We start from the raw sequence: 72,089 nt of genomic DNA, 5'->3' as shown, positions 1-72,089 counted from the left end.
ATTTTTCAGCAATTATGGTTGGACATTCACACCTACTCACAGACGAACACCTCCGCTCCCACATTTGATAGTGTATAGTCGGGCATTCTCACCCTTTCTCATCAGCTTTTTGCAAATTATGATCTGATATTCACACCTACTTGAAGTCGAACAGCTCTGCTCCCGCTTTTGATTATGTTTGGTTGGATATTCGAACATTTTCTTAATGCTTTTTACAAACTTTGGTCGGACGTTCACACCGTCTTGCAGCCGAACACCTCCGCTTCCGCTTTTGATGGTGTATAGTCGGGCATTCGAGCCTTTTCTTACCCACCTATTACTTACTATGGTTGGACATTCAAACCTTCTTGTAGCCGAACACATCCGCTCCTGCTTTTGATGATGTATGATTTGGCATTTGCACCTTTTCTTACCCATTTTTCAGTAATTATTGGTCGGACATTCAGACCTTCTTGCACCTGAACACCTCTGCTCCCGCTTTTGATGGTGTATAGTCGGGCTTTCGAGCCGTTTCTTCCCCGATTTTTACAAATTATGGTTGGACATTCAGACCTTGCAGCCGAAAACCTCCGCTCCCTCTTTTGATCATACATTGTCGGGCATTCGCCCCTTGTCTTACACGGTTTTTACAAACTTTAGTCAGACATTCACACCTTGCAGCTGAACCACCTCCATTCCCTGTTTTGATCATGTGTGGTCTGGAAATACTACCTTTTCTTCCCCCGTTTGTGAGTAATTATGGCTGGACATTCACACCTACTTGCAGCCGAAAAACCACCTCTCCCGCTTTTGATGATGTATTGTCCGGTATTCTAGTCTTTTCTATCACATTTTTCAGCAATTATGATCTGACATTCACACCTACTTGCAGTCGAACAGCTCTGCTCCCGCTTTTGATTATGTTCGGTTGGATATTCAAACCTTTTCTTAACTGCTTTTTACAAACTTTGGTCGGACGTTCACACCTTCTTGCAGCCGAACACCCCCGCTTCCGCTTTTGATGGTATATATTCGGGTATTCGAACCTTCTCTTACCCGCTTTTTACAAACCATGGTTGGACTTTCATACCTTCTTGTAGCTGAACAACTCCACTCCTGCTTTTGATGATTTATGGTTGGACATTTGCATCTTTTCCTACCCATTTTTCAGTAATTATAGGTGGATATTCACATCTTCTTGCAGCTGAACACCTCCTCTCCCGCTAATGATCATGTAAGGTTTGATATTCGAAAATTTTCTTTCATGTTTTAAAGCAATTATTAATGGACATTCACACCTACTTGCAGCCGAACATCACCTCTCCCGCTTTTGATGATGTATGGACCGGCATTCTTACCTTTTCTAACACATTTTTCAGCAATTATGGTTGGAGAATCACACCTACTCACAGCCGAACAACTCCGCTACCGCATTTGATGGTGTATAGTCGGGATTTCTCACCCTTTCTCATCAGCTTTTTGCAAATTATTCTCTGACATTCACACCTACTTGCAGTCGAACAGCTCTGCTCCCGCTTTTGATTATGTTTGGTTAGATATTCGAACATTTTCTTAACTGCTTTTTTACAAACTTTGGTCGGACGTTCACACCTTCTTGCAGCCGAACACCTACACTTCCGGTTTTGATAGTGTATATTAGGGCATACGAACCTTTTCTTACCCGCTTTTTAAAAACCATGGTCGGACTTTCACACCTTCTCTTAGCTGAACAACTCCGCTCCCTCTTTTGATTGTGTACAGTCGGGTATTTTAACCTTTTCTTACCTGCTTTTTACCAACTATGATCGGACATTCACACCGTCTTACAGCGGAACACCTCCGCTCCCTCTTTTGATGGTGTATGTTTGGGCATTCGAACCTTTTCTTACCCGCTTTTTACAAACCAGGGTCGGACTTTCACACCTTTTAGTAGCCGAACAACTCCGCTCCCGCTATTGATTGTGTACAGTCGGGTATTTTAACCTTTTCTTACCCGCTTTTTAACAACTATGGTCGGACATTCACACCGTCTTACAGCGGAACACCTCCTCTCCCGCTTATGATCATGTACGGTTTGATATTCGAAAATTTACTTTCTTGTTTTAAAGCAATTATTGATGGACATTCAAATCTTCTTTTTGATGGTGTATAGTCGGGCTTTCGAGCCTTTTCTTCCCGGTTTTTACAAACCATGGTCGGACTTTCACACCTTCTTGTAGCCGAACAACTCCGCTCCTGCTATTGATTGTGTACAGTGGGGTATTTTAACCTTTTCTTACCCGCTTTTTACCAACTATGGTCGGACATTCACACCGTCTTACAGCGGAACACCTCTGCTCCCGCTTTTGATGGTGTATAGTCGGGCATTCGAACCTTTTCTTACCCGCTTTTTACAAACTATGGTGGGACATTCAAACCTTCTTGTATCCGAAAACCTCCGCTCTCTCTTTTGATCATACATTGTCGGACATTCGCACCTTTTCTTACCCGCTTTTTACAAACCATGGTCGGACTTTCACACCTTCTTGTAGCCGAACACATCCGCTCCCGCTATTGATTGTGTACAGTCGGGTATTTTAACCTTTTCTTACCCGCTTTTTACCAACTATGGTCGGACATTCACACCTTCGTACAGCGGAACACCTCCGCTCCCTCTTTTGATGGTGTATGTTCGGGTATTCAAACCTTTTCTTACCCGCTTTTTCCAAACTATGGTCGGCTATTCACAGCTTCCTCTCCACCATACTTGTATGGTTGGATATTCACACCCACTTGCATCCGAAGACCTCTGCCCCAAATTTTTTTGATATTTAGTCGGACATTCGCACCTTACCCGCTTTTGGCAAACTATGGCCTTCTTGCAGCCAAACACCTCTGATCTCGCATTTGATGATGTAAGGTTTGGCATTCAGACCTTGCTTCACCTGCTTTTCACCAAATATAGTCGGACATTCACACCTTCTTGCAGCCGAACACTTCCGCTCCACCTTTTAGTGTTCTATCACACCTTTTTTTCACCGCATTTTATACATTATGGTTGGAAATTTTCAACCACTCTCATCCGAAGACCTCTCCTCCCGCTTTCTTTAATATATTTGAACTTTAGTCGGACATTCAAACCTTCTTGCAGCTGAACCACCTCCGCTCCCTGTTTTGATCATATTATGGTCTGGCAATACTACCTTTTCTTACCCGTTTGTGAGTAATTATGGCTGGACATTCACACCTACTTGCCGCCGAACACAACCCCTCTCGCTTTTGATGATGTATGGACCGGCATTTTTACCTTTTCTAACACATTTTTCAGCAATTATGGTCGGAGATTCACACCTACTCACAGCCGAACAACTCCGCTCCCGCATTTGATGATGTATAGTCGGGCATTCTCACCCTTTCTCATCAGCTTTTTGCAAATTATGATCTGACATTCACACCTACTTGCAGTCGAACAGCTCTGCTCCCGCTTTTGATTATGTTTGGTTGGATATTCGAACCTTTTCTTAACTTCTTTTTACATATTTTGGTTGGACGTTCACACCTTCTTGTAGCCGAACACTTCCACTCCTGCTTTTGATGATGTATGGTTGGGCATTCACACCTTTTTTTTGCCCATTTTTTAGGAATTATGGGTGGACATTCACACCTTGCAGCTGAACACCTCCTATCCCACTTATGATCATGTGCGGTTTGATTTTCGAAAAGTTTCTTTCATGTTTTCTAGCAATTATTGATGGACATGTAGACCTTCTTGCAGCTGAACACCTCCGCTCCTGCTTTTGATCATACATTGTCAGGCATTCGCACCTTGTCTTACCCACTTTTTACAAACTTTAGTCGAACAGTCACACCTACTTGCAGCCGAACACAACCTCTCTCGCTTTTGATGATGTATGGACCGGCATTCTTACCTTTTCTAACACATTTTTCAGCAATTATGGTCGGAGATTCACACCTACTCACAGCCGAACAACTCCGCTCCCGCATTTGAAGGTGTATAGTCGGGCATTCTCACCCTTTCTCATCAGCTTTTTGCAAATTATGATCTGACATTCACACCTACTTCCAGTCGAACAGCTCTGCTCCCGCTTTTGATTATGTTTGGTTGGATATTCGAACCTTTTCTTAACTTCGTTTTACATATTTTGGTTGGACGTTCACACCTTCTTGTTGCCGAACACTTCCACTCCTGCTTTTGATGATGTATGGTTGGGCATTCACACCTTTTTTTTGCCCATTTTTTAGGAATTATGGGTGGACATTCACACCTTGCAGCTGAACACCTCCTGTCCCACTTATGATCATGTGCGGTTTGATTTTCGAAAAGTTTCTTTCATGTTTTCTAGCAATTATTGATGGACATGTAGACCTTCTTGCAGCTGAACACCTCCGCTCCCGCTTTTGATCATACATTGTCAGGCATTCGCACCTTGTCTTACCCACTTTTTACAAACTTTAGTCGAACAGTCACACCTACTTGCAGCCGAACACAACCTCTCTCGCTTTTGATGATGTATGGACCGGCATTCTTACCTTTTCTAACACATTTTTCAGCAATTATGGTCGGAGATTCACACCTACTCACAGCCGAACAACTCCGCTCCCGCATTTGAAGGTGTATAGTCGGGCATTCTCACCCTTTCTCATCAGCTTTTTGCAAATTATGATCTGACATTCACACCTACTTGCAGTCGAACAGCTCTGCTCCTGCTTTTGATTATGTTTGGTTGGATATTCGAACCTTTTCTTAACTGCTTTTTACAAACTTTGGTTGGACGTTCACACCTTCTTGTAGCCGAACACATGCACTCCTGCTTTTGATGATGTATGGTTGGGCATTCGCACCTTTTTTTTACCCATTTTTCAGGTATTATGGGTGGACATTCACACCTTCTTGCAGCTGAACACCTCCTCTCCCACTTATGATCATGTGTGGTTTGATTTTCGAAAATTTTCTTTCATGTTTTCTAGCAATTATTGATGGACATTTAGACCTTCTTGCAGCTGAACACCACCTCTCCCGATTTCGATGATGTATGGACCGGCATTTTTACCTTTTCTAACACATTTTTCAGCAATTATGGTTGGAGATTCACACCTACTCACAGCCGAACAACTCCGCTCCCGCATTTGATGGTGTATAGTCGGGCATTCTCACCCTTTCTCATCAGCTTTTTGCAAATTATGATCTGACATTCACACCTACTTCCAGTCGAACAGCTCTGCTCCCGCTTTTGATTATGTTTGGTTAGATATTCGAACCTTTTCTTAACTGCTTTTTACAAACTTTGGTCGGACGTTCACAATATCTTGCAGCCGAACACCTCCGCTTCCGCTTTTGATGGTGTATATTTGGGCATACGAACCTTTTCTTACCCGCTTTTTACAAACCAAGGTCGGACTTTCACACCTTCTCTTAGCTGAACAACTCCGCTCCCTCTTTTGATTGTGTACAGTCGGGTAATTTAACCTTTTCTTACCCGCTTTTTACCATCTATGGTCGGACATTCACACCGTCTTACAGCGGAACACCTCCGCTCCCTCTTTTGATGATGTATGGTTAGGCATTCGCACCTTTTCTTACCCATTTTTCAGTAATTATGGGTAGACATTCACACCTTCTTGCAGCTGAACACCTCCTCTCCCGCTTATGATCATGTGCAGTTTGATATTCGAACATTTTCTTTCATGTTTTCTAGCAATTATTGATGGACATTCAGACCACCGTCCTGCAGCTGAACACCTCCGCTCCCACTTTTGATGGTGTATAGTCGGGCTTTCGAGCCTTTTCTTCCCCGGTTTTTACAAATTATGGTTGGACATTCAGACCTTCTTGCAGCCGAAAACCTCCACTCCCTCTTTTGATCATACATTGTCGGGCATTCGCACCTTTTCTTACCCGCTTTTTACAAACCATGGTCGGACTTTCACACCTTTTAGTAGCCGAACAACTCCGCTCCCGCTATTGATTGTGTACAGTCGGGTATTTTAACCTTTTCTTACCCGCTTTTTACCAACTATGGTTGGACATTCACACCTTCTTACAGCAGAACACCTCCGCTCCCTGTTTTGATTATGTATGGTTTGACATTCGCACCTTCTCTCACCCGCCTTTTACTATGGTCGGCCATTCACAGCTTCCTCTCCACCATACTTGTATGGTGGGATATTCACACCCACCTGCATCCGAAGACCTCCGCCCCCACTTTTGTTGATATTTAGTCGGTCAATCGCACCTTACCCGCTTTTGGCAAACTATGGCCTTCTTGCAGCCAAACACCTCTGATCTCGCTTTTGATGATGTAAGGTTGGGCATTCAGACCTTGCTTCACCTGCTTTTCACCAAATATAGTCGGACATTCACACCCACTTGCATCCGAAGACCTCCGCCCCAAATTTTGTTGATATTTAGTCGGACATTCGCACCTTACCCGCTTTTGGCAAACTATGGCCTTCTTGCAGCCAAACACCTCTGATCTCGCTTTTGATGATGTAAGGTTGGGCATTCAGACCTTGCTTCACCTGCTTTTCACCAAATATAGTCGGACATTCACACCTTCTTGCAGCCGAACACTTCCGCTCCACCTTTTAGTGTTCTATCACACCTTTTTTTCACCGCATTTTATACATTATGGTTGGAAATTTTCAACCACTCTCATCCGAAGACCTCTCCTCCCGCTTTTGTTAATATATTTGAACTTTAGTCGGGCATTCAAACCTTCTTCCAGCTGAACCACCTCCGCTCCCTGTTTTGATCATATATGGTCTGGCAATACTACCTTTTCTTACCCGTTTGTGAGTAATTATGGCTGGACATTCACACCTACTTGCAGCCGAACACAACCTCTCTCGCTTTTGATGATGTATGGACCGGCATTCTTACCTTTTCTAACACATTTTTCAGCAATTATGGTCGGAGATTCACACCTACTCACAGCCGAACAACTCCGCTCCCGCATTTGATGGTGTATAGTCGGGCATTCTCACCCTTTCTCATCAGCTTTTTGCAAATTATGATCTGACATTCACACCTACTTGCAGTCGAACAGCTCTGCTCCCGCTTTTGATTATGTATGGTTGGATATTCGAACCTTTTCTTAACTGCTTTTTACAAACTTTGGTTGGACGTTCACACCTTCTTGTAGCCGAACACATGCACTCCTGCTTTTGATGATGTATGGGTGGACATTCACACCTTCTTGCAGCTGAACACCACCTCTCCCGATTTTGATTATGTATGGACCGGCATTTTTACCTTTTCTAACACATTTTTCAGCAATTATGGTTGGAGATTCACACCTACTCACAGCCGAACAACTCCGCTTCCGCTTTTGATGGTGTATATTCGGGCATACGAACCTTTTCTTACCCGCTTTTTACAAACCAAGGTCAGACTTTCACACCTTCTCTTAGCTGAACAACTCCGCTCCCTCTTTTGATTGTGTACAGTCGGGTAATTTAACCTTTTCTTACCCGCTTTTTACCATCTATGGTCGGACATTCACACCGTCTTACAGCGGAACACCTCCGCTCCCTCTTTTGATGATGTATGGTTAGGCATTCGCACCTTTTCTTACCCATTTTTCAGTAATTATGGGTAGACATTCACACCTTCTTGCAGCTGAACACCTCCTCTCCCGCTTATGATCATGTGCAGTTTGATATTCGAAAATTTTCTTTCATGTTTTCTAGCAATTATTGATGGACATTCAGACCGTCTTGCAGCTGAACACCTCCGCTCCCGCTTTTGATGGTGTATAGTCGGGCTTTCGAGCCTTTTCTTCCCCGGTTTTTACAAATTATGGTTGGACATTCAGACCTTCTTGCAGCCGAAAACCTCCACTCCCTCTTTTGATCATACATTGTCGGGCATTTGCACCTTTTCTTACCAGCTTTTTACAAACCATGGTCGGACTTTCACACCTTTTAGTAGCCGAACAACTCCGCTCCCGCTATTGATTGTGTACAGTCGGGTATTTTAACCTTTTCTTACCCGCTTTTTACCAACTATGGTTGGACATTCACACCTTCTTACAGCAGAACACCTCCGCTCCCTGTTTTGATTATGTATGGTTTGACATTCGCACCTTCTCTCACCCGCCTTTTACTATGGTCGGCCATTCACAGCTTCCTCTCCACCATACTTGTATGGTGGGATATTCACACCCACCTGCATCCGAAGACCTCCGCCCCCACTTTTGTTGATATTTAGTCGGTCATTCGCACCTTACCCGCTTTTGGCAAACTATGGCCTTCTTGCAGCCAAACACCTCTGATCTCGCTTTTGATGATGTAAGGTTGGGCTTTCAGACCTTGCTTCACCTGCTTTTCACCAAATATAGTCGGACATTCACACCCACTTGCATCCGAAGACCTCCGCCCAAAATTTTGTTGATATTTAGTCGGACATTCGCACCTTACCCGCTTTTGGCAAACTATGGCCTTCTTGCAGCCAAACACCTCTGATCTCGCTTTTGATGATGTAAGGTTGGGCATTCAGACCTTGCTTCACCTGCTTTTCACCAAATATAGTCGGACATTCACACCTTCTTGCAGCCGAACACTTCCGCTCCACCTTTTAGTGTTCTATCACACCTTTTTTTCACCGCATTTTATACATTATGGTTGGAAATTTTCAACCACTCTCATCCGAAGACCTCTCCTCCCGCTTTTGTTAATATATTTGAACTTTAGTCGGACATTCAAACCTTCTTGCAGCTGAACCACCTCCGCTCCCTGTTTTGATCATATATGGTCTGGCAATACTACCTTTTCTTACCCGTTTGTGAGTAATTATGGCTGGACATTCACACCTACTTGCAGCCGAACACAACCTCTCTCGCTTTTGATGATGTATGGACCGGCATTCTTACCTTTTCTAACACATTTTTCAGCAATTATGGTCGGAGATTCACACCTACTCACAGCCGAACAACTCCGCTCCCGCATTTGATGGTGTATAGTCGGGCATTCTCACCCTTTCTCATCAGCTTTTTGCAAATTATGATCTGACATTCACACCTACTTGCAGTCGAACAGCTCTGCTCCCGCTTTTGATTATGTATGGTTGGATATTCGAACCTTTTCTTAACTGCTTTTTACAAACTTTGGTTGGACGTTCACACCTTCTTGTAGCCGAACACCTCCGCTCCCTCTTTTGATGATGTATGGTTAGGCATTCGCACCTTTTCTTACCCATTTTTCAGTAATTATGGGTAGACATTCACACCTTCTTGCAGCTGAACACCTCCTCTCCCGCTTATGATCATGTGCAGTTTGATATTCGAACATTTTCTTTCATGTTTTCTAGCAATTATTGATGGACATTCAGACCACCGTCCTGCAGCTGAACACCTCCGCTCCCACTTTTGATGGTGTATAGTCGGGCTTTCGAGCCTTTTCTTCCCCGGTTTTTACAAATTATGGTTGGACATTCAGACCTTCTTGCAGCCGAAAACCTCCACTCCCTCTTTTGATCATACATTGTCGGGCATTCGCACCTTTTCTTACCCGCTTTTTACAAACCATGGTCGGACTTTCACACCTTTTAGTAGCCGAACAACTCCGCTCCCGCTATTGATTGTGTACAGTCGGGTATTTTAACCTTTTCTTACCCGCTTTTTACCAACTATGGTTGGACATTCACACCTTCTTACACCAGAACACCTCCGCTCCCTGTTTTGATTATGTATGGTTTGACATTCGCACCTTCTCTCACCCGCCTTTTACTATGGTCGGCCATTCACAGCTTCCTCTCCACCATACTTGTATGGTGGGATATTCACACCCACCTGCATCCGAAGACCTCCGCCCCCACTTTTGTTGATATTTAGTCGGTCATTCGCACCTTACCCGCTTTTGGCAAACTATGGCCTTCTTGCAGCCAAACACCTCTGATCTCGCTTTTGATGATGTAAGGTTGGGCATTCAGACCTTGCTTCACCTGCTTTTCACCAAATATAGTCGGACATTCACACCCACTTGCATCCGAAGACCTCCGCCCAAAATTTTGTTGATATTTAGTCGGACATTCGCACCTTACCCGCTTTTGGCAAACTATGGCCTTCTTGCAGCCAAACACCTCTGATCTCGCTTTTGATGATGTAAGGTTGGGCATTCAGACCTTGCTTCACCTGCTTTTCACCAAATATAGTCGGACATTCACACCTTCTTGCAGCCGAACACTTCCGCTCCACCTTTTAGTGTTCTATCACACCTTTTTTTCACCGCATTTTATACATTATGGTTGGAAATTTTCAACCACTCTCATCCGAAGACCTCTCCTCCCGCTTTTGTTAATATATTTGAACTTTAGTCGGGCATTCAAACCTTCTTGCAGCTGAACCACCTCCGCTCCCTGTTTTGATCATATATGGTCTGGCAATACTACCTTTTCTTACCCGTTTGTGAGTAATTATGGCTGGACATTCACACCTACTTGCAGCCGAACACAACCTCTCTCGCTTTTGATGATGTATGGACCGGCATTCTTACCTTTTCTAACACATTTTTCAGCAATTATGGTCGGAGATTCACACCTACTCACAGCCGAACAACTCCGCTCCCGCATTTGATGGTGTATAGTCGGGCATTCTCACCCTTTCTCATCAGCTTTTTGCAAATTATGATCTGACATTCACACCTACTTGCAGTCGAACAGCTCTGCTCCCGCTTTTGATTATGTATGGTTGGATATTCGAACCTTTTCTTAACTGCTTTTTACAAACTTTGGTTGGACGTTCACACCTTCTTGTAGCCGAACACATGCACTCCTGCTTTTGATGATGTATGGTTGGGCATTCGCACCTTTTTTTTTACCCATTTTTCAGGTATTATGGGTGGACATTCACACCTTCTTGCAGCTGAACACCTCCTCTCCCACTTATGATCATGTGTGGTTTGATTTTCGAAAATTTTCTTTCATGTTTTCTAGCAATTATTGATGGACATTTAGACCTTCTTGCAGCTGAACACCACCTCTCCCGATTTTGATTATGTATGGACCGGCATTTTTACCTTTTCTAACACATTTTTCAGCAATTATGGTTGGAGATTCACACCTACTCACAGCCGAACAACTCCGCTACCGCATTTAATGGTGTATAGTCGGGCATTCTCACCCTTTCTCATCAGCTTTTTGCAAATTATGATCTGACATTCACACCTACTTGCAGTCGAACAGCTCTGCTCCCGCTTTTGATTATGTATGGTTGGATATTCGAACCTTTTCTTAACTGCTTTTTACAAACTTTGGTTGGACGTTCACACCTTCTTGTAGCCGAACACATGCACTCCTGCTTTTGATGATGTATGGTTGGGCATTTGCACCTTTTTTTTTACCCATTTTTCAGGTATTATGGGTGGACATTCACACCTTCTTGCAGCTGAACACCTCCTCTCCCACTTATGATCATGTGTGGTTTGATTTTCGAAAATTTTCTTTCATGTTTTCTAGCAATTATTGATGGACAGTTAGACCTTCTTGCAGCTGAACACCACCTCTCCCGATTTTGATTATGTATGGACCGGCATTTTTACCTTTTCTAACACATTTTTCAGCAATTATGGTTGGAGATTCACACCTACTCACAGCCGAACAACTCCGCTACCGCATTTGATGGTGTATAGTCGGGCATTCTCACCCTTTCTCATCAGCTTTTTGCAAATTATGATCTGACATTCACACCTACTTCCAGTCAAACAGCTCTGCTCCCGCTTTTGATTATGTTTGGTTAGATATTCGAACCTTTTCTTAACTGCTTTTTACAAACTTTGGTCGGACGTTCACAATATCTTGCAGCCGAACACCTCCGCTTCCGCTTTTGATGGTGTATATTCGGGCATACGAACCTTTTCTTACCCGCTTTTTACAAACCAAGGTCGGACTTTCACACCTTCTCTTAGCTGAACAACTCCGCTCCCTCTTTTGATTATGTATGGTTGGATATTCGAACCTTTTCTTAACTGCTTTTTACAAACTTTGGTTGGACGTTCACACCTTCTTGTAGCCGAACACATGCACTCCTGCTTTTGATGATGTATGGTTGGGCATTCGCACCTTTTTTTTACCCATTTTTCAGGTATTATGGGTGGACATTCACACCTTCTTGCAGCTGAACACCTCCTCTCCCACTTATGATCATGTGTGGTTTGATTTTCGAAAATTTTCTTTCATGTTTTCTAGCAATTATTGATGGACATTTAGACCTTCTTGCAGCTGAACAGGCTTTGTGCACATGTCTCATGAAAATAAAATGGGTGTATGATTGCTGACGGCAGAGCAATACTGCCAAACTTATGAGTTCTTGTGGCAAACTTGATTCAGTGTCTTGACGTGTATACGCTGTTTCGCTGACTTGTCACAAGAAACAAAGTGTGTTTGATAAGATCCGACCATTTTATTACGGGAGGATCAGTATGTATGGATTCTGATGTGACTGATAAACCCATTCGTATCTTAAGCATAATCTAATACGTGAGACAACGCCCTGGCACACAATCAAAAAAAAAATAGAGAGAGAGCGGTTTTGTGTCCCCACAGTCCATAATGTAGAAAAGAGAGAAAAAAGCCTTTCTGATTTGGTGTGTGTGCTCACAGTGCAGAGTGTAGAGAAAAGAGAGAAAAGAAAGCCATTTTGGTGTCACGGGTGTTGTGACTTACACACACACATTTCTGAATTGAGAAAGGAAATTATTTTAGAGAAAGCACTAGAGTTTAGATCCCACATTTGTTGATAGGCATTCATTTAATTTTTCTTTTAATCAGTTTTAAAGTGAATACTAACTGAGAAATGAAAAAGGTGAAGAGTTTAGAAGCTTGGTTCAAGAGCAAAACTTGGTTTATGATCAGCTGAGTCTCTAAACAGAACAGCAAAGGGCTTCATCGAACATTTAAAAAAGATTCAGATTGTTAGAATATCCAGAATTTATAGGAATGGTGGTGATTACTCTTATTTTCTAGAATGGAAATAACTGCACCATGTCTGTTTTATGAATTTAAGGGGCTAAAAAGTTTTGTTCTCGTTTTTCTATGATTAACCGAATGTATGTGAGAGTCCAAACAGACAGAAGGGTTACGGCCGAGCGCTGGACCTTCCAAAAAAGATGAGACAGGCTGGACCTGTGCCATACTAGTTAAGACCGGCCTGTGGATAACAGGTTCTTTAAACTCTCACACACACAAACTCACACACGTTCGCACACATACACCCATACACACACACATTCTTGAACTTGCTGCAAGATTAAACATTTGCATTAACTGACTCCAGAAACTCTGAGTCTCATTGAGAGACTTTTCTCAACAATTGGGTCCTCAAACCAGATCTCAACGTTTTTTCCGCTTTCCAGGGTCGGAGCTGAAACCGTGCACGGGGGAGTCCAGTACTCCTAATGAAAGACCCCCTGCTGAATTGCGGTAATTAGGGGCCAGTGTCCACTGAAAGGGGGAAACAGGGACGAGATCGTACTTTTGAATCAATGGCCAGAAGCCATTGGCAGTGCAGGCATCAACAATAATGGTGTTATTTCACCCATTAACACTTAAGGTACCTCATGCAGTGGCTGTGATATGGTTACTTAACAAAATATCTTTACCAGACATCTCTCCTACATAACAGTTCTTCTTTCACAGCCACACCTTGTTGTCGAGAGATGTGCTACACTTAATCCATCCACACTGCTACCTACCCCACAGATGGAAAGCCTCATGATTGCATGTCAGAAATAACCATCAGTGTTTTACCCAGGCCAGACTTAACTGATATACGTTATGAAAATGCAGAAATAACTATATTTATTCAACAGGTCAAGCAAAAAACCCTGATGGCACAAATGCTACAGGATTTGCAGTAGTAACAGAAACTGAAGTTTTCTTAAAACAACCACTACCAAAAAATTACTCTGTTCAAGCAGTCGAATTGGTAGCTTTAACTGAAGCTTGTAAATTAAATAACAAAAAGGTTGTTAACGTTTACACTGACAGTCAGTATGCCTTCTCAACTGTACATGTGTTAACACAGCATTGGAAAAACAGGTATGTTGACATCCACAGCTAAATGTATAAACTACAAATATTTTAGCATTATTAGATGTTATTCAATTGCCATCTACAATAGACTCGTATGAATGACCGGAAGGAAAACCATACTGCCAAAGAATTTGTTTAAATATGCTGCAGTATTGAGCCACGGACCATGTCATGTCTCAACAGGAGGGATGGAAGCAATAATGAACAAGGTTTTTACAGCATATGGTTTTACTAATTATTGAATTTTTTTTTTTAGAATAAATAAATGAATAAAGTTTTGTCTAGCAGGTCAAATATGTGCAAAATACATTCCACAGGGCAATCTAAGACCAAAACGAAGATAATTCCCTAAGCCAGTGTATCTTTTTCAACATATTTGTTTGGATTTCATTATTTCATTATTGTGTAGATTTCATTGAACTAAATTAATGTTAAGGGAAACGATTCTGCTCAGTGACAACAGAGGTTTTTACCAAATGGTCTGAAATATTTCCATGTGCACAAGCAGATGCACTCTCAGTAGCAAAATCACGCGTAAAATAACTCATTTCTAGATTTGAAATTCCTGAAAAGATCTTCAGTGATAATTTGACACACTTTGTAAACTATGTCATCTCACTGATGGCAAAGAACTTAAAATAGATCTTAGAAACCACTGTGATATAGAAGGTTTCGCTAACACATTGGAATTGTTTTACTATTTACATATGCATGTGCAGTGAAGAATTGCTTGCTGCTGATAAATGCAAAGAAGAACAGCTTACACATAGATGCTCACATATAGGCTGCTGAATGCAATGAAGACCTGCTTATCCAGTAAAGTTCAATGTCAATGTGTAATATTCAATTAGGATTTGCAAAACAGTGAAGTTAAACAATGAATGGGTCCATAGTCGGTATGAGAAGACTACAGGAATATTTACCTGGGTGTACGTTCAAACAGAGATGAGAAAATTGCGATAAATTATTGTTTGTTTGTTTGTTAGTATGTATATGAATGTTATGTGTATAAACTGTGTTGAGTTGTAGTTACTCAGTAGTGTCTCAGTGAAACAACCGACGGGGGAAGCCTTGCGGTGACAACAAAAGCAGTGTTTTACTGATCAGTCAAGTTGCTCCAGTGTACTCCATACAAACTGGTTGGCTACTGAAGGGATAGAAAATGGGGAATACTTGTTTTAAAGCAAACAAGGAATTAGATGGGAAAAATACATGTTTTAACGGGACCCAGACAATATTATATAGATGTCGCCACTGAAGTAAAGAACATTTACGTGGGATGGTGTGAGGGTCCTCGTTTGGCTGACGTTCGCCGATATGCTCGCCATGCTCAGAACCAAGTTGAGACGCGTAAGACAACCAAAAGGGACAAGTGTGAAAAGGAGCTGCATTTGGCAACCATGACCATGTATTACGCAGTTGGTGTAAACAGAGGACGAGGCCGAAGTCGAAGACGTGGACGTGTGGGAGAGGAGGTCGAAATGGGCCACGCCAGAGCTATGATCCGAATATTTGTTTTTACTGTGGCCAGACTGGACACTGGAAGAAGGACTGTCCACAGCTAAAAAGTGATGAAATTGGGCAAAAGGCTGACTGAGGGTGGGAGGCAGGTTCTGGACGTCACGCGGCAGCAGAGCCTTCACTAATGGGTGATAGCACAAACACACTCACACATTTTTCCTGCTCTGTGTAGTGAAGCAACGCTTGCCGACTGTGATTCACGTAGTAAAGTTTTGCATGCTATTTCCGTCCTAGAGCAAAGATATTTCTTTCAGAATATAGGAACTTATGTTCATCAGTAGTGACGTCAGGGGAGTTTGATTGTCCTCCAAAGTTAAGTGGAAACCACGTTTACTGTATGTCTGCATCAGGCCAGGTTGTGAAGGAGAAAATGACAATGCCCATTGCGTGTTGTCACTCCCGATGAGCTCTCCTTCAAACACTCATTTTTGTTATCAGAGTTGTGTCCCATTCACCTGATGGGCTGTGATCTCATGTGTAAATTAGGCATTATTTTAACTTCTACACCAGAGGGTGTTAAGGTTATGTTACAGCCTGACAAAGTTTTCACAGCAGTGCAGTTTGATTCAACGGCACTTACATATGCTTATGAGTGGAAACTTCCCAGCTCTCCTTTTTCACAACAACTAGTGGAAGAAGCAAAAGCGTTAGTTTCACCCCTTTCTGATTTCATGCAACCTACTGATTTGCACTGCACATCACACATTTCTTTGGGGCCTGACAATGACTATGAGAAGAAGTGAAAAAATATGTGCGCCTACTTTATTGGCTGTGTCGCTCACTCCAGAGCACTTCGATTTTTTTAATGTTTGTGGTACTCGCCCTCACATTTCCTTGGCCAAACGTACACACTGGCAGTGACAAGGTGTGGGAGAGTTTGTTGCTAAATGTCAGAAAGAAATGGAGTGGACTGTTTCACCTGCTGATCCAAATTTGATGTTTTCTGAACGATTGTCAGCATACAAAAAAACATTTTGGAGTACAATGCATTGTCAAAGAACTGTGGACTTAATTCCTACCACAGAATCACATTTTGAAGCATGTTTTTTATCTGAAACAGATTTGTCTTCGATACCCATGTTGGCTGAAGTGCCCAATGATCTTTGGGCTAAGAGCAAATATGATGTGGGGTTGATAAAAGGCTGTGAACCAGTAATTGTCACCCCTAAATCAGACTTTTGTCCATGTAAAAAACAATACCCTTTTAAGCCTGAAGCAATTAAAGGGATTAAACCTGTTTTTCAATCTTTTCAGAAAACAGGCGTTATTGTTCCTTTTGAAAATTCACCTGTGCTTACTCCATTGTTTCCTGCTAAAAAGATTAAAGATGCTGGCCAGCCAGATGAATGGCGTTTTGTACAGGACCTCCAAGCGGTGAATGCTGCAGTTCAGCCACATGCTCCTACTGTGCCCAACCCACACACTATTTTGTCTCAAATTACATCAGATGCACAGTTTTTCTCAGTGGTTGACTTGTCGCCAGTGCACCCTGATAGCCCATTTTGGTTTGCTTTTTAGTTTGAAGGGAGATCTTGGACTTTTACCCGGTTATGCCAGGGGTACTGTGAAAGTCCCACTATTTACAATGCTGCCCTCAAAGCTAGTCTGGATTCACTTCAATCAACCACAGGCTCTGCTCTTTTGCAGTATGTGGATGACATCCTTTTATGTAGTCCATCTAAACAACAGTGCGAAAAAGACCAAATGACTCAAATAACTTTCTTGCTTTCAAAATCTTTCCTCTAGTGACGCTGACTTAGAGAGGGATGAAGATAATCATGTTTAATTGTTCATGTTTTGATTGTTTATCATTGGACCCTTTATTACTATGATGCCTGCATTTTAAACTCACGTTGTGTGCAAATGCAGGCTGATGTTTTACAGATAAAGTTATTATTTTCCTTGTTTCTTTTGGGTTGATTAATACAATGGTATTATTATAATCAAAAGGGAGGAATGTAATGGAAAATAATTCTTATATGCATTGTATTGAGTGTTACTGTGTATAACCTGCAAATGACCGAGCTGCAAGGTACCACCCTGCCCTGTTTTCTTAAATTCATCTTTACAATGGTGGGCTTGTTATAATGAGATAGCTGCACTTTAGGGGGGACAGGGTTAGGCTGGTATTTACGAGTGTGTCTGGGTAACCTCAACTGATGGTTGGGGAGGAAAGTTAAAAGAACAATCAATTATACCCAAAAACAGATGACGTGATGAGCGGGCAATATAACTGTGTGTTTTTGCTTCAGTGGTCAGAGCAACTCTGTATTCTGTACTGTGTTGTTCTCTCTTGCAAGATATTATTATTAAAGTCTCTTATCTCCTCACAAGAAAATAACTGACTCCCCAAATGCAAGTGTCAGGACAAATGATCAAACTTCTCCAAGCTTCAGTCTGCAGAGAAGTACAAGACAGGGTTGCTCACTTTCTCCCTCACTTTTTGCTATTTTCATCAAACCTTTAGCAGCTGCTATCAGACAAGATAGAAATATTAAAGACATCCAACCCCAAAATATTGAGCATAAAATAAGTCTTTATGCTGATGATGTATTACTTTTCCTTCAGAACTCACAGACGTCTCTCACTCACACGATCACACATAAATAAATTCTCAGCACTTTCTGACTACTCTATCAATTGGTCTAAGACCACAGTTCTGCCCATTAACTGTAGGGTCCAGAATATACCTGCGATCACTTTACAGTCAGGAAATATTAGATATTTAGGCATAAACATTTCCTCCAGGCTCTCAGAGCTAACAAAGCTAATTTATGTGCAATTATTAAAGACAGTAGAGGACAATCTCTCTCGTTGGAAGTCCTTACCTATATCACTTATGGGGAGAGTTACAACCATTAAAATGATGATACTACCAAAAGTTATCTATTTGTTCTCAATGATCCCCATAAAACCAACCTGCTACTTGGTTTAAGTCACTAGATTCATGCATCTCCAAATTTCTGTGGAAAAACAAACCACCACGTATTAGTTTAAAAACTCTACAGAAGACCAAGGACAGTGGTGGATTAGATTTACCTAATTTTCAGCACTATTCCTTAGCCAATAGGTTACGGTATATATCAAAATGGTTTAAACCTAGCCCAATAGATGAACATGGATAAATATAGAACAAGCATTGTGTGATAATCTGGAAATCTCTGACCTGCCACTTATTAGTCAAAACGTAAAAAATCACAAATGTTTCAAAAGCATTAACATCAGCACCTCTCTGACAGCCTGGTGGGAATTTCTTAAAATAACAAAGTCTTCACTTGTCCCGTGTAAGCTTACACCCATCTGGAACAATCCTGACATCCTGCAAAACAAAAAAATGCTAAACTTTACTCTCTGGAAGATCAAAGGAATCAAACATCTGGAACATATAATCCAAAATGGACATTTTATTTCATTTGATGAGCTCATATCACAACATGAGATAGGCAGCAATAAATTCCTAGAATATCAACAACTTAAGTCTATAATAACAAAGAAATATATCCTCCACCAACCAGACTTACAACTCCCGATTAGGGTAGCAGAATTTCTAAGCATCTGCACCCCAAAACTACTATCAAAAATATATAAATTATTGTCTAAGATAGATGACACAATGTCTCTACCGTCCTCAAAATGGGAGGCAGATTTATCCATCAGTTCTAGTCATAGCTTCTGGCCACAAATATGTTTGAACACCTTCAGAATGACTCAAAATCCTAATTTACAGCTCATACAATACAAAATTCTTCATAGAACACACTATACAGGACAAAGGATGTTCAGGATGGGTCTAACACACTCAAACATCTGCTCACATTGCACAGATAACACACCTGATGATTATGCACACGCTTTGTGGTTTTGTGCGCCTGTCCAGAAGTTCTGGCTTGAAGTCTGTGCGGACCTATCAACATGGCTAAAGTGTAGCATTCCTGCATGCCCCACACTGTGCATACTGGGTGACTTAGACAACATCAACGTGGAATTTAGCTTAGCACACATGATCCTCACAGTGTTATGTATAGCAAAGAAAACTATTCTCATGAACTGGAAAGCGAAGAACAATCTGTGTATTAACCAGTTTAGAAATTTTCTTTTAGATTATATTAGCATGGAAACAATGTCTGCCTCCTCAAAACATCAATTGGCTGAATTTAATTCTCTCTGGTCCCCTCTGATTAGCTTGATCACATAGTGTTGGTGGTGGGTTGCTGTCCCGTCGCTCTGGGCGGTTGGGTGTGTGCTGGGGGGGGCTGTGTGGCTTCGGGCGTCTGGTGGTCTCTCGGGTCGTGGGGACCGGGTTGGTCATTGCTGGGGGGGACTGTGTGTCGGGCTTGGAGGGCAGTTTTGGGGGCTTGCGGGTGGGGCTGTCTTGCGGTGTGGGGCGGGGTCCCTTAGGGGCCTTGGGGTGGTGGCTGCTGGCTCTGTACCGGGTGACCGGGCCGCTCTGGCGTGTGTGGTGGAGCTGGGCCTGGACCTGGTGGCTTGCCGCTGCCTTGCGCCCGGGGCGGGGCCCTGCCTGTGCCTGGGGGGTCTGGGTTGCCCTGGACATGCCACAATATGCGTGGGTTGGTGCAGGTCCTGGTGCCGGCCTTGTTGCTCTGGGAACTCCAAGGTGTCCGCAGGTGGTTATTTTCTTTAGGGTGTTGGGGCGTGCGGTGAGGGGGAGGGGGTATGTGTGGGGGTGTGCTTTTCCCCTGTTGGGGGGGGCCTGGGGGGGCCTGGGTGATGGTGGGTCTCGCTGCTGCGACTGGTGTGACCGGGTGATTTGTTTGTTTGTTTGTTTGATTTTTGTTGTTGTTTGTTTGTTTTTGTAGAGGTCCTCCGGGGTGGGGTTGGGTTGAGTGGGGTGGGGCGGGATGGGTTCCTTCTGGGGGTACAGTAGCTCCCGGAATATGGTGACTGCAGGCCCCGAGCCTGGTGGACATCAGGCCCTCCTGCCCTGTGTTGGGTCCCAGGTAGCGGGGATGCCTATTGCAGCCAGTCTCTGGCTGCCCTCTCCGGGGTGGGAGGGACCAGGAGGATGAATTAATTATTCTGCTAGTTTATATATTGTAAACATAAACAATAAACATTTATAAAACTTCCCTTGGCAAAGCAAATCTGTTTGGCATAAAGGTATTCAGATTACAATTCTGCTGACATAATGCACAATTCCGGATTTTGATATAAAATGAATTCCTTCACTCAAACCAAGTTAAAACTGCTTTTTCCTTCATATTTATCCATGTCTAAATAGCTTTAAACAAAAAAGAACGTTGTACTTTGCAGGATAGGAAAGAACAACACTAAACCTTTAGGAATCTGAGAATAAGCTTATTTTCACGAGTTCTACACAATTTCGGATTTTGATATAAAATGAATTCCTTCACTCAAACCAAGTTAAAACTGCTTTGTCCTTCATATTTATCCATGTCTAAATAGCTTTAAACAAAAACGAACGTAGTACTTTTCAGGATAGGAAACAACAACACTAAATTTTTTCAGGAATCCAAGAATAAGCTTCTTTTCACGAGTTCTACACAATTCCGGATTTTGATATAAAATGAATTCCTTCACTCAAACCAAGTTAAAACTGCTTTGTCCTTCATATTTTTGCATGTCTAAATAGGTTTCAGGCATAATATTCTTCATATTACCCTGTATGTGAAAGAAGCATACTTGTGATGGAGCAATACACTCCTTTTGGGTAACCTAAACTGATGGTTGGGGAGGAAAGTTAGAAGAACAATCAACTATCAACCAAAGACAGATGACGTGATGAGCGGGCAATATAACTGTGTGTTTTTGCTTCAGTGGTCAGAGCAACTCTGTATTCTGTACTGTGTTGTTCTCTCTTTCAAGATATTATTATTAAAGCCTCTTATCTCCTCAGAAGAAAATAACTGACTCTGTGCGTTACTAAATTTCCACCACAATTTTGGCTTCACGAACAGGATCCCTCGACTGGTGTCTCTGGACCGGATCGCAGTGCATGGCCAGCCTGGACTGAAGTAGCTGTTCCAGCCTCATACCTCCAAGGCCTTTTCTGAGAGAGAGGACTGGCAGGTCCTTTTCTTGAATACCAGCGCTGGGATCATTTTTGAAATATGATAGTCTGAGACGATAGGACTGCTTTTTAGTTTTTATTTGAATAAAAGAGTGTTTCCCGGTTGTGTCATTAGTGAGACAGAGATTTCATGGGTAAGTGAAACTTTTGAAGCAGTCCGAAGAAGTGTGAAGTACTCCGAAGAAGTGTGAGTACAGATTAAGGTCCTCATTGGAGACGTCCTTTGAGTGAAGGAATATATTTCCCCATTCCAAGTCTGAGAATGGGAAACAGTAGGTCTCAGACTTTTGACCCTACCGGGGGACCTAAGCATGATGAAATGAAAAAGACATATGGTCCAGAGGTTTTCCACCTGAAGGTTCTTTTAGTATGTTAGAAATAAGAAAATTAGAAGAAAAGTTTTGCAAATATGAGAAAGAGATGAAGCAAAAAAAAGAAAATTAAGTTTATATAAGAAGTAAGAAAGGTATAGAATTTTGGAAAAAATAAAGTGTATTAAGAGAAAGAAAGGAAAATGTTAAACAAATGCCATGACGGAATGATGATAATAATTTAGTATTAGCTGTGCCGGATCCAGACCTGGACTCCTGCCCTGCAACAACAACAGCCAGCCCTGCCACAAGCCTCTGGCTCTCGGGAAGAAGGGACTTCTTCCATCCTCCCTCGGGAAGAAATTCCATCATTCTCACAACATCAGTTACATAGGTCTGATGATGAGGAAAAGGAAGACGTTTGGTTCTCCAGCGTACCTGCCCAAGAACTTTTAACGCAAGTGACAAAAATCCTTTACCCACAATCTGGACTTCAGAGATCTAAACGTGAGAAAAAACAAAACCAGATTCAAACCATGCCTATGGTTAAAGTTGCAGTTCCCACTGGACCATTACTGGTTTATCGACCCTGGACTGAGACTGACATCATGGAAGCATAACAATGCTTACCAGATCCAGAGATTTCTGGACCCCATTTTGCTGACGAGTTGCGAGATTTCTGCGCGCAATCTGCCCGACTGGGGTTGAATTGCGTCGCATATTGGCAAAAAAGTTCAAACCGACCGACCTCTGCAAAATAGAGGCCAGTATGCTACAACTGGATTTGCGACCTACCAACAGTGAACGAGGACATAATGATAACGCTCAATATGAAGCAGCCATCCAAAGACTGTGTCAAACCATCACCACTCAATTTCCAACCAAAATCAATATGTCCCACATTTACACCTGCAAACAGAAACCCGGTGAAGGGACTGATGATTTTGTACACCGCATCCTTGAGGAAGTCAGCAAGCACAGCGGTCATCAGAGACCAAGGGATTTGGGTAATGAATCAGGACCATGGGAGAGTATTGCATGCAATGCAATAATTAAAGGCCTCATGCCAGATGTCGCCACTGAAGTAAAGAACATTTACGTGGGATGGTGTGAGGGTCCTCGTTTGGCTGACGTTCGCCGATATGTTTGCCATGCTCATAACCAAGTTGAGACGCGTAAGACAACCAAAAGGGACAAGTGTGAAAAGGAGCTGCATTTGGCAGCCATGACCATGTATTACGCAGTTGGTGTAAAAAGAGGACGAGGCCGAAGTTGAAAGAGAGGAGGGAGAGGAGGTCGAAAATGGGCCACGCCAGAGCTATGATCCGAATATTTGTTTTTACTGTGGCCAGACTGGACACTGGAAGAAGGACTGTCCACAGCTGAAAAGTGATGAAATTGGGCAAAAGGCTGACTGAGGGTGGGAGGCAGGTTCTGGACGTCACGCGGCAGCGGAGCCTCCACTGATGGGTGATAGCACAAACACACTCACACATTTTTCCTGCTCTGTGTAGTGAAGAAACGCTTGCCGACTGTGATTCACGTAGTAAAGTTTTGCATGCTATTTCCGTCCTAGAGCAAAGATATTTCTTTCAGAATATAGGAACTTATGTTCATCAGTAGTGACGTCAGGGGAGTTTGATTGTCCTCCAAAGTTAAGTGGAAACCACGTTTACTGTATGTCTGCCTCAGGCCAGGTTGTGAAGGAGAAAATGACAATGCCCATTGCGTGTTGTCACTCCCGATGAGCTCTCCTTCAAACACTCATTTTTGTTATCAGAGTTGTGTCCCATTAACCTGATGGGCTGTGATCTCATGTGTAAATTAGGCATTATTTTAACTTCTACACCAGAGGGTGTTAAGGTTATGTTACAGCCTGACAAAGTTTTCACAGCAGTGCAGTTTGATTCATCGGCACTTACATATGCTTATGAGTGGAAACTTCCCAGCTCTCCTTTTTCACAACAACTAGTGGAAGAAGCAAAAGCGTTAGTTTCACCCCTTTCTGATTTCATGCAACCTACTGATTTGCACTGCACATCACACATTTCTTCGGGGCCTGACAATGACTATGAGAAGAAGTGAAAAAATATGTGCGCCTACTTTATTGGCTGTGTTGCTCACTCCAGAGCACTTCGATTTTTTTAATGTTTGTGGTACTCGCCCTCACATTTCCTTGGCCAAACGTACACACTGGCAGTGACAAGGTGTGGGAGAGTTTGTTGCTACATGTCAGAAAGAAATGGAGTGGACCGTTTCACCTGCTGATCCAAATTTGATGTTTTCTGAACGATTGTCAGCATACAAAAAAACATTTTTGAGTACAATGCATTGTCAAAGAACTGTGGACTTAATTCCTACCACAGAATCACATTTTGAAGCATGTTTTTTATCTGAAACAGATTTGTCTTTGATACCCATGTTGGCTGAAGTGCCCAATGATCTTTGGGCTAAGAGCAAATATGATGTGGGGTTGATAAAAGGCTGTGAACCAGTAATTGTCACCCCTAAATCAGACTTTTGTCCATGTAAAAAACAATACCCTTTTAAGCCTGAAGCAATTAAAGGGATTAAACCTGTTTTTCAATCTTTTCAGAAAACAGGCGTTATTGTTCCTTTTGAAAATTCACCTGTGCTTACTCCATTGTTTCCTGTTAAAAAGATTAAAGATGCTGGCCAGCCAGATGAATGGCGTTTTGTACAGGACCTCCAAGCGGTGAATGCTGCAGTTCAGCCACATGCTCCTACTGTGCCCAACCCACACACTATTTTGTCTCAAATTACATCAGATGCACAGTTTTTCTCAGTGGTTGACTTGTCGCCAGTGCACCCTGATAGCCCATTTTGGTTTGCTTTTTAGTTTGAAGGGAGATCTTGGACTTTTACCCGGTTATGCCAGGGGTACTGTGAAAGTCCCACTATTTACAATGCTGCCCTCAAAGCTAGTCTGGATTAACTTCAATCAACCACAGGCTCTGCTCTTTTGCAGTATGTGGATGACATCCTTTTATGTGGTCCATCTAAACAACAGTGTGAAAAAGACAGTGAATCTGTTGAAACATCTTCCTTCTTATGGCCATAAAGCCAGCCTTTCTAAGTTACAGTTTGTACAGGACGAAGTCACCTTTTTGGGTCATGTGATTTTTAAGGATGGGCGCTCACTTTCTCCTAAACGTGTTGCTGCAGTTCAGATCATTCCTAAACCGGTTACTAAAAAACAGCTTATGTCATTCTTAGGTATAACATCTTACTGCAGGAACTTTATTCCTAACTACTCTTTTCTCGAAGCTCTCTTAGGTGCTCTTATCCATGGTAAAGGCAGCTGCAGTTCTGACATGCAGCTCCAGCCTTTAGTCAGCTTAAGTTGGCTCTTCAAACAGCACCAACACTTGACATTCCAGATCCTCATAAACCTTTCATACAGGCAGTTGATGAGAAGCATGGTTGTATGACATCTGTTCTTATGCAGGAACATGGGGCAGGCAAAGGCCAGTGGCTCATTTCTCAGCAAAACTGGACTCTGTGACTGCAGGCCTGCCTGGTTGTCTTCGTGCTGTTGCAGCTGCAGAGAAAGCTGTCCTGGCCTCCCAAGATATTGTGGGCTACGCTAATTTGACTGTTTTGGTTCCTCATGCTGTTGCCTTTATTCTTCTCGAGCAGAAAACTTCACATCTTTCAACTGCTCGTTGGCTCAGATACACCTCTGTGATATGCCAAATGTCACTGTTAAACGTTGTACTGTTCTGAATCCTGCTACTTTGCTTCCGACTCCTGAGGATGAGGAGCCTCATGACTGTGAAGCTGTTTTGGAACAAGTTTGTACACCCCGACCTGATCTTTTAGAGACTCCTCTTCCAAACTCTGACATGATTCTTTTTGTAGATGGATCAGCTTTGCGTGATCCAGCCACAGGTACTAACTGTGTTTGGTTTGCAGTATGTTCTTCACATGACACTTTGTTGTCTGGTTCTCTTCCTAAACATTTCTCTGCTCAAACTACTGAGCTTATTGCACTTACTGAAGCTTGTAAGTTGGCAGCTGGTAAGTCTGTCACTATTTACACAGATTCCAGATATGCTTTTGGTGTTGTTCATGACTTTGGTGCGCTGTGGAAACACAGGCATTTCCTTAAATCAGATGGTAAAACTATTCTGAACTCCAAGCAGGTTTCTGATCTTCTTGATGCGATCCTTTTGCCTACAGCAATCTCGGTCTGTAAGTGTACGGCTCACACTAACTCAGACGATCCTGTTGCTTGTGGCAATGCCAGAGCTGATGCTGCAGCTAAGCAAGCAGCTAATTTTTTTCCTGTTTTCGCTTCCCTCTCTTTGCAGGCAGAAGACTCCCTCACAGATCTCCATGCTTTGCAAACTTTTGCCTCTGCAGATGAAATTTGGTCCTCTGGACGCATTTGGTCCTCTGTGGGTGCAACTCATACGGATGGTGTTTGGATGGGACCTGATGGTAAACCCTGTCTACCTAAACATTTTTTTCCTCATTTTTCAAAATTGACACATGGGTTGAACCATGTGTCAAAAGGGGGGATGCTGAATGTACTCACTGCTCAGTGGTTCACAAAAGGGTTCAGTTCATATGCGCAAAAATACTGTCAGTCATGTATGGTTTGTGCCACACATAATGTAGGAAAGGCATTACACACATCGCAAGTTGCACACCCTCCACCAGAGAAACCTTTTGAACATTTGATGATGGATTTTGTTGAACTCACACCAGCTGAAGGAAAGAAATATGCACTAGTAATAGTGGACGTGTTTAGTAAATGGGTTGAAGTTTTCCTTGCAAAACATGCAAACAGTAATGCAGTGACTAAAGCACTGCTAAACAGAAATCATTCCTAGATGGGGCATTCCAGAGAAGATCAGCAGTGATAATGGCACACATTTTGTAAACACTGCATTGACTGAGGTTGGTAAATTCCTGGGAATAACCTTGCGCACACATTGTGCTTATCATCCACAGAGTGGAGGTGCTGTGGAAAGAGAAAATGGTACATTAAAGTCCAAGTTAGCCAAATGTTGTGAAGAAACAGGTCTGCCATGGACAAAAGTATTACCTATTGTGCTTACCTACATGAGAATGAGAATCAGAGCTCAAGTGAATCTCAGCCCATTTGAAATTTTATTTGGCAGACCTCCTAACCTGGGATTGGGACCTGTAACCAGACCCCTCCCTTCCACAACTGTTTGTGATGATGCTATGTTGTCTTACTGTCGAAACCTTTCCACTGTTCTATCTCAAGTTTCACAGACAGTAAAAGCAGCCCTTCCAGCCACAGAAAACACACCACTCCAACCAGATGACAGGTGGTGAAGGAACTTCGCAGGAAACATTGGAAGTCCAAACGTTGGCAAGGCCCGTTCCAGGTGCTACTGGTCACTCATACAGCTGTTAAAGTTGCAGAGAGAGCAACCTGGATTCATGCCAGTCACTGTAAGAAGGTACCAGAACCAGTAGATGACTTCCACCCTGACATACATCAGCCTAACCAACACGCCCGGAAGGACAAAGATAAGAGTCAGCAGTAAAAGCTGTACTCCACCGGTGTGTTAAGTGCTAGTAACCTCTGACACCGAAGATTGAAACATCCTTACTGAGACCTGCGATGAAGATGATCATACACATGCTGTGAACCATGGAAGAAACTGTTTGTTGTTTGTATTTTCTTATTTGTAACCAGCATGTGCACATTGTATCTTGATTTCACAGGAAGCAATAATACAGGGCTGCTGTATTTTTCCCTGTGTGAAAGGCCTCATTGTATGTATCTCACCAAATGATTCAAATGACTCAAAGAACTTTTTTGCTTTCAAAATTTTTCCTCTAGTGACGCTGACTTAGAGAGGGATGAAGATAATCATATTTAATTGTTCATGTTTTGATTGTTTATCATTGGACCCTTTATCACTATGATGCCTGCATTTTAAACTCACGTTGTGTGCAAATGCAGGCTGATGTTTTACAGATAAAGTTATTATTTTCCTTGTTTCTTTTGGGTTGATTAATATAATGGTATTATTATAATCAAAAGGGAGGAATGTAATGGAAAATAATTCTTATATGCATTGTATTGAGTGTTACTGTGTATAACCTGCAAATGACCGAGCTGCAAGGTACCACCCTGCCCTGTTTTCTTAAATTCCTCTTTACAATGGTGGGCTTGTTATTATGAGATAGCTGCACTTTAGGGGGGACAGGGTTAGGCTGGTATTTACGAGTGTGTCTGGGTAACCTCAATTAATGGTTGGGGAGGAAAGTTAGAAGAACAATCAATTATACCCAAAAACAGATGACGTGATGAGTGGGCAATATAACTGTGTGTTTTTGCTTCAGTGGTCAGAGCAACTCTGTATTCTGTACTGTGTTGTTCTCTCTTGCAAGATATTATTATTAAAGCCTCTTATCTCCTCAAAAGAAAATAACTGACTCCCCAAGTGCAAGTGTCAGGACAAATGATCAAACTTCTCCAAGCTTCAGTCTGCAGAGAGGTACAAGACAGGGTTGCCCAATCTCGCCCTCACTTTTTGCTATTTTCATCGAACCTTTAGCAGCTGCTATCAGACAAGATAGAAATATTAAAGGCATCCAACCCCAAAATATTGAGCATAAAATAAGTCTTTATGCTGATGATGTATTACTTTTCCTTCAGAACTCACAGACGTCTCTCACTCACACGATCACACTCATAAATAAATTCTCAGCACTTTCTGACTACTCTATCAATTGGTCTAAGACCACAGTTCTGCCCATTAACTATAGGGACCAGAATATACCTTCGATCACTTTACAGTCAGGAAATATTAGATATTTAGGCATAAACATTTCCTCCAGGCTCTCAGGGCTAACAAAGCTAAATTATGTGCAATTATTAAAGACAGTAGAGGACGATCTCTCTCGTTTGAAGTCCTTACCTATATCACTTATGGGGAGAGTTACAACCATTAAAATGATGATACTACCAAAAGTTAACTATTTGTTCTCAATGATCCCCATAAAACCATCTGCTACTTGGTTTAAGTCACTAGGTTCATGCATCTCCAAATTTCTGTGGAAAAACAAACCACCACGTATTAGTTTAAAAACCCTACAGAAGACCAAGGACAGTGGTGGATTAGATTTACCTAATTTTCAGCACTATTCCTTAGCCAATAGGTTACAGTATATATCAAAATGGTTTAAACCTAGCCCAATAGATGAACCATGGATAAATATAGAACAAGCATTGTGTGATAATCTGGAAATCTCTGACCTGCCACTTATTAGTCAAAACGTAAAAAATCACAAATGTTTCAAAAGCATTAACATCAGCACCTCTCTGACAGCCTGGTAGGAATTTCTTAAAATAACAAAGTCTTCACTTGTCCCGTGTAAGCTTACACCCATCTGGAACAATCCTGACATCCTGCAAAACAAAAAAATGCTAAACTTTACTCTGTGGAAGATCAAAGGAATCAAACATCTGGAACATATAATCCAAAATGGACATTTTATTTCATTTGATGAGCTCATATCACAACATGAGATAGGCAGCAATAAATTCCTAGAATATCAACAACTTAAGTCTATAATAACAAAGAAATATATCCTCCACCAACCAGACTTACAACTCCCGATTAGGGTAGTAGAATTTCTAAGCATCTGCACCCCAAAACTACTATCAAAAATATATAAATTATTGTCTAAGATAGATGACACAATGTCTCTACCGTCCTCAAAATGGGAGGCAGATTTATCCATCAGTTCTAGTCATAGCTTCTGGCCACATATATGTTTGAACACCTTCAGAATGACTCGAAATCCTAATTTACAGCTCATACAATACAAAATTATTCATAGAACACACTATACAGGACAAAGGATGTTCAGGATGGGTCTAACACACTCAAACATCTGCTCACATTGCACAGATAACACACCTGATGATTATGCACACGCTTTGTGGTTTTGTGCGCCTGTCCAGAGGTTCTGGCTTGAAGTCTTTGCGGACCTATCAACATGACTAAAGTGTAGCATTCCTGCATGCCCCACACTGTGCATACTGGGTGACTTAGACAACATCAATGTGGAATTTAGCTTAGCACACATGATCCTCACAGTGTTATGTATAGCAAAGAAAACTATTCTCATGAACTGGAAAGCGAAGAACAATCTGTGTATTAACCAGTTTAGAAATTTTCTTTTAGATTATATTAGCATGGAAACAATGTTTGCTTCCTCAAAACATCAATTGGCTGAATTTCATTCTCTCTGGTCCCTTCTGATTAGCTTGATCACATAGTGGTGGTGGTGGGTTGCTGTCCCGTCGCTCTGGGCGGTTGGGTTTGTGCTGGGGGGGGCTGTGTGGCTTCGGGCGTCTGGTGGTCTCTCGGGTCGTGGGGAAATACAGCAGCCCTGTATTATTGCTTCCTGTGAAATCAAGATACAATGTGCACATGCTGGTTACAAATAAGAAAATACAAACAACAAACAGTTTCTTCCATGGTTCACAGCATGTGTATGATCATCTTCATCGCTGGTCTCAGTAAGGATGTTTCAATCTTCGGGGTCAGAGGTTACTAGCACTTAACACACCGGTGGAGTACAGCTTTTACTGCTGACTCTTATCTTTGTCCTTCCGGGCGTGTTGGTTAGGCTGATGTATGTCAGGGTGGAAGTCATCTACTGGTTCTGGTACCTTCTTACAGTGACTGGCATGAATCCAGGTTGCTCTCTCTGCAACTTTAACAGCTGTGTGAGTGACCAGTAGCACCTGGAACGGGCCTTGCCAACGTTTGGACTTCCAATGTTTCCTGCGAAGTTCCTTCACCACCTGTCATCTGGTTGGAGTGGTGTGTTTTCTGTGGCTGGAAGGGCTGCTTTTACTGCCTGTGAAACTTGAGATAGAACAGTGGAAAGGTTTCGACAGTAAGACAACATAGCATCATCACAAACAGTTGTGGAAGGGAGGGGTCTGGTTACAGGTCCCAATCCCAGGTTAGGAGGTCTGCCAAATAAAATTTCAAATGGGCTGAGATTCACTTGAGCTCTGATTCTCATTCTCATGTAGATAAGCACAATAGGTAATGCTTTTGTCCATGGCAGACCTGTTTCTTCACAACATTTGGCTAACTTGGACTTTAATGTACCATTTTCTCTTTCCACAGCACCTCCACTCTGTGGATGATAAGCACAATGTGTGCGCAAGGTTATTCCCAGGAATTTACCAACCTCAGTCAATGCAGTGTTTACAAAATGTGTGCCATTATCACTGCTGATCTTCTCTGGAATGCCCCATCTAGGAATGATTTCTGTTTAGCAGTGCTTTAGTCACTGCATTACCGTTTGCATGTTTTGCAGGGAAAACTTCAACCCATTTACTAAACACGTCCACTATTCCTAGTGCATATTTCTTTCCTTCAGCTGGTGTGAGTTCAACAAAATCCATCATCAAATGTTCAAAAGGTTTCTCTGGTGGAGGGTGTGCAACTTGCGATGTGTGTAATGCCTTTCCTACATTATGTGTGGCACAAACCATACATGACTGACAGTATTTTTGCGCATATGAACTGAACCCTTTTGTGAACCACTGAGCAGTGAGTGCATTCAGCATCCCCCCTTTTGACACATGGTTCAACCCATGTGTCAATTTTGAAAAATGAGGAAAAAAATGTTTAGGTAGACAGGGTTTACCATCAGGTCCCATCCAAACACCATCCGTATGAGTTGCACCCACAGAGGACCAAATGCGTCCAGAGGACCAAATTTCATCTGCAGAGGCAAAAGTTTGCAAAGCATGGAGATCTGTGAGGGAGTCTTCTGCCTGCAAAGAGAGGGAAGCGAAAACAGGAAAAAAATTAGCTGCTTGCTTAGCTGCAGCATCAGCTCTGGCATTGCCACAAGCAACAGGATCGTCTGAGTTAGTGTGAGCCGTACACTTACAGACCGAGATTGCTGTAGGCAAAAGGATCGCATCAAGAAGATCAGAAACCTGCTTGGAGTTCAGAATAGTTTTACCATCTGATTTAAGGAAATGCCTGTGTTTCCACAGCGCACCAAAGTCATGAACAACACCAAAAGCATATCTGGAATCTGTGTAAATAGTGACAGACTTACCAGCTGCCAACTTACAAGCTTCAGTAAGTGCAATAAGCTCAGTAGTTTGAGCAGAGAAATGTTTAGGAAGAGAACCAGACAACAAAGTGTCATGTGAAGAACATACTGCAAACCAAACACAGTTAGTACCTGTGGCTGGATCACGCAAAGCTGATCCATCTACAAAAAGAATCATGTCAGAGTTTGGAAGAGGAGTCTCTAAAAGATCAGGTCGGGGTGTACAAACTTGTTCCAAAACAGCTTCACAGTCATGAGGCTCCCCATCCTCAGGAGTCGGAAGCAAAGTAGCAGGATTCAGAACAGTACAACGTTTAACAGTGACATTTGGCATATCACGGAGCACAGAGGTGTATCTGAGCCAACAAGCAGTTGAAAGATGTGAAGTTTTCTGCTCGAGAAGAATAATGGCAACAGCATGAGGAACCAAAACAGTCAAATTAGCGTAGCCCACAATATCTTGGGAGGCCAGGACAGCTTTCTCTGCAGCTGCAACAGCACGAAGACAACCAGGCAGGCCTGCAGCCACAGAGTCCAGTTTTGCTGAGAAATGAGCCACTGGCCTTTGCCTGCCCCATGTTCCTGCATAAGAACAGATGTCATACAACCATGCTTCTCATCAACTGCCTGTATGAAAGGTTTATGAGGATCTGGAATGCCAAGTGTTGGTGCTGTTTGAAGAGCCAGCTTAAGCTGACTAAAGGCTGATTCAGCCTCAGGAGTCCATGGAACACGATCAGCTGACTGGAGCTGCATGTCAGAACTGCAGCTGCCTTTACCATGGATAAGAGCACCTAAGAGAGCTTCGAGAAAAGAGTAGTTAGGAATAAAGTTCCTGCAGTAAGATGTTATACCTAAGAATGACATAAGCTGTTTTTTAGTAACCGGTTTAGGAATGATCTGAACTGCAGCAACATCCATCCATCCATTTTCTATACCGACAGTCCGTTAATCGGGTAGCGGGTGGGCTGGAGCCTATCCCAGCAGTCATCGGGCGAAAGGCGGGGTACACCCTGGACAGGTCGCCAGTCCATCGCAGGGCCACATAGAGACAAACGAGACAAACAACCATGCATACTCACACTCACTACGGACAATTTGGAGTCAACAATTAACCTGACATGCATGTTTTTGGATGGTGGGAGGAAGCCAGAGTACCTGGAGAGAACCCACGCATACACGGGGAGAACATGCAAACTCCACACAGAAAGGCCCCAGGCAGGGATCGAACCTGGAACCCTCTTGCTGTGAGGTGACAGTGCTAACCACCACACCACCGCGCAGCCCTGCAGCAACATGTTTAGGAGAAAGTGAGCGCCCATCCTTAGAAATCACATGACCCAAAAAGGTGACTTCGTCCTGTACAAACTGTAACTTAGAAAGGCTGGCTTTATGGCCATAAGAAGGAAGATGTTTCAACAGATTCACTGTCTTTTTCACACTGTTGTTTAGATGGACCACATAAAAGGATGTCATCCGCATACTGCAAAAGAGCAGAGCCTGTGGTTGATTGAAGTTAATCCAGACTAGCTTTGAGGGCAGCATTGTAAATAGTGGGACTTTCACAGTACCTCTGGCATAACCGGGTAAAAGTCCAAGATCTCCCTTCAAACTAAAAAGCAAACCAAAATGGGCTATGAGGGTGCACTGGCGACAAGTCAACCACTGAGAAAAACTGTGCATCTGATGTAATTTGAGACAAAATAGTGTGTGGGTTGGGCACAGTAGGAGCATGTGGCTGAACTGCAGCATTCACCGCTTGGAGGTCCTGTACAAAACGCCATTCATCTGGCTGGCCAGCATCTTTAATCTTTTTAACAGGAAACAATGGAGTAAGCACAGGTGAATTTTCAAAAGGAACAATAACGCCTGTTTTCTGAAAAGATTGAAAAACAGGTTTAATCCCTTTAATTGCTTCAGGCTTAAAAGGGTATTGTTTTTTACATGGACAAAAGTCTGATTTAGGGGTGACAATTACTGGTTCACAGCCTTTTATCAACCCCACATCATATTTGCTCTTAGCCCAAAGATCATTGGGCACTTCAGCCAACATGGGTATCGAAGACAAATCTGTTTCAGTTAAAAAACATGCTTCAAAATGTGATTCTGTGGTAGGAATTAAGTCCACAGTTCTTTGACAATGCATTGTACTCAAAAATGTTTTTTTGTATGCTGACAATCGTTCAGAAAACATCAAATTTGGATCAGCAGGTGAAACAGTCCACTCCATTTCTTTTTGACATGTAGCAACAAACTCTCCCACACCTTGTCACTGCCAGTGTGTACGTTTGGCCAAGGAAATGTGAGGGCGAGTACCACAAACATTAAAAAAATCAAAGTGCTCTGGAGTCAATAAAGTAGGCGCACATATTTTTTCACTTCTTCTCATAGTCATTGTCAGGCCCCAAAGAAATGTGTGATGTGCAGTGCAAATCAGTAGGTTGCATGAAATCAGAAAGGGGTGAAACTAACGCTTTTTCTTCTTCCACTAGTTGTTGTGAAAAAGGAGAGCTGGGAAGTTTCCACTCATAAGCATATGTAAGTGCCGATGAATCAAACTGCACTGCTGTGAAAAAAGGCTGTAACATAACCTTAACACCCTCTGGTGTAGAAGTTAAAATAATGCCTAATTTACACATGAGATCACAGCCCATCAGGTTAATGGGACACAACTCTGATAACAAAAATGAGTGTTTGAAGGAGAGCTCATCAGGAGTGACAACACGCAATGGGCATTGTCATTTTCTCCTTCACAACCTGGCCTGATGCAGACATACAGTAAACGTGGTTTCCACTTAACTTTGGAGGACAATCAAACTCCCCTGACGTCACTACTGACGAACATAAGTTCCTATATTCTGAGAGAAATATCTTTGCTCTAGGACGGAAATAGCATGCAAAACTTTACTACGTGAATCACAGTCGGCAAGCGTTGCTTCACTACACAGAGCAGGAAGAATGTGTGAGTGTGTTTGTGCTATCACCCATTAGTGGAGGCTCCGCTGCCGCGTGACGTCCAGAACCTGCCTCCCACCCTCAGTCAGCCTTTTGCCCAATTTCATCACTGTTTAGCTGTGGACAGTCCTTCTTCCAGTGTCCAGTCTGGCCACAGTAAAAACAAATATTCGGATCATAGCTCTGGCGTGGCCCATTTCGACCTCCTCTCCCACACGTCCACGTCTTCGACTTCGGCCTCGTCCTCTGTTTACACCAACTGCGTAATACATGGTCATGGTTGCCAAATGCAGCTCCTTTTCACACTTGTCCCTTTTGGTTGTCTTACGCGTCTCAACTTGGTTCTGAGCATGGCGAGCATATCGGCGAACGTCAGCCAAACGAGGACCCTCACACCATCCCACGTAAATGTTCTTTACTTCAGTGGCGACATCTATATAATATTGTCTGGGTCCCGTTAAAACATGTATTTTTCCCATCTAATTCCTTGTTTGCTTTAAGTATTCCCCATTTTCTATCCCATCAGTTGCCAACCAGTTTGTATGGAGTACACTGGAGCAACTTGACTGATCAGTAAAACACTGCTTTTGTTGTCACCGCAAGGCTTCCCCCGTCGGTTGTTTCACTGAGACACTACTGAGTAACTACAACTCAACACAGTTTATACACATAACATTCATATACATACTAACAAACAAACAAACAATAATTTATCGCAATTTTCTCATCTCTGTTTGAACGTACACCCAGGTAAATATTCCTGTAGTCTTCTCATACCGACTATGGACCCATTCATTGTTTAACTTCACTGTTTTGCAAATCCTAATTGAATATTACACATTGACATTGAACTTTACTGGATAAGCAGGTCTTCATTGCATTCAGCAGCCTATATGTGAGCATCTATGTGTAAGCTGTTCTTCTTTGCATTTATCAGCAGCAAGCAATTCTTCACTGCACATGCATATGTAAATAGTAAAACAATTCCAATGTGTTAGCGAAACCTTCTATATCACAGTGGTTTCTAAGATCTATTTTAAGTTCTTTGCCATCAGTGAGATGACATAGTTTACAAAGTGTGTCAAATTATCACTGAAGATCTTTCAGGAATTTCAAATCTAGAAATGAGTTATTTTACGCGTGATTTTGCTACTGAGAGTGCATCTGCTTGTGCACATGGAAATATTTCAGACCATTTGGTAAAAACCTCTGTTGTCACTGAGCAGAATCGTTTCCCTTAACATTAATTTAGTTCAATGAAATCTACACAATAATGAAATAATGAAATACAAACAAATATGTTGAAAAAGATACACTGGCTTAGGGAATTATCTTCGTTTTGGTCTTAGATTGCCCTGTGGAATGTATTTTGCACATATTTGACCTGCTAGACAAAACTTTATTCATTTATTTATTCTAAAAAAAAAAATTCAATAATTAGTAAAACCATATGCTGTAAAAACCTTGTTCATTATTGCTTCCATCCCTCCTGTTGAGACATGACATGGTCCGTGGCTCAATACTGCAGCATATTTAAACAAATTCTTTGGCAGTATGGTTTTCCTTCCGGTCATTCATACGAGTCTATTGTAGATGGCAATTGAATAACATCTAATAATGCTAAAATATTTGTAGTTTATACATTTAGCTGTGGATGTCAACATACCTGTTTTTCCAATGCTGTGTTAACACATGTACAGTTGAGAAGGCATACTGACTGTCAGTGTAAACGTTAACAACCTTTTTGTTATTTAATTTACAAGCTTCAGTTAAAGCTACCAATTTGACTGCTTGAACAGAGTAATTTTTTGGTAGTGGTTGTTTTAAGAAAACTTCAGTTTCTGTTACTACTGCAAATCCTGTAGCATTTGTGCCATCAGGGTTTTTTGCTTGACCTGTTGAATAAATATAGTTATTTCTGCATTTTCATAACGTATATCAGTTAAGTCTGGCCTGGGTAAAACACTGATGGTTATTTCTGACATGCAATCATGAGGCTTTCCATCTGTGGGGTAGGTAGCAGTGTGGATGGATTAAGTGTAGCACATCTCTCGACAACAAGGTGTGGCTGTGAAAGAAGAACTGTTATGTAGGAGAGATGTCTGGTAAAGATATTTTGTTAAGTAACCATATCACAGCCACTGCATGAGGTACCTTAAGTGTTAATGGGTGAAATAACACCATTATTGTTGATGCCTGCACTGCCAATGGCTTCTGGCCATTGATTCAAAAGTACGATCTCGTCCCTGTTTCCCCCTTTCAGTGGACACTGGCCCCTAATTACCGCAATTCAGCAGGGGGTCTTTCATTAGGAGTACTGGACTCCCCCGTGCACGGTTTCAGCTCCGACCCTGGAAAGCGGAAAAAACGTTGAGATCTGGTTTGAGGACCCAATTGTTGAGAAAAGTCTCTCAATGAGACTCAGAGTTGCTGGAGTCAGTTAATGCAAATGTTTAATCTTGCAGCAAGTTCAAGAATGTGTGTGTGTATGGGTGTATGTGTGCGAACGTGTGTGAGTTTGTGTGTGTGAGAGTTTAAAGAACCTGTTATCCACAGGCAGGTCTTAACTAGTATGGCACAGGTCCAGCCTGTCTCATCTTTTTTGGAAGGTCCAGCGCTCGGCCGTAACCCTTCTGTCTGTTTGGACTCTCACATACATTCGGTTAATCATAGAAAAACGAGAACAAAACTTTTTAGCCCCTTAAATTCATAAAACAGACATGGTGCAGTTATTTCCATTCTAGAAAATAAGAGTAATCACCACCATTCCTATAAATTCTGGATATTCTAACAATCTGAATCTTTTTTAAATGTTCGATGAAGCCCTTTGCTGTTCTGTTTAGAGACTCAGCTGATCATAAACCAAGTTTTGCTCTTGAACCAAGCTTCTAAACTCTTCACCTTTTTCATTTCTCAGTTAGTATTCACTTTAAAACTGATTAAAAGAAAAATTAAATGAATGCCTATCAACAAATGTGGGATCTAAACTCTAGTGCTTTCTCTAAAATAATTTCCTTTCTCAATTCAGAAATGTGTGTGTGTAAGTCACAACACCCGTGACACCAAAACGGCTTTCTTTTCTCTCTTTTCTCTACACTCTGCACTGTGAGCACACACACCAAACCAGAAAGGCTTTTTTCTCTCTTTTCTACATTATGGACTGTGGGGACAGTCCATAATGTGTGCCAGGGCGTTGTCTCACGTATTAGATTATGCTTAAGATACGAATGGGTTTATCAGTCACATCAGAATCCATACATACTGATCCTCCCGTAATAAAATGGTCGGATCTTATCAAACACACTTTGTTTCTTGTGACAAGTCAGCGAAACAGCGTATACACGTCAAGACACTGAATCAAGTTTGCCACAAGAACTCATAAGTTTGGCAGTATTGCTCTGCCGTCAGCAATCATACACCCATTTTATTTTCATGAGACATGTGCAGGCACCTGTTCATCTACTGTTCTATCACTATGAATTAGTTTATCTATTATCAATAAGGATACTTCTACAACTACTATCAAAGTATGTCCAGACTTCTTATGTTGTCAGTTGCTATATATGAATAAGTGGGTTGCTACTGAAAAGCATTAAGCATGTCACACAGCCCAAACATATAACATTTCAGGACACACCACACAGTTAACAACCACAGTGAAGCGTGTCAAAGCCCAAACATGTAACATTCAACAGGACACTTACACAACACATTCAAATCAAACAGTCAGACAACATACAAGAACATATACCCCAGCCGGCATTGCTCCCTGCCTATTTTCCTACAACTCACTATGTGTGCGCACACCTTTATTCACAAACTCTTCAACTTATACTCTTTTACCGAAGCTGCTACAGCTCGATTGGCCAAATACCCTTAGATCCTATTTCGGTGAATTTGACATCTGCCTTGTATGTAACAGATTAGCGGTTTAGCAGTTTTAATTTAGTTTGAGTGAAGGAATTCATTTTATAGCAAAATCCGAAATCGTGAAGAACTCATGAAAGTAAGCTTATTCTCGGATTCCTGAAACTTTAGATTTGCTCTTTCTTTTACTGCAAAGTACAACGTTGAGCAGCACTAATGAGTTGTTTCTATTTTTGGCAGGCTTTACCTTTGCGGATGAAGCCCTTTCTGTCTGTGCAAAAGAAATCTTGTTACTGTGCAGAGTGACTTCTCTGAGTAGAGTCGCCTTACTTGTTGCGACTGTGCCGATGTTCGAAGCTGGAGTGCAAAGTTGTTGCTTGAATGGTGCTCGCTGGAGCGTGTGGTAGTGTAAAGTTATACCATTTAAAAGGGCTGAAGAGTGCTCAGTGCAGCGGGTGGGCGGAGGTGCAAAGTGACACTATGGCCATAAAAAGAACACCGCTACAAGTGCGCATTGTGCCAGGAAGGGCCCTCGGACGTGAACCAGTGGACAGTTATCGCTTCTCGGCCTTTTGGCTAAGATCAAGTGTAGTATCTGTTCTTATCAGTTTAATGTCTGATATGTCCTCTATGCGAGGACTACATATTAAATGGATTTTTATCAATAGGAGTTGAAAAAGGAGCTTGCTCCGTTCACTCCAAGCATCGACCCGGTACTGCAGTGCCGCTGGGAACGGTGCGCTCTCCTCTGCTCTTGTGAAAAAGCAAACAGCGGTGCAGGATGGAAGTTTCTTTTAATCTGCTGAGAAAAGAGAGTGAATGCGAAGCAGACTTTAACACGGCTCTGGGAGCGAGCCGAGTGCGGGCTAACCGGGACAATTGCTTGAAAGAAACGCGACACCGAATGAGCAGTCAGAACAAAGCCTCAATACGGTGTTCCTGTGTTTTGTGGCTGCCTTGTCTTTTGCACAGAGTAAAAGACAAGGCAGCCATCGAATAGGGCCCGATTGTTCCTACTTGGTCAGCCGAGGAGCAAGGGGGGGAGCAAGCGTCTCAACCAAGCAAAGCTCACCATGGGGAAGGTGGCTATGCCAACTAGCCTGATGCCCTGCTCCCGCAGTGATGGATAATCGTACACTGGTTTCTCTTCATAATGTACAAGTCTTTCGCCTTTTACTAAAGACTTCCGTGGAGAGCAGCACTAATGAATTGTTTCTATTTTTGGCAGGCTTTACCTTTGCGGGTGAAGCCCTTTCTGTCTGTGCAAAAGAAATCTTGTTACTGTGCAGAGTGACTTCTCTGAGTAGAGTCGCCTTACTTGTTGCGACTGTGCCGATGTTGCTTGAATGGTGCTCGCTGGAGCGTGCGGTAGTGTAAAGTTATACCATTTAAAAGGGTTGAAGAGTGCTCAGTGCAGCGGGTGGGCGGAGGTGCAAAGTGACACTATGGCCATAAAACGAACACCTCTACAAGTGCGCATTGTGCCAGGAAGGGCCCTCGGACGTGAACCAGTGGACAGATATCGCTTCTCGGCCTTTTGGCTAAGATCAAGTGTAGTATCTGTACTTATCAGTTTAATATGTGATATGTCTATGCAAGGACTACATATTAAATGGATTTTTATCAATAGGATTTGAAAAAGGAACGGTGCGCTCTCCTCTGCTCTTGTGAAAAAGCAAACAGCGGTGCAGGATGGAAGTTTCTTTTAATCTGCTGAGAAAAGAGAGTGAATGCAAAGCAGACTTTAACACGGCTCTGGTAGCGAGCCGAGTGCGGGCTAACCAGGAGAATTGCTTGAAAGATACGCGACACCGAATGAGCGGTCAGAACAAAATCTCAATACGGTGTTCTTGTGGTGTTTTTATAAAATGCGGTGTAAAAAAAGGTGTGAATGCCCCATAGAAAACTAAAAGGTGGAGCGGAAGTGTTCGGCTGCAAGAAGGTGTGAATGTCCGACTATATTTGGTGAAAAGCAGGTGAAGCAAGGTCTGAATGCCCAACCTTACATCATCAAAAGCGAGATAAGAGGTTTTTGGCTGCAAGAAGGCCATAGTTTGCCAAAAGCGGGTAAGGTGCGAATGATCGGCTAAATATCAACAAAAGTGGGGGCGGAGGTCTTCGGATGCAAGTGGGTGTGAATATCCCACCATACAAGTATGGTGGAGAGGAAGCTGTGAATGGCCGACCATAGTTTGCAAAAAGCGGGTGAGAAAAGGTGCGAATGTCCAACCATACATGATCAAAACAGGGAGCGGAGGTGTTTTGCTGCGACAAGGTGTGAATGTCCACCCATAATTAATGAAAAGCGGGCAACAAGTAGGTTCGAATGCCCAACCATACATCATCAAAAGCAGGAGTGGATGTGTTCGGCTACAAGAAGGTTTGAATGTCCGAGCATAGTTTGTAAAAAGCGGGTAAGAAAAGGTTCGAATGCCCGAACATACACCATCAAAAGAGGGAGCGGAGGTGTTCCGCTGAAAGACGGTGTGAATGTCCGACCATAGTTGGTAAAAAGCGGGTAAGAAAAGGTTCGAATGCCCGAATATGTACCATCAAAACGGAAGCGGAGGTGTTCGGCTGTAAGAAGTTGTGAATGTCCGACCAAAGTTTGTAAAAAGCAGTTAAGAAAAGGTTCGAATATCCAACCAAACATAATCAAAAGTGGGAGCAGAGCTGTTCGACTGCAAGTAGGTGTGAATGTCCACCCATAATTCCTGAAAAATGGGTAAGAAAAGGTGCGAATGCCCAACCATACATCATCAAAAGAAGAAGTGGATGTGTTCTGCTACAAGAAGGTTTGAATATCCGACCATAGTTTGTAAAAAGTGGGTAAGAAAAAGTTCGAATGCCCGAACATACACCATCAAAAGAGGGAGCGGAGGTGTTCCGCTGTAAGATGCTGCGAATGTCCGACCATAGTTGGTAAAAAGCGGGTAAAAAAAGGTTAAAAAACCCGACTGTACACAATCAATAGCGGAAGCGGAGTTGTTCGGCTACAAGAAGGTGTGAAAGTCCACCAATAATTACTGAAAAATGGGTAAGAAAAGGTGTGAATGCCCAACTATACATCATCAAAAGCAGAAGTGGATGTGTTCGGCCACAAGAAGGTTTGAATGTCCGACCATAGTTTGTAAAAGGCGGGTAAGAAAAGGTTCGAATGCCCGTACATACACAATCAAAAGAGGGAGCGGAGGTGTTTCGCTGCAAGAAGGTGTGAATGTCCGAGCATAGTTTGTAAAAAGTGGGTGAGAAAAGGTTCGAATGCCAGAACATACACCATCAAAAGAGGGAGCGGAGGTGTTCCGCTGTAAGAAGGTGTGAATGTCCGACCATAGTTGGTAAAAAGCGGGTAAGAAAAGGTTCGAATGCCAAAATATACACCATCAAAAGCGGAAGCCGAGGTGTTCGGCTGCAAGTAGGTGTGAATGTCAGATCATAATTTGCAAAAAGCTGATGAGAAAGGTGTGAATGACCGACAATAATTGCTGAAAAATGTGTTAGAAAAGGTAAGAATGCCGGACCATTCATCATCAAAAGCGGGAGAAGAGGTGTTTGGCTGCAAGAAGCTGTGAATGTCCAGCCATAATTACTCAAAAACGGGTAAGAAAAGGTAGTATTGCCAGACCATAAATGATCAAAAAAGGGAGCGGAGGTTTTCCGCTGTAAGAAGGTGTGAATATCCGACCATAATTGGTAAAAAGCGGGTAAGAAAAGGTGCAAATGCCCGACAATGTATGATCAAAAGAGGGAGCGGAGGTTATCGGCTGCAAGAAGGTCTAAATGTCCAACCATAATTTGTAAAAACCGGGGAAGAAAAGGCTCCGAAGCCCAACTATACACCATCAAAAGCGGGAGCGGAGGTGTTCAGCTGCAAGAAGGTCTGAATGTCCATCAATAATTGCTAGAAAACATGAAAAAAAAATTTCGAATATCCAACCGCACATGATCATAAGTGGGAGAAGAGGTGTTCAGCTGCAAGAAGGTGTGAATGTCCACCCATAATTCCTCAAAAATGGGTAAGAAAAGGTGCGAATGCCCGAACATACACCATCAAAAGAGGGAGCGGAGGTGTTCCGCTGTAAGATGCTGCGAATGTCCGACCATAGTTGGTAAAAAGCGGGTAATAAAAGATTAAAAAAACCCGACTGTACACAATCAATAGCGGAAGCGGAGTTGTTCGGCTACAAGAAGGTGTGAAAGTCCACCAATAATTACTGAAAAATGGGTAAGAAAAGGTGTGAATGCCCAACTATACATCATCAAAAGCAGAAGTGGATGTGTTCGGCCACAAGGTTTGAATGTCCGACCATAGTTTGTGAAAAGTGGGTAAGAAAAAGTTCGAATGCCCGAACATACACCATCAAAAGAGGGAGCGGAGGTGTTCCGCTGTAAGATGCTGCGAATGTCCGACCATAGTTGGTAAAAAGCGGGTAAGAAAAGGTTAAAAAACCCGACTGTACACAATCAATAGCGGAAGCGGAGTTGTTCGGCTACAAGAAGGTGTGAAAGTCCACCAATAATTACTGAAAAATGGGTAAGAAAAGGTGTGAATGCCCAACTATACTTCATCAAAAGCAGAAGTGGATGTGTTCGGCCACAAGAAGGTTTGAATGTCCGACCATAGTTTGTAAAAGGCGGGTAAGAAAAGGTTCGAATGCCCGTACATACACAATCAAAAGAGGGAGCGGAGGTGTTTCGCTGTAAGAAGGTGTGAATGTCCAGCCATAATTACTCAAAAACGGGTAAGAAAAGGTAGTATTGCCAGACCATAAATGATCAAAAAAGGGAGCGGAGGTTTTCCGCTGTAAGAAGGTGTGAATATCCGACCATAATTGGTAAAAAGCGGGTAAGAAAAGGTGCAAATGCCCGACAATGTATGATCAAAAGAGGGAACAGAGGTTTTCGGCTGCAAGAAGGTCTAAATGTCCAACCATAATTTGTAAAAACCGGGGAAGAAAAGGCTCGGAAGCCCAACTATACACCATCAAAAGCGGGAGCGGAGGTGTTCAGCTGCAAGAAGGTCTGAATGTCCATCAATAATTGCTAGAAAACATGAAAAAATTTTTTCGAATATCCAACCGCACATGATCATAAGTGGGAGAGGAGGTGTTCAGCTGCAAGAAGGTGTGAATGTCCACCCATAATTCCTCAAAAATGGGTAAAAAAAAAGGTGCGAATGCCCAACCATACATCATCAAAAGCAGGACTGGATGTGTTCGGCTACAAGAAGGTTTGAATGTCCGAGCATAGTTTGTAAAAAGCGGGTAAGAAAAGGTTCGAATGCCCGAACATACACCATCAAAAGAGGGAGCGGAGGTGTTCCGCCATAAGAAGGTGTGAATGTCCGACCGTAGTTGGTTAAAATACCCGACTGTACACAATCAATAGCGGGAGCGAATGTGTTCGGCTACAAGAAGGTGTGAATGGCCGACCATTTTTTGTAAATAGCGGGTAAGAAAAGGTGCGAATGCCCGACAATGTATGATCAAAAGAGGGAGCGGAGGTTTTCGGCTAAAAGAAGGTCTGAATTTCCAACCATAATTTGTAAAAACCGGGGAAGAAAAGGCTCGAAAGCCCGACTATACACCATCAAAAGCGGCAGCAGAGGGGTTCAGCTGCAAGAAGGTCTGAATGTCCATCAATAATTGCTAGAAAAAATGAAAGAAAATTTTCAAATATAAAACCGCACATGATCATATGCGGGAGAGGAGGTGTTCAGCTGCAAGAAGGTGTGAATGTCCACCCATAATTCCTGAAAAATGGGTAAAAAAAGGTGCGAATGCCCAACCATACATCATCAAAAGCATGTGTGAATGTCAGATCATAATTTGCAAAAACCTGATTGTGTGCAGCTGAACACCTCTGCTCCCGCTTTTGATGGTGTATAGTCGGGCTTTCGAGGCTTTTCTTCAACGGTGTTTACAAATTATGGTTGGAAATTCAGACCTTGCAGCCGAACACCTCCGCTCCCTCTTTTGATCATACATTGTCGGGCATTCGCACCTTGTCTTACCCGCGTTTTACAAACCATGGTCGGACTTTCACACCTTCTTGTAGCTGAACAGCTCTGCTCCCACTTTTGATTATGTTTGGTTGGATATTCGCACCTTTTCTTAACTGCTTTTTACAAACTTTGGTCGGACGTTCACAACTTCTTACAGCCGAACACCTCCGCTTCCGCTTTCGATGGTATATATTCGGGCATTCGAACCTTTTCTTACCCGCTTTTTACCAACTATGGTCGGACATTCACACCGTCTTTCAGCGGAACACCTCCGCTCCCTCTTTTGATGGTGTATGTTCGGGCATTCGCACCTTTTATTACCCACTTTTTACAAACTATGGTCGTACATTCAAACCTTCTTGTAGCCGAAAACCTCCACTCCCTCTTTTGATCATACTTTGTGGGGCATTCGCACCTTTTCTTACCCGCTTTTTACAAACTATGCTCGGACATTCAAACCTTCTTGTAGCCAAACACATCCACTCCTGCTTTTGTTGATGTATGGTTGGGCATTCGAACCTACTTGTTGCCCGCTTTTCATTAATTATGGGTGGACATTCACACCTTGTCGCAGCCAAACACCTCCGCTCCCTGTTTTGATCATGTATGGTTGGACATTCGCACCTTTTCTTACCCGCTTTTTGCAAACTATGGTCGGCCATTCACAGCTTCCTCTCCACCATACTTGTATGGTGGGATATTCACACCCACTTGCATCCGAAGACCTCCGCCCCCACTTTTGTTGATATTTAGCCGATCATTCGCACCTTACCCGCTTTTGGCAAACTATGGCCTTCTTGCAGCCAAAAACCTCTGATCTCGCTTTTGATGATGTAAGGTTGGGCATTCAGACCTTGCTTCACCTGCTTTTCACCAAATATAGTCGGACATTCACACCTTCTTGCAGCCGAACACTTCCGCTCCACCTTTTAGTTTTCTATGGGGCATTCACACCTTTTTTTACACCACATTTTATAAAAACACCACAGGAACACCGTATTGAGGCTTTGTTCTGACCGCTCATTCGGTGTCGCGTTTCTTTCAAGCAATTCTCCTGGTTAGCCCGCACTCGGCTCGCTCCCAGAGCCGTGTTAAAGTCTGCTTCGCATTCACTCTCTTTTCTCAGCAGATTAAAAGAAACTTCCATCCTGCACCGCTGTTTGCTTTTTCACAAGAGCAGAGGAGAGCGCACCGTTCCCAGCGGCACTGCAGTACCGGGTCGATGCTTGGAGTGAACGGAGCAAGCTCCTTTTTCAACTCCTATTGATAAAAATCCATTTAATATGTAGTCCTCGCATAGACATATCACATATTAAACTGATAAGTACAGATACTACACTTGATCTTAGCCAAAAGGCCGAGAAGCGATATCTGTCCACTGGTTCACGTCCGAGGGCCCTTCCTGGCACAATGCGCACTTGTAGCGGTGTTCGTTTTATGGCCATAGTGTCACTTTGCACCTCCGCCCACCCGCTGCACTGAGCACTCTTCAACCCTTTTAAATGGTATAACTTTACACTACCGCACGCTCCAGCGAGCACCATTCAAGCAACATCGGCACAGTCGCAACAAGTAAGGCGACTCTACTCAGAGAAGTCACTCTGCACAGTAACAAGATTTCTTTTGCACAGACAGAAAGGGCTTCACCCGCAAAGGTAAAGCCTGCCAAAAATAGAAACAATTCATTAGTGCTGCTCTCCACGGAAGTCTTTAGTAAAAGGCGAAGGACTTGTACATTATGAAGAGAAACCAGTGTACGATTATCCATCACTGCGGGAGCAGGGCATCAGGCTAGTTGGCATAGCCACCTTCCCCATGGTGAGCTTTGCTTGGTTGAGATGCTTGCTCCCCCCCCTTGCTCCTCGGCTGACCAAGTAGGAACAATCGGGCCCTATTTGATGGCTGCCTTGTCTTTTACTCTGTGCAAAAGACAAGCCAGCCACAAACAACACGGGAACACCGTATTGAGGCTTTGTTCTGACTGCTCATTCGGTGTCGCGTTTCTTTCAAGCAATTCTCCCGGTTAGCCCGCACTCGGCTCGCTCCCAGAGCCGTGTTAAAGTCTGCTTCGCATTCACTCTCTTTTCTCAGCAGATTAAAAGAAAGTTTCATCTTAGGCTCCCTGAAACTTCCATCCTGCACCGCTGTTTGCTTTTTCACAAGAGCAGAGGAGAGCGCACCGTTCCCAGCGGCACTGCAGTACCGGGTCGATGCTTGGAGTGAACGGAGCAAGCTCCTTTTTCAACTCCTATTGATAAAAATCCATTTAATATGTAGTCCTCGCATAGAGGACATATCAGACATTAAACTGATAAGAACAGATGTTACACTTGATCTTAGCCAAAAGGCCGAGAAGCGATAACTGTCCACTGGTTCACGTCCGAGGGCCCTTCCTGGCACAATGCGCACTTGTAGCGGTGTTCTTTTTATGGCCATAGTGTCACTTTGCACCTCCGCCCACCCGCTGCACTAAGCACTCTTCAGCCCTTTTAAATGGTATAACTTTACACTACCACACGCTCCAGTGAGCACCATTCAAGCAACAACTTTGCACTCCAGCTTCGAACATCGGCACAGTCGCAACAAGTAAGGCGACTCTACTCAGAGAAGTCACTCTGCACAGTAACAAGATTTCTTTTGCACAGACAGAAAGGGCTTCATCCGCAAAGGTAAAGCCTGCCAAAAATAGAAACAACTCATTAGTGCTGCTCAACGTTGTACTTTGCAGTAAAAGAAAGAGCAAATCTAAAGTTTCAGGAATCCGAGAATAAGCTTACTTTCATGAGTTCTTCACGATTTCGGATTTTGCTATAAAATGAATTCCTTCACTCAAACTAAATTAAAACTGCTAAACCGCTAATCTGTTACATACAAGGCAGATGTCAAATTCACCGAAATAGGATCTAAGGGTATTTGGCTTATCGAGCTGTAGCAGCTTCGGTAAAAGAGTATAAGTTGAAGAGTTTGTGAATAAAGGTGTGCGCACACATAGTGAGTTGTAGGAAAATAGGCAGGGAGCAATGCCGGCTGGGGTATATGTTCTTGTATGTTGTCTGACTGTTTGAGTTGAATGTGTTGTGTAAGTGTCCTGTTGAATGTTACATGTTTGGGCTTTGACACGCTTCACTGTGGTTGTTAACTGTGTGGTGTGTCCTGAAATGTTATATGTTTGGGCTGTGTGACATGCTTAATGCTTTTCAGTAGCAACCCACTTATTCATATATAGCAACTGACAACATAAGAAGTCCGGACATACTTTGATAGTAGTTGTAGAAGTATCCTTATTGATAATAGATAAACTAATTCATAGTGATAGAACAGTAGATGAACAGGTGCCTGCACATGTCTCATGAAAATAAAATGGGTGTATGATTGCTGACGGCAGAGCAATACTGCCAAACTTATGAGTTCTTGTGGCAAACTTGATTCAGTGTCTTGACGTGTATACGCTGTTTCGCTGACTTGTCACAAGAAACAAAGTGTGTTTGATAAGATCCGACCATTTTATTATTGGAGGATCAGTATGTATGGATTCTGATGTGACTGATAAACCCATTCGTATCTTAAGCATAATCTAATACGTGAGACAACGCCCTGGCACACAATCAAAAAAAAAAGAGAGAGAGCGGTTTTGTGTCCCCACAGTCCTTTCTGATTTGGTGTGTGTGCTCACAGTGCAGAGTGTAGAGAAAAGAGAGAAAAGAAAGCCGTTTTGGTGTCACGGGTGTTGTGACTTACACACATACATTTCTGAATTGAGAAAAGAAATTATTTTAGAGAAAGCACTAGAGTTTAGATCCCACATTTGTTGATAGGCATTCATTTAATTTTTCTTTTAATCAGTTTTAAAGTGAATACTAACTGAGAAATGAAAAAGGTGAAGAGTTTAGAAGCTTGGTTCAAGAGCAAAACTTGGTTTATGATCAGCTGAGTCTCTAAACAGAACAGCAATGGGCTTCATCGAACATTTAAAAAAGATTCAGATTGTTAGAATATCCAGAATTTATAGGAATGGTGGTGATTACTCTTATTTTCTAGAATGGAAATAACTGCACCATGTCTGTTTTATGAATTTAAGGGGCTAAAAAGTTTTGTTCTCATTTTTCTATGATTAACCGAATGTATGTGAGAGTCCAAACAGACAGAAGGGTTACGGCCGAGCGCTGGACCTTCCAAAAAAGATGAGACAGGCTGGACCTGTGCCATACTAGTTAAGACCTGCCTGTGGATAACAGGTTCTTTAAACTCTCACACACACAAACTCACACACGTTCACACACATACACCCATACACACACACATTCTTGAACTTGCTGCAAGATTAAACATTTGCATTAACTGACTCCAGCAACTCTGAGTCTCATTGAGAGACTTTTCTCAACAATTGGGTCCTCAAACCAGATCTCAACGTTTTTTCCGCTTTCCAGGGTCGGAGCTGAAACCGTGCACGGGGGAGTCCAGTACTCCTAATGAAAGACCCCCTGCTGAATTGCGGTAATTAGGGGCCAGTGTCCACTGAAAGGGGGAAAAAGGGACGAGATCGTACTTTTGAATCAATGGCCAGAAGCCATTGGCAGTGCAGGCATCAACAATAATGGTGTTATTTCACCCATTAACACTTAAGGTACCTCATGCAGTGGCTGTGATATGGTTACTTAACAAAATATCTTTACCAGACATCTCTCCTACATAACAGTTCTTCTTTCACAGCCACACCTTGTTGTCGAGAGATGTGCTACACTTAATCCATCCACACTGCTACCTACCCCACAGATGGAAAGCCTCATGATTGCATGTCAGAAATAACCATCAGTGTTTTACCCAGGCCAGACTTAACTGATATACGTTATGAAAATGCAGAAATAACTATATTTATTCAACAGGTCAAGCAAAAAACCCTGATGGCACAAATGCTACAGGATTTGCAGTAGTAACAGAAACTGAAGTTTTCTTAAAACAACCACTACCAAAAAATTACTCTGTTCAAGCAGTCGAATTGGTAGCTTTAACTGAAGCTTGTAAATTAAATAACAAAAAGGTTGTTAACGTTTACACTGACAGTCAGTATGCCTTCTCAACTGTACATGTGTTAACACAGCATTGGAAAAACAGGTATGTTGACATCCACAGCTAAATGTATAAACTACAAATATTTTAGCATTATTAGATGTTATTCAATTGCCATCTACAATAGACTCGTATGAATGACCGGAAGGAAAACCATACTGCCAAAGAATTTGTTTAAATATGCTGCAGTATTGAGCCACGGACCATGTCATGTCTCAACAGGAGGGATGGAAGCAATAATGAACAAGGTTTTTACAGCATATGGTTTTACTAATTATTGAATTTTTTTTTTTAGAATAAATAAATGAATAAAGTTTTTGTCTAGCAGGTCAAATATGTGCAAAATACATTCTACAGGGCAATCTAAGACCAAAACGAAGATAATTCCCTAAGCCAGTGTATCTTTTTCAACATATTTGTTTGGATTTCATTATTTCATTATTGTGTAGATTTCATTGAACTAAATTAATGTTAAGGGAAACGATTCTGCTCAGTGACAACAGAGGTTTTTACCAAATGGTCTGAAATATTTCCATGTGCACAAGCAGATGCACTCTCAGTAGCAAAATCACGCGTAAAATAACTCATTTCTAGATTTGAAATTCCTGAAAAGATCTTCAGTGATAATTTTACACACTTTGTAAACTATGTCATCTCACTGATGGTAAAGAACTTAAAATAGATCTTAGAAACCACTGTGATATAGAAGGTTTCGCTATCACATTGGAATTGTTTTACTATTTACATATGCATGTGCAGTGAAGAATTGCTTGCTGCTGATAAATGCAAAGAAGAACAGCTTACACATAGATGCTCACATATAGGCTGCTGAATGCAATGAAGACCTGCTTATCCAGTAAAGTTCAATGTCAATGTGTAATATTCAATTAGGATTTGCAAAACAGTGAAGTTAAACAATGAATGGGTCCATAGTCGGTATGAGAAGACTACAGGAATATTTACCTGGGTGTACGTTCAAATAGAGATGAGAAAATTGCGATAAATTATTGTTTGTTTGTTTGTTAGTATGTATATGAATGTTATGTGTATAAACTGTGTTGAGTTGTAGTTACTCAGTAGTGTCTCAGTGAAACAACCGACGGGGGAAGCCTTGCGGTGACAACAAAAGCAGTGTTTTACTGATCAGTCAAGTTGCTCCAGTGTACTCCATACAAACTGGTTGGCTACTGAAGGGATAGAAAATGGGGAATACTTGTTTTAAAGCAAACAAGGAATTAGATGGGAAAAATACATGTTTTAACGGGACCCAGACAATATTATATAGATGTCGCCACTGAAGTAAAGAACATTTACGTGGGATGGTGTGAGGGTCCTCGTTTGGCTGACGTTCGCCGATATGCTCGCCATGCTCAGAACCAAGTTGAGACGCGTAAGACAACCAAAAGGGACAAGTGTGAAAAGGAGCTGCATTTGGCAACCATGACCATGTATTACGCAGTTGGTGTAAACAGAGGACGAGGCCGAAGTCGAAGACGTGGACGTGTGGGAGAGGAGGTCGAAATGGGCCACGCCAGAGCTATGATCCGAATATTTGTTTTTACTGTGGCCAGACTGGACACTGGAAGAAGGACTGTCCACAGCTAAAAAGTGATGAAATTGGGCAAAAGGCTGACTGAGGGTGGGAGGCAGGTTCTGGACGTCACGCGGCAGCGGAGCCTCCACTAATGGGTGATAGCACAAACACACTCACACATTTTTCCTGCTCTGTGTAGTGAAGCAACGCTTGCCGACTGTGATTCACGTAGTAAAGTTTTGCATGCTATTTCCGTCCTAGAGCAAAGATATTTCTCTCAGAATATAGGAATTTATGTTCATCAGTAGTGACGTCAGGGGAGTTTGATTGTCCTCCAAAGTTAAGTGGAAACCACGTTTACTGTATGTCTGCATCAGGCCAGGTTGTGAAGGAGAAAATGACAATGCCCATTGCGTGTTGTCACTCCAGATGGGCTCTCCTTCAAACACTCATTTTTGTTATCAGAGTTGTGTCCCATTAACCTGATGGGCTGTGATCTCATGTGTAAATTAGGCATTATTTTAACTTCTACACTAGAGGGTGTTAAGGTTATGTTACAGCCTGACAAAGTTTTCACAGCAGTGCAGTTTGATTCATCGGCACTTACATATGCTTATGAGTGGAAACTTCCCAGCTCTCCTTTTTCACAACAACTAGTGGAAGAAGCAAAAGTGTTAGTTTCACCCCTTTCTGATTTCATGCAACCTACTGATTTGCACTGCACATCACACATTTCTTTGGGGCCTGACAATGACTATGAGAAGAAGTGAAAAAATATGTGCGCCTACTTTATTGGCTGTGTCGCTCACTCCAGAGCACTTCGATTTTTTTAATGTTTGTGGTACTCGCCCTCACATTTCCTTGGCCAAACGTACACACTGGCAGTGACAAGGTGTGGGAGAGTTTGTTGCTACATGTCAGAAAGAAATGGAGTGGACTGTTTCACCTGCTGATCCAAATTTGATGTTTTCTGAACGATTGTCAGCATACAAAAAAACATTTTTGAGTACAATGCATTGTCAAAGAACTGTGGACTTAATTCCTACCACAGAATCACATTTTGAAGCATGTTTTTTTATCTGAAACAGATTTGTCTTCGATACTCATGTTGGCTGAAGTGCCCAATGATCTTTGGGCTAAGAGCAAATATGATGTGTACAGTTTTGTACAGGACCTCCAAGCGGTGAATGCTGCAGTTCAGCCACATGCTCCTACTGTGCCCAACCCACACACTATTTTGTCTCAAATTACATCAGATGCACAGTTTTTCTCAGTGGTTGACTTGTCGCCAGTGCACCCTGATAGCCCATTTTGGTTTGCTTTTTAGTTTGAAGGGAGATCTTGGACTTTTACCCGGTTATGCCAGGGGTACTGTGAAAGTCCCACTATTTACAATGCTGCCCTCAAAGCTAGTCTGGATTAACTTCAATCAACCACAGGCTCTGCTCTTTTGCAGTATGTGGATGACATCCTTTTATGTAGTCCATCTAAACAACAGTGTGAAAAAGACCAAATGACTCAAATAACTTTCTTGCTTTCAAAATTTTTCCTCTAGTGACGCTGACTTAGAGAGGGATGAAGATAATCATGTTTAATTGTTCATGTTTTGATTGTTTATCATTGGACCCTTTATTACTATGATGCCTGCATTTTAAACTCACGTTGTGTGCAAATGCAGGCTGATGTTTTACAGATAAAGTTATTATTTTCCTTGTTTCTTTTGGGTTGATTAATATAATGGTATTATTATAATCAAAAGGGAGGAATGTAATGGAAAATAATTCTTATATGCATTGTATTGAGTGTTACTGTGTATAACCTGCAAATGACCGAGCTGCAAGGTACCACCCTGCCCTGTTTTCTTAAATTCCTCTTTACAATGGTGGGCTTGTTATAATGAGATAGCTGCACTTTAGGGGGGACAGGGTTAGGCTGGTATTTACGAGTGTGTCTGGGTAACCTCAACTGATGGTTGGGGAGGAAAGTTAGAAGAACAATCAATTATACCCAAAAACAGATGACGTGATGAGCGGGCAATATAACTGTGTGTTTTTGCTTCAGTGGTCAGAGCAACTCTGTATTCTGTACTGTGTTGTTCTCTCTTGCAAGATATTATTATTAAAGCCTCTTATCTCCTCACAAGAAAATAACTGACTCCCCAAATGCAAGTGTCAGGACAAATGATCAAACTTCTCCAAGCTTCAGTCTGCAGAGAAGTACAAGACAGGGTTGCTCACTTTCTCCCTCACTTTTTTGCTATTTTCATCAAACCTTTAGCAGCTGCTATCAGACAAGATAGAAATATTAAAGACATCCAACCCCAAAATATTTAGCATAAAATAAGTCTTTATGCTGATGATGTATTACTTTTCCTTCAGAACTCACAGACGTCTCTCACTCACACGATCACACTCATAAATAAATTTTCAGCACTTTCTGACTACTCTATCAATTGGTCTAAGACCACAGTTCTGCCCATTAACTGTAGGGTCCAGAATATACCTGCGATCACTTTACAGTCAGGAAATATTAGATATTTAGGCATAAATATTTCCTCCAGGCTCTCAGAGCTAACAAAGCTAATTTATGTGCAATTATTAAAGACAGTAGAGGACAATCTCTCTCGTTAGAAGTCCTTACCTATATCACTTATGGAGAGAGTTACAACCATTAAAATGATGATACTACCAAAAGTTAACTATTTGTTCTCAATGATCCCCATAAAACCAACCTGCTACTTGGTTTAAGTCACTAGATTCATGCATCTCCAAATTTCTGTGGAAAAACAAACCACCACGTATTAGTTTAAAAACCCTACAGAAGACCAAGGACAGTGGTGGATTAGATTTACCTAATTTTCAGCACTATTCCTTAGCCAATAGGTTACGGTATATATCAAAATGGTTTAAACCTAGCCCAATAGATGAACATGGATAAATATAGAACAAGCATTGTGTGATAATCTGGAAATCTCTGACCTGCCACTTATTAGTCAAAACGTAAAAAATCACAAATGTTTCAAAAGCATTAACATCAGCACCTCTCTGACAGCCTGGTGGGAATTTCTTAAAATAACAAAGTCTTCACTTGTCCCGTGTAAGCTTACACCCATCTGGAACAATCCTGACATCCTGCAAAACAAAAAAATGCTAAACTTTACTCTGTGGAAGATCAAAAGAATCAAACATCTGGAACATATAATCCAAAATGGGCATTTTATTTCATTTGATGAGCTCATATCACAACATGAGATAGGCAGCAATAAATTCCTAGAATATCAACAACTTAAGTCTATAATAACAAAGAAATATATCCTCCACCAACCAGACTTACAACTCCCGATTAGGGTAGCAGAATTTCTAAGCATCTGCACCCCAAAACTACTATCAAAAATATATAAATTATTGTCTAAGATAGATGACACAATGTCTCTACCGTCCTCAAAATGGGAGGCAGATTTATCCATCAGTTCTAGTCATAGCTTCTGGCCACAAATATGTTTGAACACCTTCAGAATGACTCAAAATCCTAATTTACAGCTCATACAATACAAAATTCTTCATAGAACACACTATACAGGACAAAGGATGTTCAGGATGGGTCTAACACACTCAAACATCTGCTCACATTGCACAGATAACACACCTGATGATTATGCACACGCTTTGTGGTTTTGTGCGCCTGTCCAGAAGTTCTGGCTTGAAGTCTGTGCGGACCTATCAACATGGCTAAAGTGTAGCATTCCTGCATGCCCCACACTGTGCATACTGGGTGACTTAGACAACATCAACGTGGAATTTAGCTTAGCACACATGATCCTCACAGTGTTATGTATAGCAAAGAAAACTATTCTCATGAACTGGAAAGCGAAGAACAATCTGTGTATTAACCAGTTTAGAAATCGCTCTGGGTGGTTGGGTGTGTGCTGGGGGGAGCTGTGTGGCTTCGGGCGTCTGGTGGTCTCTCGGGTCGTGGGGACCGGGTTGGTCATTGCTGGGGGGGACTGTGTGTCGGGCTTGGAGGGCAGTTTTGGGGGCTTGCGGGTTGGGTTGTCTTGCGGTGTGGGGCGGGGTCCCTTAGGGGCCTTGGGGTGGTGGCTGCTGGCTCTGTACCGGGTGACCGGGCCGCTCTGGCGTGGGTGGTGGAGCTGGGCCTTGACCTGGTGGCTTGCCGCTGCCTTGTGCCCAGGGCGGGGCCCTGCCTGTGCCTGGGGGGTCTGGGTTGCCCTGGACATGCCACAGTATGCGTGGGTTGGTGCAGGTCCTGGTGCCGGGCTTGTTGCTCTGGGAACTCGAAGGTGTCCGCAGGTGGTTGTTTTTTTTAGGGTGTTGGGGCGTGCGGTGAGGGGGAGGGGGTCTGTGTGGGGGTGTGCTTTTCCCCTGTTGGGAGGGGCCTGGGGGGGCCTGGGTGATGGTGGGTGTCAGGCCCGGGCTGCTGCGACTGGTGTAATAAGAATAAGCTTCTTTTCACGAGTTCTACACAATTCCGGATTTTGATATAAAATTAATTCCTTCACTCAAACCAAGTTAAAACTGCTTTGTCCTTCATATTTATCCATGTCTAAATAGCTTTAAACAAAAAAGAACGTTGTACTTTGCAGGATAGGAAAGAACAACACTAAACCTTTAGGAATCCGAGAATAAGCTTATTTTCACGAGTTCTACACAATTTCAGATTTTGTTATAAAATGAATTCCTTCACTCAAACCAAGTTAAAACTGCTTTGTCCTTCATATTTTTGCATGTCTAAATAGGTTTCAGGCATAATATTCTTCATATTACCCTGTTTGTGAAAGAAGCATACTTGTGATGGAGCAATACACTCCTTTTGGGTAACCTAAACTGATGGTTGGGGAGGAAAGTTAGAAGAACAATCAACTATCAACCAAAGACAGATGACGTGATGAGCGGGCAATATAACTGTGTGTTTTTACTTCAGTGGTCAGTGCAACTCTGTATTCTGTACTGTGCTGTTCTCTCTTTCAAGATATTATTATTAAAGCCTCTTATCTCCTCAGAAGAAAATAACTGACTCTGTGCGTTACTAAATTTCCACCACAATTTTGGCGTCACGAACAGGATCCCTCGACTGGTGTCTCTGGACCGGATCGCAGTGCATGGCCAGCCTGGACTGAAGTAGCTGTTCCAGCCTCATACCTCCAAGGCCTTTTCTGAGAGAGAGGACTGGCAGGTCCTTTTCCTGAATACCAGCGCTGGGATCATTTTTGAAATATGATAGTCTGAGACGATAGGACTGCTTTTTAGTTTTTATTTGAATAAAAGAGGGTTTCCCGGTTGTGTCATTAGTGAGACAGAGATTTCATGGGTAAGTGAAACTTTTGAAGCAGTCCGAAGAAGTGTGAAGTACTCCGAAGAAGTGTGAGTACAGATTAAGGTCCTCATTGGAGACGTCCTTTGAGTGAAGGAATATATTTCCCCATTCCAAGTCTGAGAATGGGAAACAGTAGGTCTCAGACTTTTGACCCTACCGGGGGACCTGAGCATGATGAAATGAAAAAGACATATGGTCCAGAGGTTTTCCACCTGAAGGTTCTTTTAGTATGTTAGAAATAAGAAAGTTTTGCAAATATGAGAAAGAGATGAAGCAAAAAAAAGAAAATTAAGTTTAAATAAGAAGTAAGAAAGGTATAGAATTTTGGAAAAAATAAAGTGTATTAAGAGAAAGAAAGGAAAATGTTAAACAAATGCCATGACGGAATGATGATAATAATTTAGTATTAGCTGTGCCGGATCCAGACCTGGACTCCTGCCCTCCACGACGCCTGCAACAACAACAGCCAGCCCTGCCACAAGCCTCTGGCTCTCGGAAAGAAGGGACTTCTTCCATCCTCCCTCGGGAAGAAATTCCATCATTCTCACAACATCAGTTACATAGGTCTGATGATGAGGAAAAGGAAGACGTTTGGTTCTCCAGCGTACCTGCCCAAGAACTTTTAACGCAAGTGACAAAAATCCTTTACCCACAATCTGGACTTCAGAGATCTAAACTTGAGAAAAAACAAAACCAGATTCAAACCATGCCTATGGTTAAAGTTGCAGTTCCCACTGGACCATTACTGGTTTATCGACCCTGGACTGAGACTGACATCATGGAAGCATAACAATGCTTACCAGATCCAGAGATTTCTGGACCCCATTTTGCTGACGAGTTGCGAGATTTCTGCGCACAATTCTGCCTGACTGGGGTTGAATTGCGTCGCATATTGGCAAAAAAGTTCAAACTGACCGACCTCTGCAAAATAGAGGCCAGTATGCTACAACTGAATTTGCGACCTACCAACAGTGAACGAGGACATAATGATAACGCTCAATATGAAGCAGCCATCCAAAGACTGTGTCAAGCCATCACCACTCAATTTCCAACCAAAATCAATATGTCCCACATTTACACCTGCAAACAGAAACCTGGTGAAGGGACTGATGATTTTGTACACCGCATCCTTGAGAAAGTCAGCAAGCACAGCGGTCATCAGAGACCAAGGGATTTGGGTAATGAATCAGGACCATGGGAGAGTATTGCATGCAATGGAATGTCCGACCATAGTTGGTAAAAAGCGGGTAAGAAAAGGTTAAAATACCCGACTGTACACAATCAATAGTGGGAGCGTATGTGTTCGGCTACAAGAAGGTGTGAAAGTCCGACCATGGTTTGTAAAAAGCGGGTAAGAAAAGGTGCAAATGCCCGACAATGTATGATCAAAAGAGGGAGCGGAGGTTTTCGGCTGCAAGAAGGTCTGAATGTCCAACCATAATTTTTTTAAAAACGGGGAAGAAAATAATCGAAAGCCCGACTATACACCATCAAAAGCGGGAGCGGAGGTGTTCAGCTGCAAAAAGGTCTGAATGTCCATCAAAAATTGCTAGAAAACATGAAAGAAAATTTTCGAATATCAAACCGCACATGATCATAAGCGGGAGAGGAGGTGTTCAGCTGCAGGAAGGTTTGAATGTCCATAATTCCTGAAAAATGAAAAATTCCTGAAAAATGGGTAAGAAAAGGTGTGAATGTCCAACTATACATCATCAAAAGCAGGTGTGAATGTTAGATCATAATTTGCAAAAAGCTGATGAGAAAGGGTGAGAATGCCCAACTATACACCATCAAATGCAGGAGCGGAGGTGTTCAGCTGTAAGGAGGTATGAATCTCCGACCATAATTGCTGAAAAATGTGTTAGAAAAGGTAAGAATGCCGGACCATACATCATCAAAAGCGGGAGAGGTGGTGTTCGGCTGCAAGTAGGTGTGAATGTCCAGCCATAATTACTCACAAACGGGTAAGAAAAGGTAGTATTGCCAGACCATACATGATCAAAACAGGGAGCGGAGGTGGTTCGGCTGCAAGAAGGTGTGAATGTCCGACTAAAGTTCAAATATATTAACAAAAGCGGAAGGAGAGGTCTTCGGATGAGAGTGGTTGAGAATTTCCAACCATAATCTATAAAATGCGGTGAAAAAAAAGGTGTGATAGAACACTAAAAGGTGGAGCGGAAGTGTTCGGCTGCAAGAAGGTGTGAATGTCCGACTATATTTGGTGAAAAGCAGGTGAAGAAAGGTCTGAATGCCCAACCTTACATCATGAAAAGCGAGATCAGAGGTGTTTGGCTGAGAGAAGGCCACAGTCTGCGATGCAATAATTAAAGGCCTCATGCCAGATGTCGCCACTGAAGTAAAGAACATTTACGTGGGATGGTTTTTGGCATTTGGCAGCCATGACCATGTATTACGCAGTTGGTGTAAACAGAGGACGAGGCCGAAGTCGAAGACGTGGACGTGTGGGAGAGGAGGTCGAAATGGGCCACGCCAGAGCTATGATCCGAATATTTGTTTTTACTGTGGCCAGACTGGACACTGGAAGAAGGACTGTCCACAGCTGAAAAGTGATGAAATTGGGCAAAAGACTGACTGAGGGTGGGAGGCAGGTTCTGGACGTCACGCGGCAGCGGAGCCTCCACTAATGGGTGATAGCACAAACACACTCACACATTTTTCCTGCTCTGTGTAGTGAAGAAACGCTTGCCGAATATGATTCACGTAGTAAAGGTTTGCATGCTATTTCCGTCCTAGAGCAAAGATATTTCTCTCAGAATATAGGAACTTATGTTCATCAGTAGTGACGTCAGGGGAGTTTGATTGTCCTCCAAAGTTAAGTGGAAACCACGTTTACTGTATGTCTGCATCAGGCCAGGTTGTGAAGGAGAAAATGACAATGCCCATTGCGTGTTGTCACTCCGGATGAGCTCTCCTTCAAACACTCATTTTTGTTATCAGAGTTGTGTCCCATTAACCTGATGGGCTGTGATCTCATGTGTAAATTAGGCATTATTTTAACTTCTACACCAGAGGGTGTTAAGGTTATGTTACAGCCTGACAAAGTTTTCACAGCAGTGCAGTTTGATTCATCGGCACTTACATATGCTTATGAGTGGAAACTTCCCAGCTCTCCTTTTTCACAACAACTAGTGGAAGAAGCAAAAGTGTTAGTTTCACCCCTTTCTGATTTCATGCAACCTACTGATTTGCACTGCACATCACACATTTCTTTGGGGCCTGACAATGACTATGAGAAGAAGTGAAAAAATATGTGCGCCTACTTTATTGGCTGTGTCGCTCACTCCAGAGCACTTCGATTTTTTTAATGTTTGTGGTACTCGCCCTCACATTTCCTTGGCCAAACGTACACACTGGCAGTGTCAAGGTGTGGGAGAGTTTGTTGCTACATGTCAGAAAGAAATGGAGTGGACCGTTTCACCTGCTGATCCAAATTTGATGTTTTCTGAACGATTGTCAGCATACAAAAAAACATTTTTGAGTACAATGCATTGTCAAAGAACTGTGGACTTAATTCCTACCACAGAATCACATTTTGAAGCATGTTTTTTATCTGAAACAGATTTGTCTTCGATACCCATGTTGGCTGAAGTATCCAATGATCTTTGGGCTAAGAGCAAATATGATGTGGGGTTGATAAAAGGCTGTGAACCAGTAATTGTCACCCCTAAATCAGACTTTTGTCCATGTAAAAAACAATACCCTTTTAAACCTGAAGCAATTAAAGGGATTAAACCTGTTTTTCAATCTTTTCAGAAAACAGGCGTTATTGTTCCTTTTGAAAATTCACCTGTGCTTACTCCATTGTTTCCTGTTAAAAAGATTAAAGATGCTGGCCAGCCAGATGAATGGCGTTTTGTACAGGACCTCCAAGCGGTGAATGCTGCAGTTCAGCCACATGCTCCTACTGTGCCCAACCCACACACTATTTTGTCTCAAATTACATCAGATGCACAGTTTTTCTCAGTGGTTGACTTGTCGCCAGTGCACCCTGATAGCCCATTTTGGTTTGCTTTTTAGTTTGAAGGGAGATCTTGGACTTTTACCCGGTTATGCCAGGGGTACTGTGAAAGTCCCACTATTTACAATGCTGCCCTCAAAGCTAGTCTGGATTAACTTCAATCAACCACAGGCTCTGCTCTTTTGCAGTATGTGGATGACATCCTTTTATGTAGTCCATCTAAACAACAGTGTGAAAAAGACAGTGAATCTGTTGAAACATCTTCATTCTTATGGCCATAAAGCCAGCCTTTCTAATTTACAGTTTGTACAGGACGAAGTCACCTTTTTGGGTCATGTGATTTCTAAGGATGGGCGCTCACTTTCTCCTAAACGTGTTGCTGCAGTTCAGATCATTCCTAAACCGGTTACTAAAAAACAGCTTATGTCATTCTTAGGTATAACATCTTACTGCAGGAACTTTATTCCTAACTACTCTTTTCTCGAAGCTCTCTTAGGTGCTCTTATCCATGGTAAAGGCCTCCAGTCAGCTGATCGTGTTCCATGGACTCCTGAGGATGAATCAGCCTTTAGTCAGCTTAAGCTGGCTCTTCAAACAGCACCAACACTTGGCATTCCAGATCCTCATAAACCTTTCATACAGGCAGTTGATGAGAAGCATGACATCTGTTCTTATGCAGGAACATGGGGCAGGCAAAGGCCAGTGGCTCATTTCTCAGCAAAACTGGACTCTCTGGCTGCAGGCCTGCCTGGTTGTCTTCGTGTTGTTGCAGCTGCAGAGAAAGCTGTCCTGGCCTCCCAAGATATTGTGGGCTACGCTAATTTGACTGTTTTGGTTCCTCATGCTGTTGCCATTATTCTTCTCGAGCAGAAAACTTCACATCTTTCAACTGCTCGTTGGCTCAGATACACCTTTGTGATATGCCAAATGTCACTGTTAAACGTTGTACTGTTCTGAATCCTGCTACTTTGCTTCCGACTCCTGAGGATGGGGAGCCTCATGACTGTGAAGCTGTTTTGGAACAAGTTTGTACACCCCGACCTGATCTTTTAGAGACTCCTCTTCCAAACTCTGACATGATTCTTTTTGTAGATGGATCAGCTTTGCGTGATCCAGCCACAGGTACTAACTGTGTTTGGTTTGCAGTATGTTCTTCACATGACACTTTGTTGTCTGGTTCTCTTCCTAAACATTTCTCTGCTCAAACTACTGAGCTTATTGCACTTACTGAAGCTTGTAAGTTGGCAGCTGGTAAGTCTGTCACTATTTACACAGATTCCAGATATGCTTTTGGTGTTGTTCATGACTTTGGTGCGCTGTGGAAACACAGGCATTTCCTTAAATCAGATGGTAAAACTATTCTGAACTCCAAGCAGGTTTCTGATCTTCTTGATGTGATCCTTTTGCCTACAGCAATCTCGGTCTGTAAGTGTGCGGCTCACACTAACTCAGACGATCCTGTTGCTTGTGGCAATGCCAGAGCTGATGCTGCAGCTAAGCAAGCAGCTAAATCTTTTCCTGTTTTCGCTTCCCTCTCTTTGCAGGCAGAAGACTCCCTCACAGATCTCCATGCTTTGCAAACTTTTGCCTCTGCAGATGAAATTTGGTCCTCTGGACGCATTTGGTCCTCTGTGGGTGCAACTCATATGGATGGTGTTTGGATGGGACCTGATGGTAAACCCTGTCTACCTAAACATTTTTTTCCTCATTTTTCAAAATTGACACATGGGTTGGACCATGTGTCAAAAGGGGGGATGCTGAATGCACTCACTGCTCAGTGGTTCACAAAAGGGTTCAGTTCACATGCGCAAAAATACTGTCAGTCATGTATGGTTTGTGCCACACATAATGTAGGAAAGGCATTACACACATCGCAAGTTGCACACCCTCCACCAGAGAAACCTTTTGAACATTTGATGATGGATTTTGTTGAACTCACACCAGCTGAAGGAAAGAAATATGCACTAGTAATAGTGGACGTGTTTAGTAAATGGGTTGAAGTTTTCCCTGCAAAACACGCAAACAGTAATGCAGTGACTAAAGCACTGCTAAACAGAAATCATTCCTAGATGGGGCATTCCAGAGAAGATCAGCAGTGATAATGGCACACATTTTGTAAACACTGCATTGACTGAGGTTGGTAAATTCCTGGGAATAACCTTGCGCACACATTGTGCTTATCATCCACAGAGTGGAGGTGCTGTGGAAAGAGAAAATGGTACATTAAAGTCCAAGTTAGCCAAATGTTGTGAAGAAACAGGTCTGCCATGGACAAAAGTATTACCTATTGTGCTTACCTACATGAGAATGAGAATCAGAGCTCAAGTGAAACTCAGCCCATTTGAAATTTTATTTGGCAGACCTCCTAACCTGGGATTGGGACCTGTAACCAGACCCCTCCCTTCCACAACTGTTTGTGATGATGCTATGTTGTCTTACTGTTGAAACCTTTCCACTGTTCTATCTCAAGTTTCACAGACAGTAAAAGTAGCCCTTCCAGCCACAGAAAACACACCACTCCAACCAGATGACAGGTGGTGAAGGAACTTCGCAGGAAACATTGGAAGTCCAAACGTTGGCAAGGCCCGTTCCAGGTGCTACTGGTCACTCATACAGCTGTTAAAGTTGCAGAGAGAGCAACCTGGATTCATGCCAGTCACTGTAAGAAGGTACCAGAACCAGTAGATGACTTCCACCCTGACATACATCAGCCTAACCAACACGCCCGGAAGGACAAAGATAAGAGTCAGCAGTAAAAGCTGTACTCCACCGGTGTGTTAAGTGCTAGTAACCTCTGACACCGAAGATTGAAACATCCTTACTGAGACCAGCGATGAAGATGATCATACACATGCTGTGAACCATGGTTCAAACTGTTTGTTGTTTGTATTTTCTTATTTGTAACCAGCATGTGCACATTGTATCTTGATTTCACAGGAAGCAATAATACAGGGCTGCTGTATTTCCCCACGACCCGAGAGACCACCAGACGCCCGAAGCCACACAGCCCCCCCCAGCACACACCCAACCGCCCAGAGCGACGGGACAGCAACCCACCACCACCACTATGTGATCAAGCTAATCAGAAGGGACCAGAGAGAATTAAATTCAGCCAATTGATGTTTTGAGGAAGCAGACATTGTTTCCATGCTAATATAATCTAAAAGAAAATTTCTAAACTGGTTAATACACAGATTGTTCTTCGCTTTCCAGTTCATGAGAATAGTTTTCTTTGCTATACATAACACTGTGAGGATCATGTGTGCTAAGCTAAATTCCACATTGATGTTGTCTAAGTCACCCAGTATGTACAGTGTGGGGCATGCAGGAATGCTACACTTTAGTCATGTTGATAGGTCCGCAAAGACTTCAAGCCAGAACCTCTGGACAGGCGCACAAAACCACAAAGCGTGTGCATAATCATCAGGTGTGTTATCTGTGCAATGTGAGCAGATGTTTGAGTGTGTTAGACCCATCCTGAACATCCTTTGTCCTGTATAGTGTGTTCTATGAAGAATTTTGTATTGTATGAGCTGTAAATTAGGATTTCGAGTCATTCTGAAGGTGTTCAAACATATATGTGGCCAGAAGCTATGACTAGAAGTGATGGATAAATCTGCCTCCCATTTTGAGGACGGTAGAGACATTGTGTCATCTATCTTAGACAATAATTTATATATTTTTGATAGTAGTTTTGGGGTGCAGATGCTTAGAAATTCTACTACCCTAATCGGGAGTTGTAAGTCTGGTTGGTGGAGGATATATTTCTTTGTTATTATAGACTTAAGTTGTTGATATTCTAGGAATTTATTGCTGCCTATCTCATGTTGTGATATGAGCTCATCAAATGAAATAAAATGTCCATTATGGATTATATGTTCCAGATGTTTGATTGCTTTGATCTTCCAGAGAGTAAAGTTTAGCATTTTTTTGTTTTGCAGGATGTCAGGATTGTTCCAGATGGGTGTAAGCTTACACGGGACAAGTGAAGACTTTGTTATTTTAAGAAATTCCCACCAGGCTGTCAGAGAGGTGCTGATGTTAATGCTCTTGAAACATTTGTGATTTTTTACGTTTTGACTAATAAGTGGCAGGTCAGAGATTTCCAGATTATCACACAATGCTTGTTCTATATTTATCCATGGTTCATCTATTGGGCTAGGTTTAAACCATTTTGATATATACTGTAACCTATTGGCTAAGGAATAGTGCTGAAAATTAGGTAAATCTAATCCACCACTGTCCTTGGTCTTCTGTAGGGTTTTTAAACTAATACGTGGTGGTTTGTTTTTCCACAGAAATTTGGAGATGCATGAACCTAGTGACTTAAACCAAGTAGCAGATGGTTTTATGGGGATCATTGAGAACAAATAGTTAACTTTTGGTAGTATCATCATTTTAATGGTTGTAACTCTCCCCATAAGTGATATAGGTAAGGACTTCAAACGAGAGAGATCGTCCTCTACTGTGTTTAATAATTGCACATAATTTAGCTTTGTTAGCTCTGAGAGCCTGGAGGAAATGTTTATGCCTAAATATCTAATATTTCCTGACTGTAAAGTGATCGCAGGTATATTCTGGTCCCTATAGTTAATGGGCAGAACTGTGGTCTTAGACCAATTGATAGAGTAGTCAGAAAGTGCTGAGAATTTATTTATGAGTGTGATCGTGTGAGTGAGAGACGTCTGTGAGTTCTGAAGGAAAAGTAATACATCATCAGCATAAAGACTTATTTTTTGCTCAATATTTTGGGGTTGGATGCCTTTAATATTTCTATCTTGTCTGATAGCAGCTGCTAAAGGTTCGATGAAAATAGCAAAAAGTGAGGGCGAAAGGGGGCAACCCTGTCTTGTACCTCTCTGCAGACTGAAGCTTGGAGAAGTTTGATCATTTGTCCTGACACTTGCACTTGGGGAGTCAGTTATTTTCTTTTGAGGAGATAAGAGGCTTTAATAATAATATCTTGCAAGAGAGAACAACACAGTACAGAATACAGAGTTGCTCTGACCACTGAAGCAAAAACACACAGTTATATTGCCCACTCATCACGTCATCTGTTTTTGGGTATAGTTGATTGTTCTTCTAACTTTCCTCCCCAACCATTAGTTGAGGTTACCCAGACACACTCGTAAATACCAGCCTAACCCTGTCCCCCCTAAAGTGCAGCTATCTCATAATAACAAGCCCACCATTGTAAAGAGGAATTTAAGAAAACAGGGCAGGGTGGTACCTTGCAGGTCAGTCATTTGCAGGTTATACACAGTAACACTCAATACAATGCATATAAGAATTATTTTCCATTACATTCCTCCCTTTTGATTATAATAATACCATTATATTAATCAACCCAAAAGAAACAAGGAAAATAATAACTTTATCTGTAAAACATCAGCCTGCATTTGCACACAACGTGAGTTTAAAATGCAGGCATCATAGTGATAAAGGGTCCAATGATAAACAATCAAAACATGAACAATTAAATATGATTATCTTCATCCCTCTCTAAGTCAGCGTCACTAGAGGAAAAATTTTGAAAGCAAAAAAGTTCTTTGAGTCATTTGAATCATTTGGTGAGATACATACAATGAGGCCTTTCACACAGGGAAAAATACAGCAGCCCTGTATTATTGCTTCCTGTGAAATCAAGATACAATGTGCACATGCTGGTTACAAATAAGAAAATACAAACAACAAACAGTTTCTTCCATGGTTCACAGCATGTGTATGATCATCTTCATTGCAGGTCTCAGTAAGGATGTTTCAATCTTCGGTGTCAGAGGTTACTAGCACTTAACACACCGGTGGAGTACAGCTTTTACTGCTGACTCTTATCTTTGTCCTTCCGGGCGTGTTGGTTAGGCTGATGTATGTCAGGGTGGAAGTCATCTACTGGTTCTGGTACCTTCTTACAGTGACTGGCATGAATCCACGTTGCTCTCTCTGCAACTTTAACAGCTGTGTGAGTGACCAGTAGCACCTGGAACGGGCCTTGCCAACGTTTGGACTTCCAATGTTTCCTGCGAAGTTCCTTCACCACCTGTCATCTGGTTGGAGTGGTGTGTTTTCTGTGGCTGGAAGGGCTGCTTTTACTGTCTGTGAAACTTGAGATAGAACAGTGGAAAGGTTTCGACAGTAAGACAACATTAGGGGTAAGCACAATAGGTAATGCTTTTGTCCATGGCAGACCTGTTTCTTCACAACATTTGGCTAACTTGGACTTTAATGTACCATTTTCTCTTTCCACAGCACCTCCACTCTGTGGATGATAAGCACAATGTGTGCGCAAGGTTATTCCCAGGAATTTACCAACCTCAGTCAATGCAGTGTTTACAAAATGTGTGCCATTATCACTGCTGATCTTCTCTGGAATGCCCCATCTAGGAATGATTTCTGTTTAGCAGTGCTTTAGTCACTGCATTACTGTTTGCATGTTTTGCAGGGAAAACTTCAACCCATTTACTAAACACGTCCACTATTACTAGTGCATATTTCTTTCCTTCAGCTGGTGTGAGTTCAACAAAATCCATCATCAAATGTTCAAAAGGTTTCTCTGGTGGAGGGTGTGCAACTTGCGATGTGTGTAATGCCTTTCCTACATTATGTGTGGCACAAACCATACATGACTGACAGTATTTTTGCGCATATGAACTGAACCCTTTTGTGAACCACTGAGCAGTGAGTGCATTCAGCATCCCCCCTTTTGACACATGGTTCAACCCATGTGTCAATTTTGAAAAATGAGGAAAAAAATGTTTAGGTAGACAGGGTTTACCATCAGGTCCCATCCAAACACCATCCGTATGAGTTGCACCCACAGAGGACCAAATGCGTCCAGAGGACCAAATTTCATCTGCAGAGGCAAAAGTTTGCAAAGCATGGAGATCTGTGAGGGAGTCTTCTGCCTGCAAAGAGAGGGAAGCGAAAACAGGAAAAAAATTAGCTGCTTGCTTAGCTGCAGCATCAGCTCTGGCATTGCCACAAGCAACAGGATCGTCTGAGTTAGTGTGAGCCGCACACTTACAGACCGAGATTGCTGTAGGCAAAAGGATCGCATCAAGAAGATCAGAAACCTGCTTGGAGTTCAGAATAGTTTTACCATCTGATTTAAGGAAATGCCTGTGTTTCCACAGCGCACCAAAGTCATGAACAACACCAAAAGCATATCTGGAATCTGTGTAAATAGTGACAGACTTACCAGCTGCCAACTTACAAGCTTCAGTAAGTGCAATAAGCTCAGTAGTTTGAGCAGAGAAATGTTTAGGAAGAGAACCAGACAACAAAGTGTCATGTGAAGAAAATACTGCAAACCAAACACAGTTAGGACCTGTGGCTGGATCACGCAAAGCTGATCCATCTACAAAAAGAATCATGTCAGAGTTTGGAAGAGGAGTCTCTAAAAGATCAGGTCGGGGTGTACAAACTTGTTCCAAAACAGTTTGACAATGCATTGTACTCAAAAATGTTTTTTTGTATGCTGACAATCGTTCAGAAAACATCAAATTTGGATCAGCAGGTGAAACGGTCCACTCCATTTCTTTCTGACATGTAGCAACAAACTCTCCCACACCTTGTCACTGCCAGTGTGTACGTTTGGCCAAGGAAATGTGAGGGCGAGTACCACAAACATTAAAAAAATCGAAGTGCTCTGGAGTGAGCGACACAGCCAATAAAGTAGGCGCACATATTTTTTCACTTCTTCTCATAGTCATTGTCAGGCCCCAAAGAAATGTGTGATGTGCAGTGCAAATCAGTAGGTTGCTTGAAATCAGAAAGGGGTGAAACTAACACTTTTGCTTCTTCCACTAGTTGTTGTGAAAAAGGAGAGCTGGGAAGTTTCCACTCATAAGCATATGTAAGTGCCGATGAATCAAACTGCACTGCTGTGAAAACTTTGTCAGGCTGTAACATAACCTTAACACCCTCTGGTGTAGAAGTTAAAATAATGCCTAATTTACACATGCGATCACAGCCCATCAGGTTAATGGGACACAACTCTGATAACAAAAATGAGTGTTTGAAGGAGAGCTCATCGGGAGTGACAACACGCAATGGGCATTGTCATTTTCTCCTTCACAACCTGGCCTGAGGCAGACATACAGTAAACGTGGTTTCCACTTAACTTTGTAGGACAATCAAACTCCCCTGACGTCACTACTGATGAACATAAGTTCCCATATTCTGAGAGAAATATCTTTGCTCTAGGACGGAAATAGCATGCAAAACTTTACTACGTGAATCACAGTCGGCAAGCGTTTCTTCACTACACAGAGCAGGAAAAATGTGTGAGTGTGTTTGTGCTATCACCCATTAGTGGAGGCTCCGCTGCCGCGTGACGTCCAGAACCTGCCTCCCACCCTCAGTTAGCCTTTTGCCCAATTTCATCACTTTTCAGCTGTGGACAGTCCTTCTTCCAGTGTCCAGTCTGGCTACAGTAAAAACAAATATTCGGATCATAGCTCTGATCCCACACGTCCACGTCTTCGACTTTGGCCTCGTCCTCTGTTTACACCAACTGCGTAATACATGGTCATGGCTGCCAAATGCAGCTCCTTTTCACACTTGTCCCTTTTGGTTGTCTTACGCGTCTCAACTTGGTTATGAGCATGGCGAGCATATCGGCGAACGTCAGCCAAACGAGGACCCTCACACCATCCCACGTAAATGTTCTTTACTTCAGTGGCGACATCTGGCATGAGGCCTTTAATTATTGCATTGCATGCAATACTCTCCCATGGTCCTGATTCATTACCCAAATCCCTTGGTCTCTGATGACCGCTGTGCTTGCTGACTTCCTCAAGGATGCGGTGTATAAAATCATCAGTCCCTTCACCGGGTTTCTGTTTGCAGGTGTAAATGTGGGACATATTGATTTTGGTTGGAAATTGAGTGGTGATGGCTTGACACAGTCTTTGGTTGGCTGCTTCATATTGAGCGTTATCATTATGTCCTCGTTCACTGTTGGTAGGTCGCAAATCCAGTTGTAGCATACTGGCCTCTATTTTGCAGAGGTCGGACGGTTTGAACTTTTTTGCTAATATGCGACGCAATTCAACCCCAGTCGGGCAGAATTGTGCGCAGAAATCTCGCAACTCGTCAGCAAAATGGGGTCCAGAAATCTCTGGATCTGGTAAGCATTGTTATGCTTCCATGATGTCAGTCTCAGTCCAGGGTCGATAAACCAGTAATGGTCCAGTGGGAACTGCAACTTTAACCATAGGCATGGTTTGAATCTGGTTTTGTTTTTTCTCACGTTTAGATCTCTGAAGTCCAGATTGTGGGTAAAGGATTTTTGTCACTTGCGTTAAAAGTTCTTGGGCAGGTACGCTGGAGAACCAAACGTCTTCCTTTTCCTCATCATCAGACCTATGTAGCTGATGTTGTGAGAATGATGGAATTTCTTCCCGAGGGAGGATGGAAGAAGTCCCTTCTTCCCGAGAGCCAGAGGCTTGTGGCAGGGCTGGCTGTTGTTGTTGCAGGCGTCGTGGAGGGCAGGAGTCCAGGTCTGGATCCGGCACAGCTAATACTAAATTATTATCATCATTCCGTCATGGCATTTGTTTAACATTTTCCTTTCTTTCTCTTAATACACTTTATTTTTTCCAAAATTCTATACCTTTCTTACTTCTTATTTAAACTTAATTTTCTTTTTTTTTGCTTCATCTCTTTCTCATATTTGCAAAACTTTTCTTCTAATTTTCTTATTTCTAACATACTAAAAGAACCTTCTGGTGGAAAACCTCTGGACCATATGTCTTTTTCATTTCATCATGCTTAGGTCCCCCGGTAGGGTCAAAAGTCTGAGACCTACTGTTTCCCATTCTCAGACTTGGAATGGGGAAATATATTCCTTCACTCAAAGGACGTCTCCAATGAGGACCTTAATCTGTACTCACACTTCTTCGGAGTACTTCACACTTCTTCGGACTGCTTCAAAAGTTTCACTTACCCATGAAATCTCTGTCTCACTAATGACACAACCGGGAAACCCTCTTTTATTCAAATAAAAACTAAAAAGCAGTCCTATCGTCTCAGACTATCATATTTCAAAAATGATCCCAGCGCTGGTATTCAAGAAAAGGACCTGCCAGTCCTCTCTCTCAGAAAAGGCCTTGGAGGTATGAGGCTGGAACAGCTACTTCAGTCCAGGCTGGCCATGCACTGCGATCCGGTCCAGAGACACCAGTCGAGGGATCCTGTTCGTGACGCCAAAATTGTGGTGGAAATTTAGTAACGCACAGAGTCAGTTATTTTCTTCTGAGGAGATAAGAGGCTTTAATAATAATATCTTGAAAGAGAGAACAACACAGTACAGAATACAGAGTTGCTCTGAAGCAAAAACACAGTTATATTGCCCGCTCATCACGTCATCTGTCTTTGGTTGATAGTTGATTGTTCTTCTAACTTTCCTCCCCAACCATCAGTTTAGGTTACCCAAAAGGAGTGTATTGCTCCATCACAAGTATGCTTCTTTTTTTTTATATTTTATATCAAAATCCGGAATTGTGTAGAACTCGTGAAAAGAAGCTTATTCTTGGATTCCTGAAAAAATTTAGTGTTGTTGTTTCCTATCCTGAAAAGTACTACGTTCGTTTTTGTTTAAAGGTATTTAGACATGGATAAATATGAAGGACAAAGCAGTTTTAACTTGGTTTGAGTGAAGGAATTAATTTTATATCAAAATCCGATATTGTGTAGAACTCGTCAAACGACGCTTATTCTCGGATTCCTGAAAAGGTTTAGTGTTGTTCTTTCCTATCCTGCAAAGTACAACGTTCTTTTTTGTTTAAAGCTATTTGGACATGGATAAATATGAAGGACAAAGCAGTTTTAACTTAGTTTGAGTGAAGGAATTCATTTTATATCAAAATCCGAAATTGTGTAGAACTCGTGAAAATAAGCTTATTCTCGGATTCCTAAAGGTTTAGTGTTGTTGTTTCCTATCCTGCAAAGTACAACGTTCTTTTTTGTTTAAAGCTATTTAGACATGGATAAATATGAAGGAAAAGCAGTTTTAACTTGGTTTGAGTGAAGGAATTCATTTTATATCAAAATCCGGAATTGTGCATTATGGCAGCAGAATTGTAGTCTGAATACCTTTATGCCAAACAGATTTGCTTTGCCAAGGGAAGTTTTATAATTATTTATTGTTTATGTTTATAATATATAAACTAGCAGAGTAATTAATTCATCCTCCTGGTCCCTCCCACCCCGGAGAGGGCAGCCAGAGACTGGCTGCAATAGGCATCCCCGCTACCTGGGACCCAACACAGGGCAGGAGGGCCTGATGTCCACCAGGCTCGGGGCCTGCAGTCACCATATTCCGGGAGCTACTGTACCCCCAGAAGGAACCCATCCCGCC

The 72,089-nt window shown here is 42.4% G+C and overlaps 6 non-coding genes across 6 annotated transcripts; 3 read left to right on the top strand and 3 right to left on the bottom strand.

Moving 5' to 3' along the window:
- Positions 1–39,371: 39,371 nt before the first annotated feature.
- On the top strand, positions 39,372–39,562 carry LOC140285545 (U2 spliceosomal RNA). The gene has a single exon (XR_011910561.1). It is a non-coding gene; the product is annotated as a U2 spliceosomal RNA (small nuclear RNA).
- A 385-nt stretch (positions 39,563–39,947) lies between these two features.
- Positions 39,948–40,061, top strand: LOC140285531 (U5 spliceosomal RNA). Its single transcript, XR_011910548.1, has one exon. It is a non-coding gene; the product is annotated as a U5 spliceosomal RNA (small nuclear RNA).
- A 275-nt stretch (positions 40,062–40,336) lies between these two features.
- LOC140285567 (U2 spliceosomal RNA) lies at positions 40,337–40,522 on the top strand. The gene has a single exon (XR_011910581.1). It is a non-coding gene; the product is annotated as a U2 spliceosomal RNA (small nuclear RNA).
- Positions 40,523–46,000: 5,478 nt separating this feature from the next.
- Positions 46,001–46,188, bottom strand: LOC140285544 (U2 spliceosomal RNA). Its single transcript, XR_011910560.1, has one exon. It is a non-coding gene; the product is annotated as a U2 spliceosomal RNA (small nuclear RNA).
- Positions 46,189–46,463: 275 nt separating this feature from the next.
- Positions 46,464–46,577, bottom strand: LOC140285534 (U5 spliceosomal RNA). The gene has a single exon (XR_011910551.1). It is a non-coding gene; the product is annotated as a U5 spliceosomal RNA (small nuclear RNA).
- A 411-nt stretch (positions 46,578–46,988) lies between these two features.
- Positions 46,989–47,179, bottom strand: LOC140285523 (U2 spliceosomal RNA). The gene has a single exon (XR_011910542.1). It is a non-coding gene; the product is annotated as a U2 spliceosomal RNA (small nuclear RNA).
- Positions 47,180–72,089: the final 24,910 nt, after the last annotated feature.

Source organism: Leuresthes tenuis, unplaced genomic scaffold, assembly GCF_036924035.1.
Source record: "Leuresthes tenuis unplaced genomic scaffold, fLeuTen1.0.hap1 SCAF_47, whole genome shotgun sequence".
NCBI classification, from domain to species: Eukaryota; Metazoa; Chordata; class Actinopteri; order Atheriniformes; family Atherinopsidae; genus Leuresthes; species Leuresthes tenuis.
The sequence above is the reverse complement of the archived record's forward strand: the minus strand, read 5'-3'. Positions and strand labels throughout refer to the sequence as shown.